At 32.3% G+C, this 72089-nt stretch overlaps 3 protein-coding genes and 3 long non-coding RNA genes across 6 annotated transcripts; 1 reads left to right on the top strand and 5 right to left on the bottom strand.

Annotated features, from left to right (window-relative positions):
* Nucleotides 1–12150: 12150 nt before the first annotated feature.
* LOC148599398 (degenerin-like protein asic-2) lies at nucleotides 12151–15186 on the bottom strand. Its single transcript, XM_088559520.1, has 2 exons — nucleotides 15115–15186; nucleotides 12151–12398 (listed from the first exon to the last, which is right to left on the bottom strand). The coding sequence occupies exons 1-2, from the start codon at nucleotides 15175–15177 to the stop codon at nucleotides 12237–12239; spliced, it is 225 nt and encodes a 74-aa protein (XP_088415646.1). The 5' UTR covers nucleotides 15178–15186; the 3' UTR covers nucleotides 12151–12236.
* A 26-nt stretch (nucleotides 15187–15212) lies between these two features.
* On the bottom strand, nucleotides 15213–19216 carry LOC148599399 (uncharacterized). Its single transcript, XR_015918227.1, has 3 exons — nucleotides 19105–19216; nucleotides 18651–18714; nucleotides 15213–15438 (listed from the first exon to the last, which is right to left on the bottom strand). It is a non-coding gene; the product is annotated as an uncharacterized LOC148599399 (long non-coding RNA).
* Nucleotides 19217–22340: 3124 nt separating this feature from the next.
* On the bottom strand, nucleotides 22341–25187 carry LOC148599400 (acid-sensing ion channel 4-B-like). Its single transcript, XM_088557287.1, has 3 exons — nucleotides 25013–25187; nucleotides 23049–23140; nucleotides 22341–22519 (listed from the first exon to the last, which is right to left on the bottom strand). The coding sequence occupies exons 1-3, from the start codon at nucleotides 25129–25131 to the stop codon at nucleotides 22341–22343; spliced, it is 390 nt and encodes a 129-aa protein (XP_088413413.1). The 5' UTR covers nucleotides 25132–25187.
* A 5110-nt stretch (nucleotides 25188–30297) lies between these two features.
* LOC148599401 (uncharacterized) lies at nucleotides 30298–36339 on the top strand. The gene is made up of 2 exons (XR_015917819.1): nucleotides 30298–31055; nucleotides 31499–36339. It is a non-coding gene; the product is annotated as an uncharacterized LOC148599401 (long non-coding RNA).
* A 650-nt stretch (nucleotides 36340–36989) lies between these two features.
* On the bottom strand, nucleotides 36990–48418 carry LOC148599402 (degenerin unc-8-like). The gene is made up of 11 exons (XM_088557797.1): nucleotides 48400–48418; nucleotides 47366–47950; nucleotides 46910–47054; nucleotides 44977–45068; nucleotides 44110–44273; nucleotides 42969–43034; nucleotides 42458–42566; nucleotides 42002–42065; nucleotides 40462–40572; nucleotides 40257–40332; nucleotides 36990–37765 (listed from the first exon to the last, which is right to left on the bottom strand). The coding sequence occupies exons 2-11, from the start codon at nucleotides 47709–47711 to the stop codon at nucleotides 37604–37606; spliced, it is 1335 nt and encodes a 444-aa protein (XP_088413923.1). The 5' UTR covers nucleotides 47712–47950; nucleotides 48400–48418; the 3' UTR covers nucleotides 36990–37603.
* Nucleotides 48419–48695: 277 nt separating this feature from the next.
* LOC148599403 (uncharacterized) lies at nucleotides 48696–59190 on the bottom strand. The gene is made up of 3 exons (XR_015917943.1): nucleotides 58725–59190; nucleotides 57300–57465; nucleotides 48696–48975 (listed from the first exon to the last, which is right to left on the bottom strand). It is a non-coding gene; the product is annotated as an uncharacterized LOC148599403 (long non-coding RNA).
* Between the last annotated feature and the right edge of the window lie 12899 nt (nucleotides 59191–72089).

The raw sequence follows: 72089 nt of genomic DNA on the forward strand, positions 1-72089 counted from the left end.
CCGTTACCGTAGCTTTTAATATGATGTAGGCATATACATTGCTTATATAAGAGAGTACCAAAAGCTTCCTGTATTTTTTAGTTTGCATCGTTGCATGATTGGAGCAATTGCCCTTTAAAATTAATAGAAATTTCATGTACCGTTACTTTTAGTATGGTGTAGGCATATACATTGGTTATAGAAGAGAGCACAAAAAGCTTCTAACATTCTGAAGCCTCACTTGAACATTACACTCAAACATTACGGCTATATCATTAAGTACAAAATCCGGAATGATAACAGTTCTCAACAAATGTTGTGAATATTTTACACAGAACCTGTGACGTAAACGTAACCGACAGTTTTACAAAAGTTCCAAATACAGTTGCCTTACCTTTCGTCGGGTAGGGTTCTTGAACAGCAAGTGGAACAGCGAAAACAGACGCGTATGTACTCTTGTCTTATCAGTGCATGCAACCTTTCCTGAACTTTCCCATGCATATTTCATTAAAAGAAAAAAAAAAGGAAAGCACTGAAAACGATTGCTTGTGTTCAATGATAGATATACATTCTTATCAATTTTTGTTTCTTGATTTAGATGATTTTATATTTCTGATTTTCTTGCTGCGGAACCTCTATTTTATTGCCGTTTCTGATGACTACAGAATTTATTCCGGTTAGACTGACAGCTATCACTCAGTTCCATCTCAATAATGATATTTATAACTCTCTAGACTTCTTTTCCCCATACTCAGTTAAAGTCCTGACTGAAAAACCTAATCCATCCTTGTTACTCAAAAAAGACGGCACAAATAGATTCAAATATGTAGTTCTTGGTAGATATTCCTCACACATTGTAAAATATGATTTCAATTTATTTTCCAAATTAACCGAAGAAGATGTTTTCAAAATGCTGGAAGTTATTATCGACAACATACTTGTCAAGTGTGGCGGGCGCATTTTTCAACATACTGTCGACATTCCAATGGGAACAAATTATGCTCCTCTATTTGCCCACGTATTATCGTTAAACAATTTCAGTTTAGGGAATTTGACACATCGCATCTACCCCAAATAAGTTTAAATAAAGGATACTACAGACACTGTGAAGTCAGCCTACACTTAGAGATCCATAATAAAGGACCACTATTGACCAAACTATACGACAAACGCGATGTCTTTTCTTTCCATATTGTCAACATTCTTTCCATGTGTAGCATAATTCCTTTAGTACATGTGTATAGAGTTTTCATATCACCTGTCTTGTCTAAACTCATACGTTTTGCCAGTGCATGCCAAAACTACACACATTTTGTATCGCGTACGACTTCCTACAATCAGGCTTCTGGAACAGGGTAAGTCATCATTACAGACATTTTGTGGTCGTCATCATGAAATCGTGGATCGTTACGATATCTCCATTTGCACTATGGAAACTGATTTGTATTTCAGTCTTTCTTTCAGTCAAGTTTTTATTTCTGAGTAACTTGATGGGCTATTCTAGATCAGCAGATGATGCATACCCTACCGGTGTAACTGTTCCATCCTCCAAATTTTTAGAGAAGTCCGAGTTGCTGATTAAATTTTGTTATTTTGTATGTATATTTGTGGTTATTTTATGTTCTTTGTTGTGTGTGTGTGTGTGTGTGTGTGTTTGTTTTCCATGTCTGGTCTTTGTCCCTGATTTTTTTTATTTCTGCTAAATGTGATGAACAAATTTGACAAAAATCCAAGACGGGAAAGGAGTCATGGCCATCGCCACTATACGTCACCTAAGTGACATGATGTCTCTATAGATGGTCTCCTTCCTTTCATACAAAAACCTCTTGGACTTCATCACATTAGAACAAAACTTTATTCTATACCTCTCACTCTACTCTACTCCCTTTACAAAACAAGTCTTGACACTCCTGTATCTGACCCCACTTCATCATTATACAGACTTGTTGCCATCATTTTGGATATTTGTTTCCACAGACCCTTTAAACAAGTTTGTGTGAAAAGTCAAGATGAAGAAAAACGATCATTTCTTCCACTACCGTTTGTCAACAAAGGTATAGATACAATTAATTTGGCTAACATCCTCCATCCCAACAAAATTCCCCCATATTTCAAAGACCAATTAATACCAATTATTTCATATTCCTATACTACACCCATCGGATCCAAAATTTTCAATTATAAAAGGCTATTGCAGAACCTCGAGATTGCAGAATTCAAGGCTAAATCACCTGAATGTTCTTGCAAAACATCTCCATTCAAATATGGTCCTTCTCGTCACGTCGTTACGGGAGATTTAACCATTATCGAAAATGGTCGTTGTTTTTCCAAAAAAGATGGTACACCTAGATACAAATATATAGTTCTTGGTAGAGATTCCTCATAATTTGTAAGAAATAATTCCAAATCATCTTCCAAATATACAGAGGAAGATGTTTACAAAATGCTGGAATTTTTAATCGACAACATATTTGTCCAGTGTGGTGGACGTGTTTTTCAACAAACAGTCGGCCTTCCAATGGGAACAAATTGTGCTCCTTTACTTGCTGACCTATTCCTTCACTCTTATGAGGCTGACTTTATAGCTGATCTGATCAGAAAGAAAGAATAGCGTTTGGTTAGATCCTTCAATCTCATTTTCCGCTATATAGATGACGTATTATCTTTAAACAATCCTAATTTCGGGGATTTGATACATCGCATCTACCCAAAAGAACTTGAGATAAAGAATACTACATACACTGTGAAGTCAGCCTCATATCTTGACCTACACTTAGAAATCGATGATAAAGGAAAACTATTGACCAAACTTTACGACAAACGTGATGACTTTTCATTCAGGAATTGTCAACTTTACTTTCATCTGTGGCAACATCCTTTCTGCTCCTGCGTATGGAGTGTTCATATCACAACTCATACGTTATGCAGGAGCTTGCCGAAACTACGCAGACTTTTTGTATCTTGCTAGAACTCTAACAAATAGGCTTCTGGAACAGGGTTATGTTGCTACAAGATTGAAGTCATCACTACAGAAGTTTTATGGTCGTCATCATGAACTCGTGGATCGTTATTGTGTATCCATCAGCACCATGAAAACTGATTTATTCAACGGGTCATAGTTTTCTTTCCTCGTTTGTCTACCCCGGACTTGACTTTTTATTAGCAACTCGGCGGGTGTTTCTAGAAAAGCAGAGGACGCTTACCTGATCCATGCTCCAAGTTTTTAGTGGAGTCCGTATTGCTCATTTATTTTTGTTACTTTGTATGTATGATGTTAGTTACTGTATATTCTTTGTTGGGTATGTCTGTTTTCCATGTCTGGTCTTTGTCCCTGGATTACATTCTTTTGATTACCGCTGTAACCTGGGTTTCCTTGATTGCTCATTTACTGTTGTTATTTTGTATGTATGATTTTAGTTATTTTATGTTTTCGGAAAGACCATCAGTATTACAATGACGAAAGAAAGAGGCGTTCGTTTGTATTGCCTGTCTAATCGGTTGTCGTCCCTGTTTATTATTTTTGTATGCGTCAAAGACACGGATTATTTAATGAAATTGTTGCTTTTAAAGAAAACCGTATTTCAAGAATAGCTTATCATATATATCATATTGTATACAATGCGAACTTACGCCACCCCTTAAATGATGCATTATTTTGGATGATTCAGAATTATATATATATTTTCAAGTTATATTATTAAAGTAGCAAAATATTTTGTCCATACGGTTAAAACCATTTTGTTCAATTACTTTTTTTTCTTGTTTTTTTAAAAATGTTTTTTGATACAATTTTATACATTTATTCTTTTTTATAGTTATTCCTGTTATTTGTTGTTTTTCTTATTTAAAAGATTCACATGGTACAAAATGATGCTAATATTTGCATCTTCGTCTTTATCTGACAACACCAAATGAGCGTATACATTATGTAATAGGTTCAATGACTGCGAATGTTAATCTCTGTTAAAAACAGGCTAGTCCCTTGCCTTATACAGACCCCCTTTGCAAGCAACAGCAAACCTTGCAGAATGCCGGAAGACCTCGGACTGTCAACAATTAAATGATAATGAAAAAAGCGTTTAGTCAAGTGTACAATGCAGCTAAAGTGAACTGAAAGGTCCCCACTCCATCAATTGTTGCACTAAAACATGATAAGGTGTGAAAACCTCCAATTCTTAAAGGTTTCTGCAATGAATACTTGATTGCTGGTCAATGGCATACAACTGTTATAAAGAGCATTTTGATTGATATTTCTAGGCACTTCATCCTTGTAATAGACACTGTACTCATATAGCTTGGTTTTGAATTAATGACTGGCCAATAGGCAACTTAAGTGCAACAAGGAAGCGATACCGTTTCGTTTTTTAGATTAACTATACAGACATTCTAATCAGACCTGGTTATTATTAGTTATCAACAATACTTCATGCTTTCTATTGCGCGAGAGATTTGCCAATGTAAAAAGATATGCGATACATATCAACCTTAATCTGGTGTAGGAAGTGCAAAACATTAGTTTATCACACAAATCATCTTTGCGTAACTAAATAGCTTAAACTATCTTTCCTTTTTTTATAAGATATGACACATCATCACCTGCCTTAAAATACATATCTTGCTTTTTTTTCTGCGGGTATATAATGCAAACCACTGTAGATATTTTCAGGGCAGTAATTTTACTTTCACTATTGATCAATAGGTAAAACTGCTCTTTAATTAGACGCGTGTCCCTTGAATATGTAAAAGTGGCTTGCACTCAACGTTTATAAATAGACTAGTATTAATGTCAGTTTTTTTTTGTTTTTGGATACTTTAATGCTGATTATGATTGACGTCTGACAAAGTAAGTTTCTGACTGTCTTACTTACAATGAATGTGGAGAAGCTCTGAAAAATGTATCAAATGAAAAGAGTCCTCGGTTGGATGGATTAACTTGTAAAGTCTATAAATTCTTTTGGGGAGATTAAGGTTCATTTGTATATAGATCTCTGAGTTTGGTAATGAGGAGGAACGTTTTTCAGATTTGCAATATAAGAGTGTGATTACATGTATTCCAAAAGAAGAGGAATATAGGATATATATGTAAAATTGGAGACCTATTAATTTATTGAATAAAGACATGGATAATGTCACATCAGTAATTTCATTTAGATTAAAGAATTTACTTCCAGATGTTGTAGCTGATACCCAAAAAGTTTTATGAAAGGTCGCTTTATTTCAGAAAATATTACTAGACTTTTATATAATCTTATGCATTATTTGGGAGAAAACGATTAGGAAGGTTGACATTTGCTTATAGGCTTTGATGAAGCTTTTGATTCTTTTGAATGGCATTTTATTATCAAGGCACTGAAAAACTTTAACTTTGGATGATTGATTTTTTTAATTACTGGTTTGAGGTATTATATAAACATTCTTAGAGTTGTGTTATATAATGAACACGTGTCATTTTTTTTTATCTACAGCGAGACTGTCGCCAGGATGATCCATTATGGCATTATGGCTAATAATTGTAAATCACTATTTACTTAATACGCTTTTGAAATATTATAAAATTTCGGTGCGTTTGGCCTGAAAATTGATAACTCTGTTTTGTGTGTTGACACACCACTTTTCTGGTCTCAATTAATTAAATAATTAATCTGTGGACATCACTCCCAAATATAAAAACTGATATGTTTTATAACTTTATTTGGGAAGGGAAGATTGAGAAGAAGGAAAATTCTATTTGGTGATTTCCTTGATAGTGGTCTGAAGATGATTCACATGGAGTTTTTTCGACATACTTAAAATTAAGCTGTATGATAAAGAGATTCCAGGAGAACAATTCAGGTACTTGGCAAACCGTTCCTGAACATCATGTATTCATATCTGGCGGTTTCAATCTTCATGATATCCTTTGTCTAGACATTATGAATTTGTGACTCTTGAGAGTATTCTGTATTACTGCTATTGGAAATTAAGAGGTAATCGAAATCTGGTTGATCGGATTGATAAGAACAGTACATCATTTTATATATTTGATAAGATTGGCCAGATTTGTGAAACCATAGATTTCCTTAAGTATCCCAGTCATCTTTCTAGTATCCCCACGGCAGTTAAGATTAGTCTTTAAGAATAAATGGGAGATATATCGTCTGATCTATCTACCAACTCTTTCAATTTTTTTTAGCACCATGTTCACTCCGATCTTTATGATTATCGGCGGATGTTTCTAGAAAAGCAGAGGACGCTTACCCTACCTTTGCACCTGGTCCATGCTCCCAGTTTTTAGTGGAGTCCGAGTTGCTCATTTACTTTTGTTACTTTGTATGTATGATTTTAGTTACTTTATGTTCTTTGTTGTGTATGTCTGTTTTCAATGTCTGGTCTTTGTCCATGGAATAAATTCGTTTGATTACCGCTAAAACTTTGGTTCCCTTGATTACTCTTTCTACACTCATAACATATAAAAATAATCACACTAGTAAGGCTAAAATGAGATAGATATATTTCTACTAAAATCAACACTTCCAACTTGTTCAAATATAAGATTTTTGTAGTGTCAAAATACAGAGCGCTCAGAGACGATCACTCGCACACTCAAACTTTGACATTTATAAAATGAGATATAAAAACTCTTTGAAAGATTTATATGGTATTAATGTCTACCCATATCTAGTTTTATCAGAACAGCTGAACTATACATAGAATAATCATAACTTAAGTGATACATGGATACTACCAAAAAATACTACAAAAAGGCACAAACTATTTAATAGTACATTGAAATTTGAATTTTTTCACTATTGATCCTACAACTGCATATGTAAATATGTATAATATAATTCATGCACATAACCAAATTCTATGTTAAGATAATGAAAATCAGTATAATTACAAATAATCTAGATCTGATTGCAAGAGATCTAACTGCAGACCTCTCTTGATGGAGCAGAAAATAAATTTCAACAGTAATTTTATTTCATCCTAAAGTACTTGGTGGTTGAAAATTTAAAATAGGATCCATCAACTTGTTGGATTCAACTTTCTGGATTAAAAAAAGAAATCTAATAGTTGAAACCTCAGTCTAACTGTACCAGTTGATTTAGTGAGTGAAAAAACTGATGGAAGTTATAATTTATATTTTGTTTCTCAAATTAGAATGTGTGATTCTAATATCAAATAAAAAATAATATATCCTCCAGCCACAAAAATCAGAAAGTGAATTTGTTAATTAACATATTATGTTTGGACTCATTTAATGGAACAATGTCACAAAAATATTACTGACATAATGTACAATGATGGGATATACATCTGTCAAATATCCTATTCAAAAGATATCAGTTGCTCCAGCAGTGTAGAAAATAACTGAAAAAGTTGGCAAAAACTATAACGCACTAACATATCACATGTTAATATTTACAGTTTGAGTATACCCAAAAAACTTTATTATCATATAATTATTATCATGATTGATCTGAACTCAACCATTAAGGTATTAAAATAAAGTTGCAGTTGTCACTGTAAATGACACCTTCTCAAAAGGTCTTAAGAAGTAAAAATACTTCAGTCAAAGTACTGAATAATTAATTCTAAAAGATTCATAACCAAATTTTGTCATTACTGGCCATGGGTCAATAACAGGGGACTAGTACAGGGGGTAAAAAAAATAAAAATAAAGTAAACAGAAATGGGACAAGAAACAACAAAATGGTGAAATAGATTGTAGAAAAGGAAAACTGTCCTATATACTGGGTTGCGAACATATAATTACTTCAAAATCGATGAATTCAAAATGGCAAATTCTTCATTATTTTAGTTTCAACAACTATCCACAAAACCACGTGACAATCACGTGTTACACACTTGTTAAATTTGTTAAGTCCTAACAAAACTCGTGTTAGGATTAATCTGAGTAAAGATCCAAAGTAAAATATATACATGTTTTATGCCAACAGCTTCTTATTAATCATTCCCAACGAACAATTTGGAAAGGTTATTCTATTCAGTTTAATAGTTCAAAAACTAGAACAAATTATGTTTTCTATTTATAGACCTCACTACAAAGTCATTGCAAAAGCTACACTACGTGTAGCAATAGATAGATGTATTAAAACTACAAATATATTTAGTTATAGAAAATTCTTAACTTCTAGACTACGTCTAGACAACTGTAAACATAAAAATCAAATTAATGTAATAAAATAATATAAAAGTCCTAGACTACGTCTAGAAAAAGTGAATGTTCGTTAAGTTAACATGCTAAATTTCAATACAAACTACAGTAAATGTTATTTTTTTTAAAAAAGAAAAACAATTATCAAACGTGAACGGCTTTCACTAACAAAAGCTTACCTTACGTCCCAATTAAAAAAAAGTGAAGATAACACGTGGAACAGGTCTTATATACGGGCCTAAGGTCACTGTCATGGTATATGATTTTGACCTCTTAAAACGAGACTGATATGGCTTGTCTTGCGACACAGCTCAATTGATATGCTACATTATACCCTTCTTTAACGATGGCCAATGTAAGATAATAATAATTATTAGTATTAGTCGAAAGAGATAATGTTAGAGTACATGATAAATTTTGATATTTTTATCTTGACTTGATAAAGAATAGTTTTGTTTTGCCTTTTCACAAAATAGGAGCATTGTAACCTCATTTTCCTGGATGTGATTTCGGAACTTATTATTTAGTGTATAGCAATCTTTCAATCGGATTCGTGTTCAGAATGTTTCAAATATTCTTTTTGGTGGTAAGAACTTTACTTGTCGGTCTTACCACCAAAAAGAATAATTGAAACATTCTTACGGACAAGTCGCCTCCAGGTTTTCTTCAATTACTAGCTTATATTGTAGCGGAGAATTGTTTAAAACATTTGCGGTAATAAAATTGCAATTTAAATTGGTCAGAACTATCACACGACATTTTAAATGTAAACAATGGCGAAACCAAACGACCTGATTTTTTTGCAGTTCTCTCTTTAATCGGCTCTCCCACTTCATCAATAGTTCTCCGTCATTTTATATTTTTTTTCAACAACGTTGTCATAGCATTTTCAAAGGCATTTTAATGGACACATTTTAAACGAATATCAAATCAGTTTTTTTGACAGTGCAATAAAAGCTCAAAACCAGTCGTGGATGGTGGTGCATATTTGAGGATATGATTCGGACCGCAAAGACATAACTGTCGATATATTGATTTACCGATATACGAATATTTTACAAACATTTTACCCTCGTTATTCTGTGGAAAAAGTAGTCAGTTAGCTTATTTTCAGAAAGAGAAAACGACATGTTCCATCAGACTTTTATAATCACCTTGTTCTTGTGGACTTTGAAAGCAGAGTGTACAAGTATTTATTCTGATGGAGTTCCTCTAAACATAACCCTGGAACTTTATAAATACTATTGATGTAGCGACACAGTAATCTTCATGCTGTCGGTATAACATAGTAATATATATATATATATATGTTATCTGTATGACACAGTTAGTTTAATGTTATCGGTACGACACATACATTGTAAGTGCATATGCTGTCGGTATGACACATGACTAAATGTATTTGTTGTTGGTATGACAAAATATGATAACCTTGTTCAATTGTTGGCACAAGTACATTAATGTACGTGCATGACCAACTTGAATTCTCATGGAATATTCTGGTACAAGCGTCTTATTATATTTTGTTTTTATTTTTGTCCACTAATCCTTGATTTTACACAATATCATATCCTTAATATTTTGTAGTGCTGTCATGGGTGAGCCATCAAAGAGGAGAAAAAAGCATCTAGTAACATCACCACAAATGATGGTAAATCTATCATTAAAGTAGTGGTGAGTGAAATGGTGTCTGTAATAGTGGACCTTGTGGTAGAAAAAAATGTCCAACCAAGTACATCAGAGGTACATGTAGAATAGCCACCAGATGTGTCGTCACCTGCGGCAATACGTACATCCATCAACATATGCATCGTTACATGGGACCTCTAATAACAACACAACTGGAACCGACATGCCGATACTTGAAAGGATCTAAAGAAGGATCATTAAGTATTTTCTCAGATGACCAGGCAGTATCTCCTTATGCTTTTTAAAGGCCAGTTGCGTGCGTCATTTGCATGTAGAAGTATGTCTAGGTACATGTAGACATGCATGTCTTGTTAGAACAAATATGAACACTTTCGTTTTCAGCGACTCTTATATGTTGTTCTACATCAATGAACATGTATTAATTGTATTTGAATTTTTACTTGTATAATTGTAACGTATGGCCCCAAGGCGTTATTTAATCAAATCTTACACTGCATTTATGTTATACAGCATATCACTCCTGAACTGATTATCCATGTGTACCTTTTTTGTCTGTACAATGTGTGTACAAGCTTCTAATACTTTTCTTTCAATAATTTAATCGCAAGTTTATTTATTTCATGATATATTAATTTTCAGTAAACAAAACATAATCGTAAATTCTGCTAAAACATCAAATGATTAGTAATAATGATGAGGTATTGATTTCAAATTTTCATTTTTTATTCAGGTTACTAGATGAGAACTGCCTAAAAAACACCATCAGATCTGTGTAATCGGGCATATCTACTGTGCTACAAAAGTTTGTAACGTATGGCACTCTGTTGTCTTAACGACAATGTCAAAAAAAAGGAAAACTGTGGTTGAAGTAAATTCCTTTATTTATGAACAAATCCTAAGATTTTTGCAATCACAAGGTATTGAGCCTATATGTGAAGTATGCAAATGTAACACAATGAGAATGCCATTCTACTGTATATACATATACATAGGTACGAATAACGATATAGGTTGTCGGATCCATGTTTAGACTCATCTTATATTTAGACAGAAAAATTTGATACGCAGTAGCAGCCTGTTTGAAATTTTCAAATAAATATCAGACAAAACATGAGGTGATTTGTGCATACCGATCAAATACACATATAACCAATTACAGACCACATTACTATTCATATTTTGTCATTTGGTTGGTTCAATTGTGGAATACAAATATCAAAATTTGCTCTTTCAAAAAGTACCATTCTTTAATTAGTTGATTTAAGAGAAAGATGAATACAGACATGATTTTATCCAAAACGATTTTTACGAAGATATGTCTTAACTAATGGTCCATGTATATTGGAAAATAATTGTTTGTGCGATGAGTTATAAACAGCTTGAATCAAATGTACTGTCGACACTGTGTCTTTATTTATATGTATTGTTACTTCAGTTTTGTGTGTATGATTTCAGTATTAAGTATTATTTATCGGTCTCCATGCAACTTCATATTAAAGACCTGCAGTATTATTAGAGTCATTGAAAGTCCACATCTGATAAATAAAATTTCCTGTTTAGTGCGTAAAATATTTTTTTTTCATAAACATAGCAGATATTCAAAGTCTCAAAACTCCGGAAATTTCATCAAGTTTTGCTGATAACATATACGGTATAAAGAGAATGACTGACTCTCAGAGAAAGATGGAAAGGGAAAAGTTTATAACTAAACTAAAACACAAACGCTAAGATTTTAAATGTCGTTTCGTCATTTATTTTCATCTGTGATGACATCACTTCCACACCTCTTTATAGAGATTTCATATCACAACTCAAACATCAGAACTTGCCGAAAACACTTTTTGTGCCGTGCTTGATCTCTTCCAAAGTGTCCTCTGGAACTGGGTTATGTTTTTCAAGATTAAAGTCTTCCTTGCAAAAATATTATGGTCGTCATCATGAACTTGTGGATCGTTATGTGTATTCATCTGCATCATAAACCAAATTGTCAACTGTGATATACATTTCTTTTCATCTTTGGTGACTTTAATTGGGGAAATCAGCTGGTGTATCAGGAAAAGGAGAGGAGACTTACCCTGCCAAAGCACCTGGTCCATGCCCTTAATTAAAAAAAAAATAGAGCATGAATATTCTGTGCAAAAAGTTGTCTACGGTGTAGTTGGAGGTATTCTTACCAAGATAACTGGATGTTTCATATATAACTGTGGTGACAGTGAATAAGGGTAACAACAAAATGACACTAATCCGATCTATAATCAAGTAAACTATTTCAACACATATGTATCTACTCAAAACAATACTTGCAGACGCACACATTTATTAAGAGAAAGTGCAATGAAACAAACAAGTAGAATTGCCGCTTTGTTGTATCACAATGAGTGCAAGCATTAATTTACAATTATTGAATCTTCATCAATGAACGGTTCATTTAGAAACGTTTCAATATTTAGTCTTTTACAACTGACCGAGGAACGTATCGTTTTGATTTGTTTTTCCTGGCCGTTCGGCAGAGAATTAATAACAACTCAACCACTTCTTCGATACTAATGACAGACATTCCAATCCAAAGTCCAAGAGTTCCACCAATGTTGGACAAAAGGTTTTCAATCTGCAACAAAATGAATACCAATTTAGATCATAGCCAAAGTAAATATTTTCATAGAATTGTGTCATATAATAGATAAAAATCTTCCTGATATGTTTCTTGTCGTTAGGTGGTATGATGAACCTTATTACTTAAATAATGTGTCTTAGCTAAACAGTTTAGAGTGAACGTATGAATTAGACCAAACAACGTTATTTCGTATAAATATGCAAATATTTTCACGTTAAATTCATGTTTATCGAGCTTCACGTGAACTTCGCATGACATGAACGTGATTTCACGTGAAGTTCACTTAACACAAATTTCATGTGAACAGTTCACGTGAATTGTTCACATAATATTCGTGTTTAATGAAATTCACGTAAAAATCACGTTTATATTATGTAAAGTTAAAGTGAATTTCATGTGATGCTCGATTTTAATTTCACATGAAGGCTCGGTTCACCCGAATTTCCCCCGCACTCTGTCAGAAAATGTATTTGCTCAATTCTAGTGAATATCATATAGATTCGTGAAATAATTATGTGACATAATTTTGCCTGTGAATCTGTTCCATAAATAAAAAAATCCCGATAATTTAATTTTAAATGAATGCCTGTACTATTCAAATAATTGTTTTTTTTTCTTAAAAATGGTTGTTTTATAGTCGATTTATGAAATTTAAGAGTGAGGAAAATGGATGTAAATAACGTCACGATACCAAAAAAGGTAGTACATATTAGAGTAGGGCTGAAAATATTATCAAAATAAATACGGAGCGGGCCTTCCATTCATTTGACTGAAAATCGAGTAAAAATTTCAGAAGTACCTTTCGTTCCATTACGAAGAAATGTGTCTCGCTCGGATTATGACCATGGAAGAAGAACAAACATTTGTTCATCTTTATTAAATTTTCTTACAATTTTAATACTTATTATATTTTTATGATATTATCAGCATGAATGAAAAATTAAACTTATGCATTATGAATTTTGTAAAATGTAAACTATTGATTCTTTGCAAAATATTTGCAAAAGCTACACATCATTTAAACATTATTAAGACAATGTGTTGACACATGTAAAATATGAATATTGATTCATATATTGAAAGATAAACTGTTCAATATCTCTCAGGCACATAATAGCTAGAAGCACTCGCATTTCTGATATCCCTCGTTTGTCATTTAGAATTCTCAGTCTTTTTAAGTCGAGGTGGTTATGGTCCTGAATGGTAGAGAAGACTCTGTTAGTGACTACTTTGATAGTGTGGTTCTTGTTTTTTTCACCTACTGTCTGTAGTTGACGTTGGTATACTCGATTAACATACAAAGGAAAAATATCGCCCGAGACGAAGTCTGAGTATGGTGATCTTGTATACCACACTCAAATGCAGAACAATATATGTTATATTATACTAAATATCTCTAAGTTTGTGTTTTGATAAATTTTCACGAATTTGTTAGGATATATTTCGGAAAGTTTTACTTTTTTTTCTGTTTCCCACCTTTGTTGGTGTCACCAAGGGGAAATGACCGATGATTTCCGGTTATGATAACAATAACATTGAAGAAGAAAAAGTACGATATATGACGGTAAGGTTTTTATTAATGTAATTTCCCTGGAAACATCTTTTGATAAAGTATTTGTAAAAGATTATTATCTCACTCAACACGCCTTACACACAACATAGTGTATAGACTAAATAATACAACAGCAGATCCAGGATTTCAGGTTAGTGGGTTTGTTAATAGGTGATCATGAGGTAGAATGTTTGAATAGTCAGGACTTCATGCCAAAAAATTCCAAGTTTATCATGGGTTCAAGCATTCAAAAACAGATAAGCGTGATAAAAATAAGCGCATTTATGATTAAGTAACGCGTTTGATGAACTTTTTTTGTACAGAAAGAGGTTTCAAAACAAGAATTGACGTGTTCATGTATTTACAGGGAAAAAGGTTATTGTAAATATATATATATATATATATATATATATATCAATTGAGAGTAAAATCTAAGAGCGTCGTCAAATCAAATGAAAACAAAAAAAAACAATCAGATTACAGTATTTATCTCAAATTATTTTTTTATAGATATAAGTCCTAGACCATATATCAATGTGAATTCAAATATATTTTAAATGTGCTCATACGACTTTCAATGCAAAAAAATATGATGTCGAGCCCTGACAATGTACTACACGTCTTTTCAAACTATGAAACATATCTTCTGTTAAATACTAAAACAAAATAGAAAACTATAAGTGTAAGTAAAGCCTGTGTGCATGCGAACGACTTTCAGGTTAACTGTTCTATCGCTCTCGACTATTACAACAAAGCTTGAATTATTATATATTCTTAAATATGTATCTTCTAAGTTTACTATCGGATTTACGGAGCCAGTGCGTTCCTGAGTTTGAAATCCCCTTCTTTCAGGAAAGTCGGTAAATTTCAAGCATAATTAGGACACAAAGAGCTAGAAATAGCCTCAGAACCCCCTTTTTTTCTCCAGTCTACTCCCCTCCTTTAATTGTGCGGATCCGCCCTGCTTATCGGAAGTACTGCGCAAAATATTATGTCTATATTGACTATTCAACACTGCTTTGAAAAGTTGTGGTATAGATATTTTGAATACTGAATGGAATTTTTCATTGTTCTCTCAGTTATTAAAATAAAATTAGAAAGAAGCAGAACTTTACGGATACATCCATCTATATCTTACAAGGAAGTTTTTATACTTACCGTAAACGCTTTCTCTTCCTCTGTCATTTCTGTGGACAAATCAGAGAAGAACACGTTGACCATTAACAAATTTTCTCTACAAAAGCAAAAAAAAAAAAAAAAAAAAAAATTAAAGTTACATTTTTGAAAAGTGTCCAACTCGATTGCGCATTAAATATGTAACAAACATGACATTTTAATATAAACAAACTTAATCCAAACATGTACCTTTGTTTTGAGTACTCTAAAACTCTAAAAATGGACATTCCATCAAGTTTTGCTGATAACATATACTTCTTGGCTGGCCAAGTTGATAGAGACATTTCTCTCTCGTATATTGTTTCTCTGTAAAGGTCAACATGGTTTATTACACATAGAGGCATAGAACGCTTTGCAGGACTAATTGAAATATTTCTCACGTAAAGGTGGCACGATAAAAGTCTTATTAAGACAAAATGACAGTATAAGATACATGTATGACATTTAACAATCCGCAATGTAATTTCACCTTGCGGGCCAAAACTTTATAATATTTGTTAGCCGAGGATATTGATGCTTGGAGTTTATAATAACCAAGGTTTAATTTGGCATTTAGTTGTTTCAATTAATATCCATGTAAATGATTTAGTGGTATAAATTTAGTTGTTTTATAACAATATGATCATGAATTGCTTTGTAAAAGACATGGACTATAAATATATGTTGTTATAAAAATGATTTAAAGTGCTAAGACCTATATATTAGTATTTCTCAGTGCATGACTATTATAAAAAGACATTTTAAATGGAAACCAATCAGATTACGAAATGTACTAAGGTTACACATGTGAATTTACCAGTAAAAGTTTAAAGGCCATTGGTCGCATAGGAAAACACTAACCTCTATCCCAACCACTGTGCGGCATCTAAGAGGCTATGATATTTAGATGCTAAAATATAATTTATACCATAATACAGGGTTTATCAGTTGGCAGTTACCGCAAAGTTTACAACTGCAAAGCAAACAAACAGCCACGTGCTTAAATTATAGCATTTTAGTTTTGACAGAACGTTTACTTTTAATTGGTTAGTAACACTTTAAAACGTAAGATTAAGTATGGGACCATTACTTAGTTTGAATCGTATAAATGTTTAATGAAACAAAATAACAATTTCAATTTGCAGCTGTAATCTTAATGATTGCTAAATCTGATTGTATTTTTAAAAAGCTTACACTAAAATTTAGTCATCTCATGGTACAATTTTTATTAAAAAGTTTTCTTTTATTTCTTAGACTGAATACTAAGTTGGGATCTCATGGTTTGTTTCTCTCGATTTTACTATCTTCCATATTTATAACTTATCTTGTCAATTTATTAAAATAAAATATGGTATTATGTACGCGTTTGTTCCCCTTAAATCATTATAAATAGCTAATACAACTTATATGTAGAAATTCTTTGTTGAAGATCAACCAAAAGAAGAGCCCCAACCCAATGCTTTGTAGTCAAAGATTCCAGACGGTTCACGGGTTTCAAATTCTCCATATATAATTTGGTAGATGATTTTAAACTACCTCTGTACATCTTTTTCGTGATTCAACTTGTTGGAAAACATTATCTTCGGATACTTATACAGCATGACCTATGGTTTGAATTCCGAAATTAAAGGAGAAGACTATGTTATTGCGAAAGTCATAAATATCGAAACTTATCTGTGAAATATTTATGAAAATAAAATTGAAAAAAAAAATGATTTCCTTTCCTCTACTAGTTAATCGCAATTAAAAATTAGGGAATTTGGATTTCCCGTACTTATGAGCGCCACCGGTTGAGCTGTGACGTCACGAAGTGAGTTTGTAATGTGAAAGTTTATAGGTAATTGATTACGATATCCGGAAAATGCGCATATTTGGGCTTTTTCCCTCATAATTTCAACCCTAAATATACAGCAGAAGAGATTGAGGCGCAAACTCTGAACAATGTCTGAAGGAAATTTCGAAGATTGTTCGTTTTGGCGAAGAAAAAGTTTTGGTGCTTAAAAAAAAAAAAAAAAAAAAAAAGAAAAAGAAAAACAGGGTCGTAGAGATATGAACGGACGGAATATTCTTTGTTTGAATTTCAATGTGCGGTACTTGTATTAGTACCAAACAGACTTAGTGACGTCACTAGCTTATCGGAAGCTATCGGCAAAAATCGATATAGTGTGCTTATGATCTTTCTTTAGATAGAAGAGTTATGCAAAAGTAATCAAGGGAACCAAGGTTATAGCGGTAATCAAAAGAATGTATTCCAGGGACAAAGACCAGACATGGAAAACAGACATACACAACAAAGAACATAAAGTAACTAAAATCATATATACAAAGTAACAAAAGTAAATGAGCAACTCGGACCCTGGTGCACCGGTAGGGTAAGCGTCCTCTGCTTGTCTAATTGCTCATAAAAAGTCAAGTCCGGGGTAGACAAACGAGGAAAGGAAAACTATGTCCCGTTGAATAAATCAGTTTGCATGGTGCTGAAAGATACACCATAACGATCCACGAGTACATGATGACGACCATAAAACTTCTGTAGTGATGACTTGTAGCAAAAACATAACCCTGTTCCAGAAGCCTAGTTGTTAGAGTTCTAGCGCAATACAAAAATGCTGCGTAGTTTCGGCAAGCTCTGGCATAACGTATGATTTGTGATATGAACACCCCATACGCAGGAGCCGAAGGGATGTTGCCACAGATGAAAGGAAAGTTGACAATTCTGAATGAAAAGTCATCACGTTTGTCGTAGTTTGGTCAATAATTTTCCTCTACTATCGATTTCTAAGTGTAGGTCAAGATATGAGGCTGACTTCACAGTGTCTGTAGTATCCTTTATCTCAAGTTCTTTTGAGTAGATGCAATGTATCAAATCCCCGAAATTAGGATTGTTTCAAGATAATACGTTATCTATATAGCGGAAACTAAGATTAAAGGACCTAGCCAAACGATATTCTTTCTTTCTGATCAGATCAGCTATAAAGACAGCCTCATAAGAGTGAAGGAATAGGTCAAGTTGGCTATCCACATATCTTTCAAAGATTTTGATTTTTGCGAAGCCTTGTGCATTTTACAAAAGCGCATTTTGCATTAAAAAATTATTTATTTTTGTTAGCATAAGAGCCTCACTTACAGAAAAGGTGAACTCCCCCTTTGATAATAAAATTTTGTTCTGTAATTCATTTTTTTTTTTAAATTTTTAAAGCCAGTCCTTTATTGGACTATTTAAACTAGTCAATACAGTTTGGTAATCAGGAATGGCCAAAATCAGATATTAGCGAATTGCAAAGACAAGAAAGTGTCTGAAAATTTCCAGTCACATACCTCCAAATGTACAGCACTCCAATGGCAAAAAATAGGATTGCACGGTTTCATTAAAGGGTTTATAAAATAAATGAAGACATCATAAAATCAATATGAATGTGATGAATTATGCTTTGAATGATCTTTAACGGAGCGATTATTTAATGCTGACGAATCAAGATATTACAATCGAACTTGATCAATAAGAGTTGAAAAAAAAAACATATCCATACTATACCAACCTGCAAGGTTTTTTGCATTGACAATCAAACCCACCTCTTCTAAGTTTCCATAGGCACTGCATTTCTATATAAAATTAACTACTTTTAACTGAAGAAACTAATACCGCTTTCAACGTTGAATTAAATCTGAGATACTGACAATCACTTTACAAAAAGTAAAATTCATATATGTGATAACAAGAATATTGATTTCATTATAACATAAGAAGGATATGGCATTAAAAGGAAATGAAGGTAATTAAAAGTACATATAGACAAATTGGTATTACTTTTACAAAGGAACCTGTTATACCCATCCATAAAGTTGATACAAAAGTGAAAACATTAATCTTTGTTGGCAAACTAGAATGAAACACGAAAATATGTTCTAATCTTTTTTCAAAGTACTCAATGTATATAGGAGAAACAAAAATCAACTCTATAACCAGATTAAACCTATGACAAAAAGACTCACCATTTGGAGAGAAACATTGATATATACTAGGTTCCATGTCATACTTTCTAAAAACGGAACAGTTACACAATTTTTCTGAAGCTTTCTCTACACAGGATTCATGACACGCCTGAAATTCAACCTTACACGACTGTGTACATTAAGCAATGTGTAACTCTAGTATTGTCTTTCTTAGTTAAGTTTCTAGTTCCCTTATATTTTTGATTTCGTTATATTTTCTTATGTTAATCTATCAATAGCATACTATCGTATCTAAACATTGAATGTAATGATCGTGATAAAAACATACATTATCTACAAAAATACTTTTGTTATAAGAAGTAAAAATAATAAATAAATTTGAGATTAATACTGTAATCTGATTGGTTGAAATAATTTTGTTATATCTCAATGGATAAAATGGATATTGACACGCCCCTATTCAGTTAAATTCAGAGCTACTTTTCTTATGTTTAAAGATAAAAATATGTTTTAAAATTAATTTATCAGAATTGGTTATTCAACAAAAATTGTCTATTGAAAAATAACATAAATTTTCCATGTGCATATTTTGTTTATTGCACTTCGAAATTCTATATCTCTATGGATAAAAAAGATGTTGACACCCCACTATTCAGTTAAATTCAGAGCTACTTTTCTCATGTTGAAAGATAAAAATATGTTTTTAAATTAATTAATTATAATTGGTTATGAAAAAAAAATGTCTATTTAAAAAAATAACATAAATTTTTCATGTGCTTATTTTGTTTGTTGCCCTTCGCGCAATATGCAAATGGTAAATTTATATTATTTTTTCAATAAACCAAATTTTTATTATAGCCAATATATATATAGATTATGATAAATCCAATTTAGTTTCTGTACTTGTTTTTTTTTTCACCAATCAAATTGAAAGAGCAATCAAAGGAACCAAGGTCATAGGGTAATCAAAAGAATGTAATTCAGGGACAAAGACCAGACATGGAAAACAGACATTTACAACAAAGAACATAAAGTAACTAAAATCATACATACAAAGTAACAAAAGTAAATTAGCAACTCGGGCTCCACTAAAAACTGGGAGCATGGACCAGGTGCATTGGTAGGGTAAGCGTCCTCTGATTTTCTAGAAAACACCCACCGAGTTGCTCATAAAAAGTCAAGTCCAGGGTAGACATACGAGGAAAGGAAAACTATGACCCGTTGAATAAATCAGTTTTCATGGTGCTGATGGATACACTATAACGATCCACGAGTTCATGATGACGACCATTAAACTTCTGTAGTGATGACTTCAATCTTGTAGCAACATAACCCTGTTCCAGAAGCCTATTTGTTAGCGTTCTAGCGTGATACAAAAAATCTGCGTAGTTTCGGCAAGCTCTGGCATAACGTATGAGTTGTGATATAAACACTCCATACGCAGGAGCCGAAGGGATGTTGCCACAGATGAAAGGAAAGTTAACAATTCTGAATGAAAAGTCATCACGTTGGTCGTACAGTTTGGTCAATAGTTTTCCTTTACCATCGATTTCTAAGTGTAGGTCAAAATATGAGTCTGACTTCACAGTGTTTGTAGTGTCTTTTATCTCAAGTTCTTTTAGGTAGATGCGATGTATCAAATCCCCGAAATTAGGATTGTTTAAAGATAATACGTTATCTATATAGCGGAAACTGAGATTAAAGGATCTAGCCGAACGATATTCTTTCTTTCTGATCAGATCAGCTATAAGGTCAGCGTCATAAGAGTGAAGGAATAGGTCAGCAAATAAAGGAGTACAATTTGTGCCCATTGGAATGTCGACCGTTTGTTGAAAAACACGTCCACCACACTGGACAAATATGTTGTCGATTAAAAATTCCAGCATTTGTACACATCTTCCTCTGTATATTTGGAAGACGATTTGGAATTATTTCTTACATTGTATGAGGAATCTCTACCAAGAACTATATATTTGTATCTAGGTGTACCATCTTTTTTGGAAAAACAACGATGTATAATGTTTTTAAGTCGGGATTTTAACTGAGTATGGGGAATAGAAGTATACGGTGTTGAAAAATCATAGGTTTTAATGCTATTATATTCAGATAATAGTCTTGAACTGATTGCCTCCAAAAGATCTTTCGAATTTTTCAGGATCCACATTGAATTAATACCACTCCGGGAGTAACAAGTGTTGTGGTAGGACTGTAGACCCTCTTTGAAAGTTGTGAGTATAGAAGTTAAAAGTTTTGAAAGAGGTTTGGTGGTATATTTTGCACATCCAGCCATGAAAATTTGCTTGTATGGATTCTTTTGAAGTTTAGGAATCGAATTCATTCTATTTATAAACTGTAATAACAGTGTACATCGTCAAATTTTCGGGAATAATTTTATCAGATCCTGATCTTATACGTTAAAAAAAGGGCAAACCGAAAAATAAAAATAACATAAATACAAAGATATAACTAAGCATCGAATACAGCAGAATGAGCGACAAACAATACAATGAAAGTCGCCAGTGACAAAATCCATGACGAAGGTATTTTAATAGTACTTCTCTGTCTAAAAATGCCTATTAGGTGTGGCATATAAATGAGAAAAGCAGAGATATTTTTAACTAACGAAGTATTTATACATCATAACCTCCAGAAGTAACCATCCGAGTATTTGCAAAGTATGCATTTCAAAGGTATCTGTAGGTCAAGTTTAGTTGAAATGAAATGTGGGAGTACGGCTAGAAAGTTGTCCCGCACTTTTTCCCTGTATAAACAGTTAAAAACATATCCCTGGCATAGATGCTTCAGGATAATTTAGATAGCTTTTCGGTTGTCTTCTAGATGGATATATGAGAGGGAAAATGGACCAAATTAAAAATGTGCCACACATTGCTTGATTCATACACAAAATTGTACTTACATCTGTAAATACTTAAAACGGACAAATGCTGCATTAAGTTTTTATTTTTTTACTTTATGATGTGACTTTATATATCGATATAAAAATCGCATAAAGTCTAGTGCTGTACAAAAGGTGTGCATAGTTTCGGCAAGATCTTGAATGTACTATTTCATATATGATATAACACTATGTTTTCAGTTTTTCTGATTTGTATTGTCTGATTTTTTGCAAAATTTTTACCATAAAATATATAGTCTTGTTTTAATTCATTTTAATACATTTATATTATATTTGACACATCAACGTAGGCTCGACAGGAAAAAAAATAGGAATTATCAAATGAATAACTTGTCTAGTTAATATCAAAACAACATCTTCACTCTGGAAATACCTGTCTTAGTGCAATATCAGTCTTAAAACCAGTGGCAACAGAAATGCCATGTGTCCACGACGATTGTTCTACACCATGAGGATTGATAATCAATCTTATTCCGGCTTCATCAATAAACAATGGCAAATAATCATCTTGATTGACATGGAATATCATCTGTAATGCTGCAAAAAAGCAGTACGAAACTTTTTTTAGATATAAGAATTAATTTCATAAAAAGGAAATACAAACCATATGATTTTTTAAATTCTAAGGCTGGTTGTGTGATCAGTGGTTGTTTCTGAACAAGGAATGTAATTAATTCCTGGATTGTTTGTGCAGCATAGTTATAGATATTAGAATTTATATAACTGCAGTTAAACCTGTCTTAATCTTTTTTACTTCTGTTCAGAGATCATTTGCAGTTTATTAAGGTTAAAATATATTTAAATTGATATACAAGAATTCAAATACTGTTTGTTTCCTTTAAGGAGCTTTTCGTAAAATTCAAAATGAAGTTTAGACAGTTGTCAATATATTTATTTTCGAATGAAATGAATGAATTAAACCATTGATTAAATAAAGCATATGTTATATCTAAAGACAAACAATGAAAGACTAAATGCATTGTCATTAACAGAAGAGCTTGATTTTCATTTGTGTGTGTGTGTGTGTGTGTGTGTGTGTGGGTGAAAATGGACGAAAATCCATTACCATTGGATGGCCCAGGTCGATTAGCCTTGATTGGGTGAATGGGAAATCTGTAGCATCTACCATAGAACTCATCTGTAACATCGATGATCAAACTGAAGAAAAGACAGAACAAAACAAAACAAATTAATGATATATATCTAGCCGTTATTAAGAAAGAAAAGAAACAAGAAAACACAAAAAAACTAAAACAAAACCACCCAACCAAAAAAGGAACCATACACACAAACAATCAATGTCATAATCAATGTGATGTAAGCACACAGAAATATGGAGAGGATGTATTGTCAAAAGAAAATAAGTTTGTACTAATGCGACTTCAAACATGCAATGTTCATGTTACAAATTAACCAAAAAAGAAAATAACACCGCAAAATGTAGGATGAAATAACGAAATATCAAATATTACGTAGATATAGTTGTTAAAAAGTTCACATTTAACAGTGTTGATTTAACATTAAAATTGCATTTTAACCATGAAACTGATCAGACTCGGCAATGTATTGATTTCATACATTTCTCAAAAAAACATTTCTCATTCAACATTTCTACATCGTTAATCTACAATGAACGTCGCCTCTAATTGACAGAAAACGGACACGGTTTACTCGCAAAAAAGGCCTCCCTAAACATAACCGGAAATAAATCTGTTAATTTGTGGAGAAAGGGATGCAATTTTGAGAGGCAATAAAATTTAAACCGACTGTTTCATATCTTGAAATTGCAAAAACAGACGACCGATTTCTTTAAATTTGTATTCAATAGCTTAGATGGATAAATCATACATCATAGGTTGTTCAATAATCATCACTTGAATAAATCAGATGTGTAAGTCATCCATAGAAAATTCCTTTCTTGGTTGCATTCGAAGATTTATTAATAGACAAAGATGACGGTAACTAATATCAAGAAAGCCGGTAATTTCACAACAGACACAGATTTAGATGTCGATCACTGGATTATTTTCTTTGTTTATCTTGTGATTACAATTTAGGTTCGAGACAAAAGGCATTCCTTTTTTACATAAATATCGAATATGTACTTATCTCGCTGTACAAGTTAAGATCTGATATATATCATGTTAAAGTAACCTCTTCACTGGTAATTTAGTTCGAATTGCTTAGCCCTATACAAATACTCCATATTTAACGACGCAGAGTGTAAGGAACCAACAATGTCTAATACGATAATATTAACTCGGTAAAACACTGTAAATAGTGCGTTAGTAAGGATCTCAAAAATTATATATTTGTAATTTTCATGACTGGAACGTTTTTAATATAATGTCTTCTAAAAGTATTTATACAAAGACAATACTTTTCAAAGGACTTTTACCCCCCTCCCTATATTGGACGCAATTTATGGCGGACAGACTAAGCACTTTTTGACACACAATCCTGCTTATCGTTGAGGTGAAGTTGCTGACAACGCCTATGACTTTGAAAGTGTTGAAAAAGGCATAAGTTTAACATTTGCCATTTCTTCAAATTTTGTCCGGACATGAGACTCCATGTGCTTATATTCCAGCCCACAAAGATTCACAACAAATTTGTAAGTGCAAATTAGAAAAAAAAAGTTTGGACCGAAATTGCATTATGTATTAACTTATTGTTTATGACAACAAATTTTCTCTATACATGTATCCCATCGATTCAGTTGTCCAATAAAATCAATTATCATAATTTGGAATGCTTTCAACAAAGACGTTAATTCGATGTCTTTTTGATTTTTTTCTATGTGTTGCGCGATTGGTTGATTTCCGAATTATTTGTAGATTCTTTTATTCATTTTTTTTCTCCGAGGCAGCCAGACGTGGAGATATGATTGAGCGCCATAACGGTTGCCAATTACATTACTTCACCAATTTGCTCCTGTATTTTGCAAACCTACCCTTTTCGAATTTATACTCTATGTCATATTTCATGTGCGCATGTACATAAGGTAGACAGCTTGGACTTTTCACAAACCTTTTGTTGCAGGGTTGTCCATCGAATGAACAGGCCAGTAGTAAGTCGTTCAAGTCAGGAGTAATTTCATTAAGGTTAAGTTCATTGGCAAGCAACAACAAAGTCTGTCTGAATTCCATTTGTATATTCAGCAATGCTTCATAATCTTAAACAAAAATTAAATGAAAACAAACGAGTATTGATAATTGATGTCGATATATTAATAATTCTCGTTCTTCATAGAATCTCAATAGTATTTTGCACTGTTTAAGTGTTACCTTATCCACCAAAAATGTATGTATTTCAATTTGTTATAGCTCAAATCTTAACTTTTTTTTTCGATATCCTAAAAAATAAATGGTTTCTATCACAGCTTACTAAACATTGATTCTCATTCCCTCAAGACATGACGATATACCCTGAACAAGGACTGCACCAAAATATAGGGATAAGATTTATTACGTCAATAATATGTACCTGGACAAATTGTTATGAAGATGTGTTTTTCTAATCCATCTAATTCTCCAAAATTATCAATGACAAATAAATGTTCTTCTGGTGGTGATGATGCTATCTGTTCAACCTCCTTTGTGAACTCCGAGTATGTTTCGCTAAATTCATTTACCCCAATAACATACATCTTAATTCCTTCAGACTTTGCTAAATATGCTTCGAGAAAGGTTCGGTTGCGATTTATGTTTGCACGACCGTCCGTAAATAAAATGGCAATATAATATATAAGTAATCCTCGTTTTTCACGGAATCTCAATAGTATTTTTCGATATCATAAAAATAAATTGTTTCTTTTGAGCAAAATATTGGTTCTAATTCCATCATATACAAAAGACATGGCATTATACCCTGAACAAGGACTACACCAAAATATAGGGATAAGAGTTATTACATTAATAACATGTACCTGGACAAATTGTTATGAAGATGTGTTTTTCTAATCCATCTAATTCATCAAAACTTTCAATTACAAATAAATGTTCCTCTAATGGTGATGAAGCTATCTGTTCCACTTCCTTTGAGAAATCCGAGAATGTGTCTTTGAATTCATTTACAGCAACAACATACATCTTAATTCCTTCAGACTTTGCTAAAGATGCTTCGGGAAAGGTTCGGTTGCGATTTATGTTTGAATGACCGTCAGTGAATAAAATTGCAATGTTATTGTTTTCTGGCCGGTCTCCATTTGCAGCCGTAAACATCTCTGTTCTCAATAGTTTTAAAGCATCGGCAGTATTAGTAAGACCATGAATATACGGTAGGTTTCCAATTGCCTTAATTACATCATTCTTAGTATTGTATCTATTCAAATGAAAATTTGCACTCTGGTGCTATACAACAGAGCACCAACTCGAACACTCCCGCTATCTAGATCTGAATTAGCGATCAAAGCTTGAAAGAAACGCAATGTTTTGTTGTAATTTTGCAAAACGTAACTTGTAGAAGAATCGATAACTATAACAAGATCAACATTTGCAAAACCACATCCTGCAAATGCTTCTTAAAATACAAAATCTTAATAGTTTCAAAAGTACATGTATGGGTCACCTACTGAATCAGTCGGCCAGGGAAGGACCCTTGTGTATAAGAGAGTTATCAAGGGAACCAAGGTTATAGCGGTAATCAAAAGAATGTATTCCAGGGACAAAGACCAGACATACACAACAAAGAACATTAAGTAACTAAAATCATACATACAAAGTAACAAAAGTAAATGAGGAACTCGGACTCCACTAAAACTGGGAGCATGGACCAGGTGCATTGGTAGGGTAAGCGTTCTCTGATTTTCTAGAAACACCCACCGAGTTGCTCATAAAAAGTCAAGTCCAGGGTAGACAAACGAGGAAAGTAAAACTATGACCCGTTGAATAAATCAGTTTTCATGGTGCTGATTGATACACCATAACGACTCACGAGTTCATGATGACGACCATAAAACTTCTGTAGTGATGAATTCAATCTTGTAGCAACATAACCCTGTTCCAGAAGCCTATTTGTTAGAGTTCTAGCGTGATACAAAACGTCTGCGTAGTTTCGGCAAGCTCTAACGTATGAGTTGTGATATGAACACTCCATACGCAGGAGCCGAAGGGATGTTGCCACAGATGAAAGGAAAGTTGACAATTCTGAATGAAAAGTCATCACGTTTGTCGTAAAGTTTGGTCAATAGTTTTCCTTTACCATCGATTTCTAAGTGTAGGTCAAGATATGAGGCTGACTTCATAGTGTTTGTAGTATCTTTGATCTCAAGTTCTTTTTGGTAGATGCGATGTATCAAATCCCCAAAATTAGGATTTTTTAAAGATAATACGTCATCTATATAGCGGAAACTGAGATTAAAGGATCTTGCCAAACGATATTCTTTCTTTCTGATCAGATCAGCTATAAAGTCAGCGTCATAAGAGTGAGGGAATAGGTCAGCAAGTAAAGGAACACAATTTGTTCCCATCGGAATGCCGACCGTTTGTTGAAAAACACGTCCACCACACTGGACAATTATGTTGTCGATTAAAAATTCCAGCATTTTGTACACATCTTCCTCTGTATATTTGGAAGATGATTTGGAATTATTTCTTACAAAGTATGAGGAATCTCTACCAAGAACTATATATTTGTATCTAGGTGTACCATTTTTGTTGGAAAAACAACGATGTATAATGTTTTTAATTCGGGATTTTAACTGCTGAGTATGGGGAATAGAAGTATACAGTGTTGAAAAATCATAGGTTTTACTGCTATTATATTCAGATAATAGTCTTGAACTGATTGTCAAAATCGTGTGAAAATGGACACGATGTTAATCACGTTGTCAGAATTTTATTTGTAATTTATGGAATTGTATGATAAAATTTTTCAGTGGGTTTATATTAATCGTTGAAGATAACGACAATTGATCAAAATCTACAAAAAAAAAAAATAAAAAAAAAAAATAAAAATCAGCACGTCACTCGACATGCTGAGTATTCATATAAAACTACTTGTTCCAAATCAACAAAACCTATCTAGAAATTTATTGGCCACATGAAATATGAGTAAAGCAAGTTACCTGCTATCACTTTTTCGTCGTTGCGCTGAAAGGAACAAGATGTGGGTAAGACATATTATATTTTCTTTTGACGTGATTTTGATTTTATTTAATGTGTTATAATTTGTGTTTTAATCATTTTTATAAAACATTCTTCCTTTAAGATGTAATGCATCAGAGTTTCAAATATAAAAGTAAACGCTACACATAACAACTTATTCTAAAATATCACTTACGCATATCCGATAACTAAAGCCGGTAAAATGGCTAAACGAAAAAAATAAACAATGAACTTACTGTTTCTCGCCAAAAAGTGCTCAGGTATCCTGTCTTTTGTATACTTCCGATGTACAGCTCCTTAAGAAATTTTTCTCCCGTTGATATGCTTTTTAACTTATTATAACTTAAAGGGTTCAGGTTGCAGAAGGTCACATCGGGGAAATATAAATCGTCATAATTTATGGAAATTTTGGTGCTTACTGAGTCACAATTAAAAGTAATAAAGTCAATAATTAAAGACATATAGGCAATTTCATATTTAGGTAGACAAACACAAAAACATAAATTAACAAATGTTATCAACAAAGAAGAAAAAAAAATTAAAAAAGAAAAGCAACCCTTTGACCAGTATGTACACCAATATTTAAAAACAAATCCATTTTAAACCTAAGTTCTAAGATAAATTAAAAATGAGATTAAATCAGAATCCCACAAATATAAAAGCATATGATGCAACCATAAATACATGAAACTCATTGAAATTAAAAAAAATCGTAATTTAAATATTATAGAAATATCAATTAAGGGAATAACGATTCGATTGGACATTAATAGAATATATTCCAAAAACAATTACTAGATTTAAATCAAGCAAAATATAGGGTTTGAAGCTTTCAAAACGGAATTTATGGAAGAGTTTCCGATCTATAGGAAAAATTTAAGTCTATGTTTTCATATTTTTGATAATTACAAATCTTAAAAAACATACGTAATTAAACAACCCAGAAAAAAAGGATGTATTACAAGTAGATTATTACTCATCATATTATCTTGACAAATTCGTCAATGTGCCATACTCATCGTGAAGAAATGTATTTTTTGTAATTGTATGCATCATCCAGTGGTTCACAATAAAGGTTTGACTACCATCTTAAATTTATGGTAGATTGTTTATGCATAAACAAATTAACAGTTGCTTTGAATTTAATTCCAGACCTCATTTCCAGAAACTTCTTTTTAATATTTGAAGGTACTGTTAAACCTTTTTCGCAAAAAAATTTCTAAACGAAATTTATCATGTATTAGATCGTGTACACACATACGTAGCCAGTATTGATCTGTAGTCTGCAATCTGGAAAGAATCAGAGGGCGGTGTTTTCTACAGACGATATCTTTTTCCCCGATGACATCTTGGTCAACTTTCTAGAAGATGGCATGTCATTTGTAGAAGTGATTTTGTTTAAAAAATCATTCGTAAATGAACATGTTACATTTTACATTTGGTAAACAGGATGACATCAATGAGAAAAAAATGAGAAAACAATATTTGGTTGCCTCGTTAATCGTTAAATCAATTACTCGATATTTACCTGCTGTATTGGCGAATCAGTTCATATATCTGTCTACATGACAGTCCAAAACAGACCGTAAAGATGATACTCCATGTTAACTTTCCAATACGTAAAGTACTAGTATAAAATCTATTAAATCCATGTATAGTTGTATATCCAGCGAAATCATTCAATTTATTATAAAGTTTTGACTCCTCTATTGGCATTTTGAATGCAGCAATGGAAGCAGACAGCTAGAATAATTCACAATGGCATCTTGACCATTCATACACAGAGCAGTCCACGATAGGTCACATTCTTCGACGTTTATATAGTTTATCAGACCCAATGTAAAACGAACATTGTCTTGAAACAGTTTCATTGGCTCTAACATGAGACATCTAAAGGACAGGTACAGGTAAAGGCAATCGGACACAGACTAGCTGGAGATAGTATACCAATTGATAAAAAAATATCGTAATGTTATTCATACAATGTAACTGTAAAATTTGTTTTATTTCTTTCTTTTTTTTTGAGAGAACCAGATTTTGTGACTTCTATGACATGGTCTCCTTCTTTAAAAAATCTGCACTCTATATAGAGAAGTTGATGAAACATCTAAAAATCAATACAAAAAAATAAAAAAAATAAAAAAATAAAATAGAATAAAAATAATCGTTGCTCAATGTCAAATATATATATATATATATAATTAATCGTCTAAATAATAGTCAACAATCACTCTTACGGGGTGGTGGATCGTTAAAAAACGATGCGAAACATAACAATAAATTAAATAAACTTCTAAATATGTTTAACATCACCAAAATATGGTAAAATTTAAATTGAATATTTCGGATAACAGATATCCTTCCTCAGCATACAACTCATAAAACTATATGAGCATAAAACTCACAAAACTTCACGAGAATAAAACTCCAAAGTTTTAAAGATGAAAACAGATTCGGAAGCTGAATCGCGTATGCTGTGGGTGATTATACCTTTATCAAAGGCTCACATAAGCAACTGATAAGGAGCGTGACTGAAAATAACAAAACAGGTCTTTTTATCAAAGTTACAATTAACTGTGGAAAACAATTTAAAAAAAAAATAAAAAGTCCAAATATAGTAGTATGGCGTATTGATGTATAGCAAGTAGTGCTGTACCAGCCTTAGACCAAGACCTAAAAATGAATTATTTTTTCTCGTTAATTCCATCTGGAGAAGTTGTTTGCAATGTCTTCATCCAAAAGCTTTCCCCAGATATTCTTTTACATTTTGACCAGTTTTTATTATGTTCTATGATCGTAACAACAATGTTGTGGAAATCCTCCTGGGTGTGTCCGGCGGATCTAAGATGGCGACTTAGATGGAGTTCTGGATTGCATTTATAGTCACTGCGATGACCATTCATACGCCTGTTGAAAAGCTGTTCTGTTTCGCCAACGTACTGCCTACCACATCGGCACTGGAGAAGGTATATGTAATTTTCGGTTTTGCAAGTCACGTCGAAAAAAATGGCAAATTCCTTTCCAGTGCAGTAGCTTTTAAACGTTTTGGTGTGCACATCTGGATACAGATCTTACACCTCTTATCTCCACATGGTCGACACTGGCCAATTGTATTTTGTTTGGGCTGAGATGAAATCTCTGCTCTTACTAGGGCATCTCCTAGGCTCCTCTAGGTCTACGGAATGCCAGGACCGGGGCCCCAGGAAAAAGCTTGGAGAGCTTGGGATGTTTTTGAATGTCTTTCCAATTTGAATGCAGTAACTGCGAGAGTTTCCCAAAGGCTGGATGGTATGTAAGCACAAAAGGGACCCTTTTGTTCTTCTTTTTCTTGGGTTTGTACTCGATGAGATCTTTGCGGCTGATTTTATTAGCACGTTCAAATCCCCGATCTATATTTGTTGATTTATAGCTTCGCGAAAACAAGTGACCACGGAGTTCATCTAGACGTTTGTTGGTGGTATCGTAAGAAGAACAAATACGCCGAATTCATAGTGCCTGACTGTATGGTATGCTTTTAGTACAATGTTTTGGATGACAACTATTGGGAGATAAGTATTGGTGACTATCAGTTGGTATGCTGTGAAGATCCATGGACATGTCCCCGTTAAATGTGATTTTAGTGTCAGAAATTTCATGGGTGAATTTGATTGATGGATGAACATTGTTGGCATGTATGATAAAACAGTCTAAATTTAGACGTATATATAAAAGGCTTTAAAATGTTCAAACACTGTATTTTTTATCATCATATACGCACGCACGTCTTGTTGGCAAAATATTCGAGAATTATAACAAGATTAGTGTAAGTTTAAATTTGCGAATTATTTTGTGATTTTTTCCTTGTGTCTAATGTTAATCTGTTTTTTTTTTTTTTTGTAACTGATATCACGTTTATCTTCAGTACCCTACATAAATGTTGAGTAAAAAATTGTTGGGTAGTCACAATTTGGTACAGTCACGTATTTATCCTTCTAACGAATCTTTACTTCTACTCATTAAAAAGCTATAAGCTACAAATCACCTTTGTTTCCCTTCCAGAAAGTAGATTTTTTCAAGAAGTCTTGACATAATTAAAAACAAGTTCATATAAAATTCGACGATTATCGAGAGTGTTCCATAGAAAGCGGAACAGACAGAGGAGACACATAAATACATCGTGTTTTCAGAACATTAACGCCCATGTAAACGGTATTTCCGCTCAAATGCAAATTAAATAGTTATATCTTATAATCAGGTTCAAAAACTATTTTCGCTTAAATATCACTTGGTTATTCCTACAGCAAAACCTCCAATGGTTTGCAGCCAGGCCACGTTTATATAACATAACAACCCAAAACGCATTGTCGCACCCCTCCAAATCGACGACCCGGGAAGCCCCTGCTTTTTTTCAAGATTTTCAAGAGGTGGATTACAACATTTAAAAAGACATACAAACGTAACACAGGATGCAACTGACTGCAATAAATGACAACTTTTTTTACACAAAAAAGACGCTAAAATTTGCATGAAAATATTCGAAAATACTACACAAAGCTGAAATGCCGACATCAATTAGCACGACAGGAGAGTTAGGACCCCATATCGGATTACACGTCTTAACAAATAAAACTACATGTAGATATTTACACATACCCGTTGACAATTTACATGTACATCCATGCATCTCAAGAACTGTACGGCAAAGTAATTTTGCACCAGCATTGATATAAATACGGGTCAGTATTGACGTAATTTAAAAAAAAAGAAGTGCACACTGTATTACATTATATACAGGAAACTCAAGTGACATGATTTTATACACACAAAAATGCGTAAAATTTCACCACACATCTCACATATAAATTTTGCAATATCGAACACTTGCTGGTACATGTTTGATATGTGTACATTGTACAAATACAGGTATTGGAGATATTTTTTTCCGGAAAGAGAAAGCGGTCTTGACAAAAGTGCTTTTAGATAACCCTATGCTTAAACATTTCATCAGATAATTAAGCACAAACAAAATTGTCTGTAGATTGTGGGTTACTGGTTTCTACACACTAATGCTTATACCAGTTTATCAAAAGCCTTTCATTCAAAGCAAGGGTAAATCCTTAAGTAGAAACTAAGAGATATTTACGGAAAAAGTAATAAAATTGTTTCAAAACGGGGGAAACAGACACTACCTCAGTCTCTCATGATTGAAATAATTTACACTCTAGATAGAAGCTCCTATGTTACAATTATTGATTTTAATTATCCTGAGTGTAGAAACTTTTGATCCCGTCGAAACTGAAGGACACTCTTTATATATACTTTTGGAATTATTGAATGTCAGAAGGTCAGCGAAATTTCGTTTTACTATGCACTAAGGATTTAAACTTAAAAAAAAAGTATATTTGCTAATAAAAACAAAATGTAATGACTTTACATCGAACACAATTCCCTTAGTGATATTTTTACTGTAGGGGATCAAGTAACGGCTTTCCATCTGTTGAACCTGACATCCCTTCGTGTACATCTTTTATACCATCCATGTGTTGATATTCCATTGGTTGATATTGTTAGTGTATCATTCCATTTTATTTCGTTAAAACTTGCCAGATTATTACAGAGACTTGTGTTTAATGTACGACCTTTTATGTTTTATTCTTATCAGGGTGTCAACTGCTGACTTTAAGATTATCAAGAAAGAAGGGTTCGCTTACATATATGTGATAAAATGTGTCTATAAAAAACCAGTTCTAGACGAATTTATATTAAATATTAAACGGACAAACAGATAATTACAGTAGATGAAACGTCTGCAAATAAAAGTCTAGACTTTAATATTGAAACTTTGATGATACTTGAGACAGAGTAAAGTAAAATAAAACTGACACTTGCTTTAACTAATAGGTAAATCTTGTAGTAGTTTAACGATATACCATTTATATATTGATGTTTGGGCTCGCTTTATAATATTATGTGTACTTGTAAAATCTACATGTTGTTGCGCGGCAACGTTCTGAAACCCCCATTTCTTGGCGATACGTTACAAAATAATTCACTCTTAATCAAGTTATCAAATTAGTCATCATTTGAAACACTACTTGGTGAAGAAATGACAATTGTCTGCCATAGAAAGAAGAAGAAGTAGACACCATGTGAAAGAAACGTATCAACAAATCAATATTATACAACGTCTCAGACAAATTTAACAGTTCTGACATCGTTGGGAATTTTTCAGACCTTTTTATACGTTTACATATCTTTCCTGTATCGATTTGATCCGATGGAGCAGTGTAGCGAATAGAGTCGTCACATTCTGAGACGTTGCATAATATGGATTTGTTGTGACATGCATCATTAATTTGATCCTCTATCCTACATTATAACATCTAAATGAACTGTCCCGTACTACCATACATCGTATACTAAGTTACAGCCCTAGATTAATCCTACGAGGGGGAATGACCCGGCCAGCGAAAGCTATATTTTTATATAGCCTAGCTGGTCGAGTGGTCTAGGGCGCTGGACTTTGTGCAGGCGGTGTTGCCATAGAGTTCGAGTCCCGCGGAGGGAACAACTAAAAATTTGCATCGCAAATTTAACAGTTCTAACATCGTTGGGAATTTTTCAGACCTTTTATATATATATGCATAAAATAGTTGAATGTCTAGTTCTACAATATCTTACAGATAAGTTCAAATATGCTTCAAAAATCAAACTAAATTAATGAGAAGTAAAGAGCAAAAATGTGTGTAGCCCCGCAACCCAAAATTGAACTTTACAGAAAGTACAATTTAATATTGAAACTTGGTTGTTGTTTATTGAACATTTCAATGGAAACTCCATGTTTCTTGATGACTAATGGTCAACTTCAGATAGTCATCAACTATACACTGATGCAAGTGGATTTGAGTTTGGTGGTGTGTTTGGAAAAAAAGGAATTTGTTTATTTGGTCAGTGGTCTGATTCATGGACAAAACATCACATTTCAGTTACGAAAGTATTGCCTATAGTTGCAACAGTTGACACCTGGTGTTGAAAATGTTTTAAGTGATAGATTGTTGCGTTTGCAGATTCAAGAATTTCAAAAAGTGGAACAAATGGAACTGCTTCTAACCCAGGTATCGATAGCCCAGTTCGCCTTTTGAAATCAGTGTCCAAGATATTTATGACAAACGCTATAACATATGATACTAGAACAGCATACCATAGAGCTATATTGGTATATGAAAAGTTCAAGACTCAACATTTTCCTCACCTACTATTTTTTCTTTTACAAAAAGAACAATTGGTGCTTTTCGTATCTCACTGTTATACAAATAATTCAGCTTCCCAAACCGTTGCTACATATCTAACTGCTCTTGCTCACTTTAATTAGCGGGATGGCTTTGGGGATACGACTCAAGCGTTTGTTGTCAGGACACTACATGGTTTTCAAAAAATGAAAAGACATCAAGATATTAGGCTCCCTATAACACCTACTATTAACAAAAATGCTTGTAATGGTGATAGTGAAATGTGTATTGTTTCTCAATTATAACATTACTGCAAATTGCAAGGATCCAAAGAAGGAACATTATTTATTTTCTAAAATGACGTGGCAGTCATGCTTTTAGCAGCCAGTTGCATTAATTATGATACTATGAGGTACAACAGGTCACTCGTTTCGAATTGGTGCAACATCATGGGGGAAATCAAAAGGGGTATCTGATGATCAGATTCAACTATTAGGTAGATGGAAATCTGACGCATTTAGGCGTTACATTAGAATTCCACTGGCTTCATTATAAAAAAAAGATGCTTTTTTGTCTTGTTACATTCATGTTATAGGGACATGAGCCTCTAACTTGATCTCATCATTGTTGCAATGCATGTACTCAAATTGCAATGATTATTTAATTGCTCGCTTGCCATATCAGAATGTAAAGTGCAAAGTACAAGTATGTCTAGGTACATGTAGACATGCATGTCTTGTTAGAACAAATATGGACACTTTCGTTTTCAGCGACTCTTATATGTTGTTCTACATCAATGAAGATGTATTGATTGTATTTGAATTTTTACTTGTATAATTGTAACATGTTGGGCCCCAAGACGTTATTTAATCAACGCATAAACTGCATTTATGTTATACAACATATCACTCCTGAACTGATTATCCATGTGTACCTTTTTTTGTCTGTACAATGTGTGATCTGAAGCTTCTTATACTGTTCTTTCAATATTATAAGTGTATGTGTTATATATTTCGTGATGTATTAATTTTCAGTATCTCCATATGTGGTTAAATTCTTTATGTACTTTCGTTGCAACATTTAAATGTACCTTTCTTGAGAGATGTCAAAGAAAAGAAAAACACCAAACACCACCAAATTAATACACTGATCATTTGCCGACCTCATCAACTATAGTGTATACAACTTACAATTTGAAGACATCCGGGAAACAAAACATAATCGTAAATTCTGCTAAAACATTTACTTATTAGTGTTGATGATGAAGGATAGATTTTCCGAATTTTATTCATGTTACGAGATGAGAACCGCATCAAAAACACCATCAGAGCTGTGTAATCGGGAATATTCACTGTTCTACAAACGTTTTCAACGCATGGTACTATATTTTCTTAACAAACATGTCAAAAAAAGGAAAACTGTGTTTAAAATAAATTCCTTTATTTATGCACAAATACTAATATCGGTCATATTACAGGGCAGGGTACAGCTGTCCCATAAACAACATAACATACTGGTTAGGCGAAGCTTTAATGTATATATCTTTTTTTACTAAATCACAACAGAAACAAAGAAAAGGTAATCGAAGTATTCAACTACTGACTGTTTTGTGAAAAAAGTAACGTAATGTGTGTTCATTTTTCAATGATACAGCAGAAGATGTTGTTAAAATGGTGGATTTTTGTTATCGACAACTATCGACATCATATTTGTTTAGTGTGATGTACGTTTTATTTTAACCGATAGTCGCCATTCAAATAAAATAAAATAAAACACATTTTATGCTCCTCGGTGACCTTTTTCATTCATTATAATGATGCTGACTTTATAATTGATCTTAAAACTTATCCAAATAAAAGAAGATCGTTAAGCCAGACCATTGGTCCACGTTTCGCTAAACAGATTACGATTTGTCTTTTAATAATCCATGATTTGGAGATTCTTTGCATCTACACCAAAACAATTGAGGTAAAGAACAGACATTGTCAAGTTTCTGTGCAAATGTTTTTTTTTTCTACGGTACAGTTGGATATATCATCATATTTCTTATATTGTTATGGAGACATTGAATAAGGGTAACAACAAAAATAACAGAATACTAATCCGATATATAATCAACTGAACTAGTTTAATACATATGCACCTATTCAACACAATACTTCCAGACCGCACACATTTATTAAGAGAAAGTGCAATGAAACATACAAGTAGAATTGCCGCTTTGTTGTATCACAATTAGTTCCAGCATTAATTTACAATTATTGAATCCTCATCAATGAACGCTTCATTTAGAAACGTTTCAATATTTAGTCTTTTACAACTGGCCGAGGAACGTATCGTTTTGATTTGTTTTTCCTGGCCGTTCGACAGAGAATTAGTAACAACTCAACCACTTCTCCAATACTAATGACAGACATTCCAATCCAAAGTCCAAGAGTTCCACCGATATTTGACAAAAGGTTTTCAATCTGCAACAAAATGAATACTAGTTTAGATCATAGCCAAAGTAAATGTTTTCATAGAATTGTGCCATATAATATAATGGAATCTTCCTGATATATTTTCTGTAGTTAGTGTGCATTAGGAACCTTGCAGTTTCTACTTAAAGAATGTTTCTTAGCTAAACAGTTTATTATGAACGTGTGAATTGGACCAAACAACGTTTCGTATATACAAGCAAATATTTGCACGTTAATTTCATGTTTATTGAGCTTCATATGAACTACGCATTACATGGATGTGATTTCACGTGAAGTTCACTTTACACAAATTTCATTGGGACAATTCACGTGAATTGTTCATGTAATATTTGTTTTTAATTAAATTCACGTAAAATTCAGTCTTACTCCATGTAAAGTTCATGTGAATTTCATGTGAAACTCGATTTTTATTTCAGATGAAGGCTCGGTTCATCCGAGTTTCACCAGAACTCTGTCACAAAATGCATTTGTTCAATTCTGGTGAATATCATGTAGATTCGTGTGATAATCATGTGAAATAAATGCCTGTAAACCTGTTCTAAAAATAGAAAAAATCCTAATAATTAAATTATAAATGAATACATGTACTATTTAAAGAATTGTTTCTTATTAAATATTGTTGTTTTATAATCGATTTTTTAAAATTCAGGAGTGCGGAAAATGGATGTAAAGAACGTCACGTTACCAAACAAAGTAGTACATATTTGAGATTTCCATTAAATCGACAAACTAACGGACGTACCGATAGATATCGTCTGTTCTGTTAAGTGATAATGACTGCAATCATTTAGAAATAATGCAAAAAAAAAAACTAAAAAACAAAAAACAAAAAACAAAAAAACAAAAAACAAAAAAAAACAAAAAACTAGGGTTTAACTGTTTCATATATCATTGAAAATAAAACAAACATAGATGTTATATCTATACAAACCGGGCCTTCCATTCATTAGAATGAAAATCGAGTAAAAATTTCATGTTAAATTGAGCGCATTTATGATTAAATAACGTGTTTAATGAACATTTTTGTTCAGAAAGAGAAGAGGTTTAAAAACAAGAATTGACGTGTACATCTATTTATTAAAAAAGCTATTGTAAATGAAACGAATATGAATTGAAAATATAATCTAAAAGCGTCGTCAAATCATATGAAAAAAAAACATGCATTTTATTGTCACAAGAGATTAAAAAAACATTAAGTAACTAAAATCATACATACAAAGTAACAAAAAGTAAATGAGCAACTCGGACTCCACTAAAAACTGGGAGCATGGACCAGGTGCACCGGTAGGGTAAGCGTCCTCTGCTTTTCTAGAAACACCCGCCAAGTTGTTCATAAAAAGTCAAGTCCAGGGTAGACAAATGAGGGAAGGAAACTATAACCCGTTGAATAAATCAGTTTTCATGGTGCTGATGGATACACCATAACGATCCACGAGTTCATGATGACGATCATAAAAATTTTGTAGTGATGATGTCAATCTTGTAGCAACATAACCCAGTTCCAGAAGCCTATTTGTTAGAGTTCTAGCGCGATATAAAAAGTCTGCGTAGTTTCGGCAAGCTCTGGCATAACGTATGAGTTGTGATATGAACACTCCATACGCAGGAGCCGAAGGGATGTTGCCACAGATGAGAGGAAAGTTGACAATTCTGAATGAAAAGTCATCAAGTTTGTCGTAAAATTTGGTCAATAGTTTTCCTTTACCATCGATTTGTCAGTGTAGGTCAAGATATGAGGCTGACTTCACAGTGTCTGTAGTATCCTTTATCTCAAGTTCTTTTGGGCAGATGCGATGTATCAAAATCCCGAAATTAGGATTGTTTAAAGATAATACGTCATCTATTTAATGGAAACTGAGATTGAAGGATCTAACCAAACGATATTCTTTCTTTCTGACCAGATCAGCTATAAAGTCAGCGTCATAAGAGTGAAGGAATAGGTCATCAAGTAAAGGAGCACAATTTGTTCCCATTGGAATGCCGACCGTTTGTTGAAAAACACGTCCACCACACTGGACAAATATGTTGTCGATTAAAAATTCCAGCAGTTTGTAAACATCTTCCTCTGTATATTTGGAAGATGATTTGGAATTCTTTGTTACAAAGTATGAGGAATCTTTACCAAGAACTATATATTTGTATCTAGGTTGAAATCACCTTTTATCAGGAAAGTCGGTAAATTCCAAGCATAAATAGGACAAAAAGAGATAACAATAGCCTCCGAGCCCTCATTTTTGTTCTCCGGTCCATTCCCCTCCTTTAATTTTGTGGATCCGGCCTGCTTATCGTTAGTACTGCGCAAAATATTATTTTCCAACACGGCTTAGAAAAGTTGTGGTATGGAGATTTTAAATACTGAATGGAATATTTCATTATTCTCTCAGTTATAGAAATAAAAGTTGAAAGTAGCAGATCTTTACGGCTACATCCATCGATGGATATATATATCTTTATTTCATAAGGAAGTTTTCATACTTACCGTAAACGCTTTCTCTTCCTCTGTCATTTCCGTGGACAAATCAGAGAAGAACACGTTGACCATTAACAAATTTTCTCTGCAAAAGCAAACAAAAAAAGAACATTAAATAAAAGTTAAATTTTTGAAAAGTGTTCAACACGATTGTGCATTAAATATGTAACAAACATGATATTATAATATAAACAAACTTAAACCAAACATGTACCTTTGTTTTGAGTACTCTAAAACTCCGGACATTCCATCAAGTTTTGCTGATAACATATACTTCTTGGCTGGCCAAGTTGATAGAGTCATTTCTCTCTCGTATATTGTTTCTCTGTAAAAGTCAACATGGTTTATTACACTTACAGGCACAGAACGCTTTGCAGGACTAATTGAAATATTGAAACATTTGATAGTTATTACGTAAAAGGTAGCACGATAAAATTCTAAGTCTCGTTCCTTTATAAAGATAAACAAGACGGTGTAAGACATATGAATGACATTAAACAATCCATAATGTAATTTCACCTAACATGCCAAAACTTTATAATATTTGTTAGCCAAAAACATTAATGCTTGGAGCTTATAATAATCAAGGTTTAATTTGGCCTTTAGTTATTTCAATTAATATCCATGTAAATGATTTAGTTGTATAAAAATAGTTTTATAACAATATGATCGTGACTTGTTTTGTAAAAAGACATGGACTATAAATATATGTTGTTATAAAAATGATTTAAAAGTGCTATGACCTCTTTATTAGTATTGGAAACCATTGGTCGCATAAGGAAACACCGACCCCTACCTATCCCATCCACTTTGCGGAATTTAAGGGGGTATTTAGCTGCAAAAATGTAACTACTACCATAATATAAGCTTTGCAAGTTGGCAATTACCGCAAAGTTTACAATTTCAAACCAAACAAAAGTCACGTGCTTAAATTATAGCATTCTAGTTTTGACTGAAGGTTTACTTTTAATTGGTTAGTAACACTTCAAAATGTATGACATTTTGATTTAGTATGGGATCATTACGTAATTTGAATTGTATAAATGTTTAACTACACAAAATAATAATTTCAATTTGCAACTGTAATCTTAATGATTGCTAAATCTACGTTATACTTTTAAAAAGCCTACACTGTATTCAGTCATTTCATTTGTTATAAAAAGTTTTCTTTGATATCTAAGAGTGAATACTAAATGGGGATCTATTGATTGTTATCTCTTGATTTAACTTTTTTCCATAATTATAACTTATCTTGTCAATCAATGACTCTTGTTCATGATTTTAAAATGAACTATGTTATAAATGTACGTGTTTGTTCTCATTATAAGGATTCAACAGCTATTTTCGGTCGTTCATGCATGTATGATTGCTAAATCTACTTTTTTTATTTTTAAAAAGCTTACACTTTATTTAGTCATTTCATGGTACATCTTTTATTAAAAAGTTTTCTTTTATTTCTAAGAGTGAATACTAAATGGGGATCTCTTGTTTTTTCCATCGATTTTACTATTTTCCATATTTATAACTTATCTTGTCAATAATGACTAAAAGTTTAAGATGAAATATGGAATCATGTACGCGTTCGTTCTCATTAAGTCATTATAAATAGTTAATACAACTTATATGTAAAATTTCCTTGTTGAAGATCAACTAAAGAAGGGACCGGAGCCATTATTTAATGCTGATGAATCAAGATATTGCAATCGAACTTGATCAATAAGATTTGAAAATAAACATATCAATACCATACCAACCTGCAAGGTTTTTTGCATTGACAATCAAACCCACCTCTTCTAAGTTTCCATAGGCATTGCATTTCTGTATAACAAAATCAATACTTTTAACTGAAGAAACTAATACCGCTTTCAACAGTGAATTAAATATGAGATACTGACAATCACTTTACAAATAAAATCATATGTGCAATAACAAGAATTTTGGTTTCATTATAAAATATAATGCACAGGGCATTAAAAGGAAATAAAGGTCTACAGTGTAGTTAAAAGTAGACAAATTAATTTTACGTTTACAAAGGAACCTGTTATACCCATCCATAAAGTTGATAAAAAAAGTGAAAACATTAATCTTTGGGGGTAAAAAGGAATGAAACACGAAAATATGTTCTAATTATTTTTCAAAGTACTCAATGTATATATTAGAAATAAAAATCAACTCTATAACCAGATTAAACATATGACAACAACACTCACCATTTGGGGAGAAACATTGGGATATACTCTGTTCCATGTCATACTTTCTAAGAACGGAACAGTTACACAATTTTTCTGAGGCTTTCTCTACACAAGATTCACGACATGCCTGAAATTCAAACTTACACGACTGTGTGTACATTATAAACATGTGTCAATGTCTGACCCTAGTATTGTCTTTCTTAGTTACGTTTTTAGTTCCCTTCCTCATTTGATATAGTTTTTATTCGTTTGTTTGTTTGTTTGTTTGTTTGTTATTTTTTATTTCTTATTTTAATCTATCAATATCGTATCTAAATCTTGAATGTAATGATCGTGATAAAAATATACATTATCTACAAAAACACTTTTGTAAAAAGATATATTACATAATAGATTATCACAAATCAAATTTAATTTCTGTACTTGCATTTTTTTTTTTTCACCAGTGAAACTGAAAACTGATTTTGATAAAAATAGATATATTTATGCGAATATTATTGATTGTCTCTTATAAAACTATGCAACTCACATGACTGCTCCGAAATTTACCACTGTTATCACAGTCTGAAGATTCGGGCATCAATTGTTTTGATTTCTGTTTAAAAGAAAAGAACATATCAAGTTCAAAAAGGAGAGTTTCAGAAAGTGACGATATGGAGCTCATTATCTTATCATGACTGAGGGTGTTTTGAATTCATTATATTTATAAGCCATGAACAGTGTACATCGTCACATTTTCGGGAAACCGAAAATAAAAATAACATAGAAAAATAGATGTTGCTATACGTCGAATTCGGCAGAATGAGCGACAAAAAATACAATACAAGTCGCCAGTGACGAAATCCATTACGAAGGTATTTTAATGGTACTTCTCTGTCTAAAAATCCGGTAAAATGCATATCAGTTGTGGCATATAAATGAGAAAAAAGCAGAGATTTTCTTGAACTTTCCAAGTATTTATACATCATGACCTTCAGTAGTAACCATCAGAGTGTTTGTAAAGTATGCATTTTAAAGATATTGGTAGGTCAATTTGAGTTGGATGCAAGTATGGCGAGAAATTTGTCTTTCACTTTTTTCCTGTATAAACAGTTAAAAAATATCCCTGGCATAGATGCTTCAGGATAATTTAGATAGCTTTTCGGTTGTTTTCTAGATGGATGTATGAGAGGAAAAATGGACCAAATTGAAAATATGTCGCCAATTGCCTGGTTCATACACAACATTATGCTTACATTTGTGAACACTTAAAACGGACAAATCTTGCATTAAGTTTTTAATTTTTGACTTTGTTGTAAAAACTTGTTTAAACTACAAAGACGCTAGAATAGCATTTTTAAAAGATGAAGTATTTCTTAATGATGAATGCCGTTAACGTGTATAAAAGGTTTATTCATTGTTTTCCAGTATTGATCGATATAAAAATCGCAAAATGTCTCGTGCTGTATAAAAAGTGTGCATAGTTTCGGCAAGATCTTGAATGTATTATTTAACATATAATAAAACACAATGATTTCAGTTTTCTTGAATCGTAATGTCTTGTTTTAATTCATTTTAATACATTTACATTATATTTGACACATCAACGGAGGCTCGAGAGGATAAATAGTATTAACAAATGAATAACTTGTCTAGTTAATATCAAAACAACATCTTCCCTCTGGAAATACCTGTCTTAGTGCAATATCAGTCTTAAAACCAGTGGCAACAGAAATGCCATGTGTCCATGACGATTGTTCTACACCATGAGGATTGATAATCATTCTTATTCCGGCTTCATCAATAATCAATGGCAAATAATCATCTTGATTGACATGGAATATCATCTGTAATGCTGCAAAAAAGCAATACGATTTTTTTAGATATAAAATATTAATTTCATAAAAAAGGAAAAACAAACCATATAATTTTTAGATCAAACGCACAACAATAAAATTCTAAGACTGGTTATTTGATGAGTGGCTATTTCTGAACAAGAAATTAAATTAATTCTTGGGTGTTTGTCCTGAATACGTCTCATTTTCTGTGATTTTTGGAAAGACTACTACTTAAATCAATGATTTGATATTGTTTATTGTTGTTGGTATTGTGTCGGTTGTTATTTTTTTTTGTGACTTATTTTTTTTTCATTGAACGAGTGTAACATTTTTCTTATCTACTGGTTCCCTTCTGTACAAATACTTTTCTGCAGCATAGTTATAGATATTAGATTTTATATAACTGCAGTTAAACCTATCTTGATCTTTTTTACTTCTCTTCAGAGATCCTTTTCAGTTTATTAAGGTTTGAATACATTTAAATTGATATACAAGAATTCAAACACTGTTTCCTTTAAAGTGCTATTCGTAAAATTTGGTTTAGACAGTTGTCAATATATTTCTTTTCGAATGAAATGAATGAATTAAACAATTGATTTTATAAAGCGTATGCTATATCATAGGAAAACCATGACAGACTAAATACAGTAATCTGAAAAGAAGAGCCCAGTATTCATTTGTGTGGGTGTGTGTGGGTACGAATGTACGAAAATCCATTACCATTTGAGGGGCCAGCTCGATTAACCTTGGTTGGTTCTATGGGAAATCTGTAGCATTTACCATAGAACTCATCTGTCGCATCGGTGATTGAACTGAAGAAAAAACAAAACAAAACGAACCAAAATTAATAATATATATCCAGCCATTATCAAGATATGAAACAATATAAAACTAAAATTAAAACAATACCAAATAACCCAAAAATAATGCAGCCAAAAAACAATTTTCATAACCTACATGATGTAAGCACACATGAATATGGAGGGGATGAATGGTTAAAACAAAGAAGTTTGTAATAATGCGATTTCAAACATACGACAATAACACCGCAGATGTAAGATGAAATTACGACAAATTCAGATATTATGGAGATATAGTTGTTAAAAAGTTCATATTTAACAGTGTTGATTTAACATTAAAATTGCCTTTTTACCATGAAACTGTCCGGAATTAAGTTTTGGTAGACGATCCGACACGGCAATGTATTGTTTTCATACATTTCTAAAAATACATTTCTGAATCAACATTTCTATATCGTAAAATCTACGATGAACGTCGCTTTTAATTGACAGAAAAAGGACGTGGTTTACTCACGAACAAAATCCTCCCTAATCATAACCGGAAATAAATCTGTTAATTTGGGGAGAATGGGATGCAATTTTTGGAGGGAATAAAAACCAAGCCGACTGCTTCATCTCTTGGGATTGCGAAAACATACATCATATGTTGTTCAATATTTATCACGTGAACAAATCTGATGCGTACGTCATCTATAAAAATCCCTTTCTTGGCTGCACTCGAAGATTTATGAATAAACAAAGATGAAATAAGCTTGTAAGTTGATAACGGACACAAATTTAAATGTCGGTCAATGGATTATTTTCTTTGTTTTTCCTTGTGTTTTAGGTTACAGACATAAGGCTTTCCTGTTCAAGTAAATATTAATACTACATTTATTTCAATCGAATAGGTACTTATCTCGCTGTACAAGTTAAGATCTGATATAAAAGTAACCTCTTCACTGGTATCTTAGTTCGAATTGCTTATTCCTTAACAACACAGAATGTAAGGAACCAACAATGCCTGTGGACTTATAATTTGTATTGGACGGAATTTATGGGGGACAGGCTTAGCACTTTTTTGACACACACCCTTGCTTATCCTTTAGGAGAAGTTGCGGACAACGCCTGTGACCATGAAAGTGCTGCACAAGGCGTCGGTTCAACAGCCGCCATTTCTTCAATTTTTGTCCGGACATGAGTTTCCCTGTGCTTATATTCAAGCCCACAAAGATTTACAACAAGTCTGCGAATTAGAAAAAAAGTTTCGACCGAAGGACAGACAGTATTGTTTCATATACTGAATTGACAATTAAGTCCAGACATTATTGTCCTGCAAACGCAATTTTGAATGTAAAATCAACACTGTTAGATGTGAATATTTAGTTATCAACAAACATATTAACACCATATATGAGTTTAATCCTACCGTTTACGGTGTTGTGTTGTATTTGTTTGTTAAAATTACTTTATATCATGAACATTGTTTGATCGAAATTGCATTATGTATTAAGCTACTCTAGACATGTATGCTATCAATTCAGTTGTCCAATAATATTAATTATCAAAATTTGGAATGCTCTCAGCAAGGACGTTCATTCGATGTCCTTTCGATTTTTTTCCCGAGGTTTCAATCATATTTATTTTCTATGTGTTGCGCGATTGGTTGATTTCCGAATTATTTGTAGACTCTTTTATTCAAAATTTGTACTCTGAAGCAGCCAGACGTGGAAACATTTTATAATGGTGGCCAATTACTTTGCTTCACCAATTTGCTCCTGTATTTTGTAAACCTGCCCCTAATGAACGTATACTCTGTGGCATGTTTTACGTGCGCATATACTTAAGGCAAAAAGCTTGGTCTTTTCACAAACCTTTTATTGCAGGGTTGTCCATCGAATGAACAGGCCAGTAGTAAGTCGTTCAAGTCAGGAGTAATTTCATTAAGGTTAAGTTCATTGGCAAGCAACAACAAAGTCTGTCTGAACTCCATTTGTATATTAAGCAATGCTTCATAATCTTAAACAAAAATTAAATGAAAACAAACGAGTATTGATAATTGATGTCGATATATTAATAATTCTCGTTCTTCATAGAATCTCAATAGTATTTTGCACTGTTTAAGTGTTACCTTATCCACCAAAAATGTATGTATTTCAATTTGTTATAGCTCAAATCTTAACTTTTTTTTTCGATATCCTAAAAAATAAATGGTTTCTATCACAGCTTACTAAACATTGATTCTCATTCCCTCAAGACATGACGATATACCCTGAACAAGGACTGCACCAAAATATAGGGATAAGATTTATTACGTCGATAACATGTACCTGGACAAATTGTGATGAAGATGTGTTTTTCTAATCCATCTAATTCTCCAAAATTATCAATGACAAATAAATGTTCTTCTGGTGGTGATGATGCTATCTGTTCAACCTCCTTTGTGAACTCCGAGTATGTTTCGCTAAATTCATTTACCCCAATAACATACATCTTAATTCCTTCAGACTTTGCTAAATATGCTTCGAGAAAGGTTCGGTTGCGATTTATGTTTGCACGACCGTCCGTAAATAAAATGGCAATATTATTGTTTTCTGGTCGGTCTCCATTATCAGCAGTAAACATTTCCGTTCTCAATAGTTTTAAAGCATCGGCAGTATTAGTAGAGCCATACATATACGGTAGGTTTCCAATTGCCTGAACTACATCATTCTTAGTACTGTATTTGTTCAAATGGAAACCAACTTGCACACTGGTGCTATACAACAGAGCACCGACTCGAACACTCCCGCTATCTAGATCTGAATTAGCTATTAAGGTTTGAAAGAAACGCTTTGTTGTGTAATAATTTTGCACACCGTAACTTGTAGAAGAATCGATAACTATAACAAGATCAACGTTTGCAAAACCACATCCTGAAAATAGTTGAATGTTGATTAAGAACGCAATATTCACAAATTCTATTTAAAATACAAAATCCCATTAGTTTCATTCCACTAGAGAAGGACACATGTGTCTAATTTATACACACTTAAGTGTTTCCCGCCATTAAAACTACTCAAAATTGTTTGTGTCGAAAAAGCTTGTTTAAATGTAGGTCCTTGTTTTTTTCGTAGTTGTTAAAATCGAGTGAAAATGGACACAATGTCAATAACGATTTCTGGTTTTTATTTAATTTATGTCTGAAAAAAAGGTTTCAGTGGATTTCTAAAGATAGCTGCGCATACGGACACTTGACCAAAAACTATAAAAAAAATCAACACGCTACTCGACATGCTGTGTATTCATATAAAACTTTATTAAAATTTATCAAAAACTCTATAAACATTAATATGCCACATGACAGATGAGAATAGTAACTTACCTGCTAACACTTTTTCGTCGGTGCTCTGAAAAAAAAAAAAAAACAAAACAAAACAAAACAAAAAAAAAAAAAACAAAAAAAAAAAAAGACAAACATATTATATTGGATAGAAATATCATATTTTCGTTCGATGTAATTTGGTTTCTGTTTAATGTGTTATAACTTGTGTTTTAATCATTTTTTTCCAAAAGGTTCTTCCTTTAAGATGAGATGCACCAGAGTTTCAAATACTGATGCATGTAACATATGAAAATAAAATTTTCACGTTACAATTTAATTTTTAATAATGTGCCACTTACATATGTCTAATCATTTAACACTAAAGACTTATTCAAAATATTGGCATATTTCGTGGTTAAACTGGAATAAATAATTTTCAAACTTACTGTTTCCCGCCAAAAAGTGCTAAGGTATCCTGTCTTTTGTAAATTTCCCGTGTACAGCTCTTTAAGAAACTTTTGTCCTGTTGATATATTTTTCAGCTTACTATAACTTAAAGGGTTCAGGTTGCAGAATGTCACATCCGGAAAATATAAATCGTCATAATTCATGGAAATTTTGGTGCTTACTGAGTCACTATTAAAAGTAAAAAAAGAATAGCAGACATTTAGGAAATTTGATGTTTGATATTTTGCTAGACAAATACAAACACAGAACCGTGAAATAAAAACTGCATCAGCAAATAAAAACAAAAGCAAATTACCCCCCCCCCAATTTTAACATGAAGTTCTAAAATGAACGTATTATCAATTCAAATCAGAACTCAATACGTAAAAAGCAACTGATGCTGACATAACTACATGACACTCATTTGAATTAAAACAATGTGTTTTCAATAGCATAAAAATAGCAATTAATGGAACAAAAATTCAATTGGACATTAATAGACTATATTCCAAAGACAAGGACAATTGACACGAAGAACATACAATAACTCAAAGAACACGTTCAAAGAAAGTAAAATAAAATGAACCAACCAGGACTAAAAAAAAAACAACAACAAAACTAAAACAAAAAAGAATGATAAAAAACAAAAACAAAACAAAAACAAAAACAAAAACACAACATTATGTACTAATGGCAGTATTTCTGTAGCAACACAACCCCATTTCAACAGCCCAATTGTAACAATTGTAGGAATGTATTCCCAATGGAATGTCTCAGTGTGTTAAAAAAGAAAACTTTCACGGTACTGGTCAAATACTGCTGTAGATAAAAATTCCAGCTTTTTAAAAACATCTTCCTTCATATAATAAGAATATTATTTAGAATTGTATTTTCACAAAGTATGGCGACTCAGTACAAAATTCTATTTAATCATATCTAGATGTTCCGTCGTCCGTGGAGTTATAGAGATGTTGAATGCTTTGAGTAGGGACTTGAAAAGAGAATAGCGAATAGTAGTATAAAGGGTTAAAACGACAGACGTCTTGATGCAAGTATATTCTGATAATAATTTAGCATTTAGGGTTTCTAGAAGATAGTTTGAATTATTTCAAGATCCATAATAAAGTCACACCATTACAGCTTAATGTATGAAAATTAATATTTCGGAAAAAGGCTTGAACAAGTTTAAAAAAAGAAAGTCTACGTATATTTAACTGAATGACTTTTGTCCTAAATTTTTTTATCATGTATCACTATCAAGAGGTAAATACGTAATTTTTTTTAATTAATTAATTAATTTATTTATTTATTTGGGGGGGTCTCTTTTTATAAATTCAATAAATTCATGGTTATTCCTTTAACATTGTTTTGATATTCTTTAGATTTAGGGTCACAACAAAATTACCTAACATCCGATTCATAATCAAGTCAAGTCCAAATTAAATCTGGCAAAACACATATTACACCAGTGGTGATTAAATAACATATGCATCCTATTGTCATAATCGGTAAAAGAACAACATTTATTTAAGGTTTTAAACTATCTCCTTGGAGAGTATGATAAAGGTCAAGTACATGTATCTACGACGAGGAACATTGGATTGAAAGTAGCAGATAAAAACAAAAGTTGTCCTGAGGTTTTTCTGCTGGTTCGACATGAGAAGTAGATAATGATTTGGCTATACTGAGATCTTTGACAACTGATAAAGCATTGACTTTTATTGACCTACATAAAATTTCCATACGTTTCAAAACCAATTATAAAAACTTTGCAGTGTTAATCCACTTTGACAGCGAATTAATGCGCAAGACGGTTAAGGCCATTTTAAGTGAAATTGTAGTTCGCATTCCACAGTAAAACTGTTTAAAAATGACTAAAATTGTTATTGTACGTTTTCTACGAGTTTTGGTTGATAAAACGGTTTTGAATTTATGCTATTCTCCTACTTTCGATTTTTTTTTATTTTCCCTTGTGAAAAACGTGATCATTTCCTCACATCTTTCAACTATAAAATGTCTTTACCCGACCTGTTAATCACAACAAATTTGTTAAAAGTTGGCAATATAATTGGCAATTTATGGTATTTGTCCTGAAATTTGCGGTGAAAAGAAATGGATCATATTTGCAAAGAAATTCATATCAGAAATATGTTTTGTGGTGAAATTGGTTAATCTGTCAAAGTCGGCGACAGATTACTTTGTTCAACTGTCCCTCACGATTTTTGCTATATAGATAGATTCCTTATTTCATTATGATTCTATTGATGTATGACATTGAATATTCCTGTGGAATATGTGGTCTTTTTAGCATGGATTAAATCACATTTAACAAACCGAACTCAGAAAATCTCAATTGGCCCAGTTTATTCAGATGGAATGCATCTCGAATACGTTGTGCCTCGGGGATCGGTGTTGGGACCGAGGCTTTATTACCTATTTTCTAAACCGATTGGGCAAATATGTCAACAACACGACATGGAATATCACTGGTATGCAGATGATACCCAGGTTTATATTGTCATTGTACCATTAGACAGCTGGGGTGACATTTCAAGTCGCATTGAGGCATGCCTAGCAGACATTAGCAACTGGATGCGATCAAATCTCCTTAAATTGAATCAAGATAAGACCGAATTGATCGTTTTCACACCAAAACACCAGATTAAAAACTTTTCTGGTTGTAATCTTTCGTTCGACGGAACAGTTGTTTGTGTTGTCACCTTTGTTCGAAATCTTGGTGATATTTTCGATAAGCTGTTTTTTTAATATTGAGAATTCATTAACTGACTTTTACTGGCTATTTATATTGCTATGCATTTTTACAGCATGTTTTATTGCTTTTTATGCATTATTCAATATTTCATTATTTTTAATTCACATTTATTTTCTCGCTACATAATTTATTTATTTATCAATGTTTTTTGCTATTCATGAATTTTTAATTTCTGTTTGTTTCATTGTTTTTAAGTTTGATAACAGATATTTTTTAACCTTACATAAAGCACCATTATAAGTTTGCGAAAATACTTTTAATGTTTTTTTGGATGACATGTATGATAATTTTGTTTTGAATTTTAAACTTAATATTTTTGCTATTTATTTTTTTTTTGTTTCCTTTATTGTTTACAATTTTATTTTACTGTAAATGAAGTTTATTAGTTTCTGGGTTTATTTGTATTTTTAATGTATGTTGTAAAGCGCTTAGAGTAATTTATTGTAAATATAGAATGCTCTATAAAAGAACCTTGTGATAATAATAATAACATAAGAAATTCGGTTGAGTGGAACGGGTCGAGCGAGATGATAAACCGACTTGGTACGTGTTTAACTGTCGTTTTCTCTTGTTTACAAACGCTCACATGATCAATTTGTGATTTTTATTCACGATTAAATGACATGGTGGGCTATACGATTAAGATAACTTATGTTCCTTTCACTAATTTGCTTCACTATAACCGTGCATATTCGTACCTTATCCACTTTTTTTGCAGTGATACTTGTAATACAAGTGTGCATGATACAGTACATTTCGTAGATCGTTAGACCGCACTGATATACGTCATTTTGAGTTCAAGTGTCCTTTTAAAATGTATCATAAATGTTTTAAGTTTCTCGATTTATTCAGCGTAAACAGACCAAAAATCTTTGATAACTGTATATCGATTGCCCAAATAGTAGTTTATGTGCATGCTTTAAGTGTATTTGGATACGTACGTCATTGAAGTAATTCAGTGGTAAAGTATTGTGGGTAAAATGCCAAGGTAGGTTATATGAAATGGACAATTTTATTCGATAACGCTGAACCTATGTATCTGTCAGATTGAATGGTGTCGGATGTCACCTGTGCACCCTTGTCCAAATGACGCCAGTATGTTATATGGTATAGAAAATGCAAAAGTTTAGTGTTGTATGCGCTACACCTAATATTTCATTTTACATTACAAAAAGCTGCGGGAAGATATTCATTCACTGCCATGTAGTTTTTTTTTTTCGGACTTCCCTCAGCACTTTAAAAAAACATATTCAATGCCCATACATCAAAATTTGAATTTATTATTTTGTCGCCTCTTCATTATAATTTATCCATTCATGTGCATCGTCCATGTTGTGATTAAACATATCACGTGACTTTTTCTTGTTGCACACTTTGCCGTCGACAGTTTGCGACTGTTTCAATGTTTGAGAAGTTTCACATAGTCAACTTTTAGACTTTGGATATAAATATTTACGAAATTTCCTGAGTTAAGGTTAGTTTAAGTAGATTGTTTTCAATGATAAAAAAAATTACAGTTTTCCTTCACACACCCGCGAAAACATACACATATGTATATATATTCTTTTCAGAATCAACTTGATAACAATAAGCATATCTTTAGTTTTGTATAACATGTGTTAATCTCATGTACATTTGGATACATGGCAGGTGTTCAAAGACACTATACTCGGCGTCACATAAATAAGATACTGTTAAAATTTGAATAAAAGTATTTTCTACGACGTTATTGATACCTACCGTCGTTTAAATTGTTTTAAATGACTTGTTCATTAGTTTAGCCAATGGCTTCTCGCTAAACATTGAATCGTTAAATTCCGGTGAGATTTTAATTCTCGGTCCCAATATTTACATTGTCAAAAGTCTGCCATGTTTACAGTGATCGGGTTGCTAGAAGATGTTGTTTACGTTTAAATGGTTTGTCCAAAAACCGACGAACCCAGAATGCATTTCGGTGTACGTTCGGATATCTCGGATTTATTTAACGCGAACAACCTTCAACACCAAGAAGTTGATCAAGCAGACGATTGTCACCGGAGTTCGACGGGAACTTACGAACTTCGTTTGTAAACAAATCGTCCCGTAGAAACCAACATGGCGGATGTTAGTATACGATTTTCCCGTAAGGATTTGTTTCGCACTATTTAAGCCAATAAGCGACTCGTTGGTACTAACACGTCATGCATACATGCGAACTGTTTTCAGATTAAATAAAAGAGAGACAACTCTAGCGGTAAGTCCTGACGGTTTAAAAAGTAGAGTTTCAATTCGAAAATGCGCTGTTTGTGACGTCGAGTATACACAATACAACACCGAAGAATTGTCCTTCATTTATTTGTATATTGTCCACCAATACATCAATATTTTCATAGTTCTCGTGAGCATTCGTTCCGAGTTGTTCATTTACGTTAGTTACTTGATATGTATTATTTTGGGGTATATTATGTTCTTTGTTGTGTTTGTCTGTTTTCCAATTCTGATATTTGTCCCTGGATTACTTTGCTTTTATTTCCACTAGAATTTCGGTTCCCTTTTTACTCTTTAAATACAGCAATGGTTGAAGTAAATACATAGGTACACGCGCATATAGAATATATTTACATGCTATATTGTTGAACTACGGCCCTTGACTGGACAAGATGTATTATTTTATATGTTTAACCTACACCTCAAGAACCCTCCATAAAAAAAGAAACAAAAACAAACATACAAACCAAAAATAAATAAATAAATAAACAAATATCCATTCAAACATTGAAAAAAAAGTAGTTTCAGCTAACAGTTGATTCCTATATTATTACTTAAAACTCGAAACATTAACATTTTCGGACATACCCTGATGATTCATAAGTCAAATGTTGATTATATAGAAGTAAAACAGAGGAGATATCCAATCTCAGCTCCAATGGTCAAATTTTTCGAATGAGTATAAATAAAAGACACAACACAATAAAACATCAATACATATTTTTTGAATGAGTATAATTTATGTCATTCGAAAGTATAATGGAAATATGGAATAATTGGGGATGCGGTAAATCTACATCACCTTGTGCTTGTGATTTGTTTTGAAACAAACCGTTTATAATCTTTGAGTTTTATGTTAATAAAAATGATATCAGAATATCAAATAGGCAATACGTCTATAATCAACCACAATATAAAGTGTGAAGCTTTCAAATCAAAATGTATTTACGAGTTGAGAGAAACCAATCTATGGGAAAAATCTTTAGCATTTATTTCTATTAAAATCCAAGAAAAGATACTTATCTTCAAATTTCCCTTGATCAATCAGTGAATTCGTCATACTCGGTGTTGCAGTGTAAACTTTTTTTTTGTAATATTATGTATTATTCGTGGTAAAAAACGGTTTGAACACAATTATGAATATATGGTAGGTTATATATGCATAAACAAAGTAACATTTGTTTGTATCTTAGTTAAGACTTCATTGGCAGACATACCGAGGTTCGTTAATAAACTTTAAGAAGCACCGATTTTGTTTTTGTTTTTTTTTTAAACAACTCTGTAAAAAATCATTTTCAAGCCAAATAGAAAACGGACAAGTTTTCATGCAAATAAAAGTATTCCAATGAGGTTACATTTCTTGATTGTATAGCACTAGCATTTTACATGATGACATTTTGGTCAATTCACTAAAACATTGCGTGTCATTTGGAGAAGTAATTTCGTTAAAAATATACGAAAATGGGCATGTTACATTTCACATTCAGAAAACAGGATCAGATAAATAAGAACAAATCTTTTGGTTTCCTCCTGAATCGTTAAATCAATTACTCGATATTTACCTACTGTATTGACGAATCAGTTCATATATCTGTCTACATGACAGTCCAAAACAGACCGTAAAGATGATACTCCATGTTAACTTTCCAATAAGTAAAGTACTAGTATAAAATCTATTGAATCCGTGTATAGTTGTATATCCAGCGAAATCATTCAATTTATTATAAATTTTTGACTCCTCTATTGGCATTTTGGATGCAGCAATGGGAGCTTAGAATGACAGTTAGAATAATTTACAATGACATCTTGATCATACCCACATGGAGCAGTCAAAGATATGTCATATTCTTCGACGAAAAAGTCCTTATATAGTATTAACAATCCCAACGAAACTCGAAAATTGTCTTAAAACTTTTTCATTGGCTAACATAAGAAATCTGAAAGACAGGTAAAGGTTAAAGACAATCGGACACAAACTTGCTGGAAACATTATGCTAGCTGATAAAAAATATCCTAATGCTATTCATAACTGAAAAATAAGGTTTTTTCTTTGTCCTTTCAGAAAATCAAGTTTTGTTACATATTACTATGACATGGACTCCTTCTATAGAACATCGATATAGATATAGATATATATAGAGTATTTGACGAAACATCTTAAACTAAATAAAAAAAAAAAACTTCAATATAATGATTCGCAAAATACCCCAACGAACGGAATACAGTACAATGCAAAAACAAATAACCCTAATAAATAAAATATTCAAAATAAAAAAATAAATAAAATAAAATAAAATAAAATAAATAAATATGTAACTAAATGTCAAAAATATATAAAGGGCGGTAAAACCAATTCCTTGTTTATTATTAAATACGCACGTCATTTTTGCAAAATATTCGAGAAATGTAGCAAGAATTGTGTAGTCCTAAATTATTTGTAAAAGTTAAATATCTAAGCCTAGCATACGCAAATTGCTCTCTTAAAAGGATGATTGTACTCGTGGGTCTGTAGTGCCTACTAAAATAAATGAAATTATCTCCCTTTTGTAAACTCATTTTTTTTCATTTTTTATAAAATTAAAACAATTTTGATTTTATCTTCGTATTTGGCAAATCAAAAATAAATCTTAATTTCGCTAACACACGAAATAACGAAAGCTCTATACGTATTCAATCAGTATATGTTCAATAAAGTGAAAACAAATTACCCCCTTGCTGTTTTAGTTTACATTGTTTGTTTGAGTTAATAATAATCGTAATAGTCGGAGACGTATACAAAGTATTACATTGTTTTTCCATCTGTCTAACATGGATATATTAGCGAGTGTGTTAAGGAGAAATGTCATAAATTGTCATATTTTCATCAACGAAAACAAGCTACTTTTAAACTCATCTTAATACGTGAAATTTCGTTGATGTTCATATTTTAAGTATACAGGGCATGAAATGAAACTAACACAAAAAGGTCAACAAAATGTCAAAATGTGCAATAAAAATGAGTTATGAGATCGGTTAATCAAGCCTTGGTCGGACCACATAAATTTCAAAAGTGCAGCGGGAAGATGACAAATTTGTATACCCAAATTTTAATGGTAGGTCAATGAATATGTATATATTTCAAAAAGTGCTGCTGGAATTCTGACAAATCTAAATGGAAGATAATATATGGCTCGTAACTCACATGAGATGAGATATTTTGGCGATTCCTTGTATTTTAATGAATAATTGAACAAAATGCTACCGATAGATAACTTCCCGCAGCAAATGAAGTATGAATCAAGTAAATCTGCATAGCGCATACACTGCACGTTTTCATTTTCTAAACCATATAACTTTTCACATAGCGGCGACATCGAAGCAAACGCACTGGCGACTTTAAATACGTTGACATGTGGCGGATACGTGTGAACAACCGATTTAGTTGCGATAGCAGACTACGCTTTTAGTTTCTTATTTTTCATTGAATATTGTAGTTATTTATAATGTAACTTACAGAAAAGTTAATAATTGTGTTAAAGATGTCTCATTTTTCTGCTGAACAAAACATGGTTAGCCCCTCTTTTTCTATGGTATCGTAGAAAATATTCCATATGCAAACAATGTCGTGGCAATATTTCCTTACATTTATAACTTTGGTATGACTTGTCAATCTCCGAAATCTACAAAAATGAATACAGAAAGTTTTTTTTTATCAAAATAACTTAGTATGTAGCGGCTTAGTAATTGGTGTAAATGTGATGTGTTTAAAACACTGCATGAGTGTACATGTAAAATTTGAAATCTCAAAAATATTGGTTGTATAAAGAACATCATCATCATAGATACATAAAGTTGATGAATAATTTGCCAAATAAGAAGAGACAACATTGTGGTGTTTTTACTCCATACATTAATGGTCAGTGATAGCGATTTTGTCAACCCCCCCCCCTCCCACCCACATACACAAGTACACTTCACCATAGTAACGAATGAAGTATCATCATTCAAGGAATAAATGTATATAACAGTTACTTTAATGGTATAGGTCTCAATAACTACTTCCGGTCGAATGGCCACCCTTATGTAGTACCAAAAATACACTGAACCTAGATATATGCATTGTAACTGCATTATTTGTGTGTATTCTGATTAAAAGTAGTCAAAATAAAGCTAAGAATGTGTACTTTAAAATCATATATGTAATTAACTACAAAAGTGTATGAATATTGTTTACATGTGTGGTTTACATGTGTGAGTAATTTGCCTCCATGCTGTAAGTTAGCAGAACAGGTTAAAATGTGGATTTTCAGTATTATTTGTTCAAGTAAATTTTGTGAAGAATTTCTACTATCATCGTACCATTAGCACAATGATTTTGGAAGCCTTATTTTCCAAGCTTTGCAACGGTATACAACTTTAAGATGTCTTTTGTACTGGGAATTCAGAGTGAGACTTTGAAAATTACTTTTTTAACATGTAAAGTAATGGAAACGTTAGAAGTGGTTAGTGAGACCATACACAAATAGCTTTATTCACCTATATATATGTCTGTTCATCACTACATATATATTTGTTCAAATATGCTAGGGCTAAGTGTTGACACATGTATGTGTATATTCATGCAGTAATTCAATGATTTTCTCTTATATAATATGGTTATGAACATACTTAAAGGTCTGTTTTATAGTTCATAGTTAACACATACATGTATATAATTAACAGGAACGGTCATGCTTTTTCAAATTTTCTGAGTTTTCAATTTTTATGCAGATGAAGATTGCAAAAGAAACGGTTTGATCTGTTTTAATGGCCAAATTTTTTATATGAATTATATTCTTGTTTACATTTTATTTTCAAATTAATTATGTATACATACACAACAATTTTAAGTGTTAGCCCAATTACAAAAAAGTTGTGTTAATCACATTAATCACTGTACCTGTCCCATAGGATATGATTCCAATAACACATCCATCCAAAACATTTTTTCAAATGCACTTTCCATTGAACACATAACTACTTGTATTTCACTAATACATCCAATTTCAATGTACATGTATAATGTACACATTAACTATGGCAAGTAAATGCTTCCTTCTGTTAACTCTGCAAACATGTCTTGAAATCAAAATTGAATCCTGCATCTAAGTTCCAGGGAATATTTATTCACAAATTTCTTGTCAGTCTCAGTTGAAAACTGTTGAAGTTCGGTAATATTCTATACTCGATATTCCATCACCAAAGTTACAGATCTATCAACCATGAGTAAAGTTAATCCTGCTGTCCATGGTTTTAAAACAGCTTGGAGTTGGGAAATATCTTTTTAAAACACAGACATTAAAATTCAAATTAGCATTTCTTTCATGCAATTAAATGACTGGTCAGTCATTTTAAAAGCCACGCATACGGCCACACCGATAGAAATGAATTAATCTTCTTCATACATAATACAACAATTTGACATGTCATTGAATATATTATTGAAAGAAAACAATAATTTGCATTCCTGTTTAGATAGTGCTTGTTTGAAAGACGTACTTTACAATTTGATTAAAACTATTAAAAGAAGATGATATAAATAGTTACTAATATCAATTTACTAATGTGCGATAGGGTTAATATATTTATCATTTCAATACACATTTCGACAGATGAAGATTTTTCGTGTCGCTCGATGTATGTGAGTAGGTCAGTGATGAATAAACCCCGGCCTGGCGGTCCCGCATATAGTTACAACCGTCTTATACCCAAACAAAGGGATTTAAAGATACAACTTACCCAAAGTTGGAGAATTGTTGTACTTGTAACATGTATGACTTCAGAATTCGTCGATGATTGAAGTATAACGTCTCGGTAAATGCAAACATGACGTCTTATTTGTTTACTACAGGTGATGTGACGTTTCAAGCTTCTCTGTGACGTCAAAATCGATACAAAAAATGCTGTCAGTTCTGTTATGTTGTGTTTCTTCTTAAAGATGAGGGTTTACTCAATCGTTAATTTTATAGATTAAAAGAATTAAAGACTACTTTTAATACTTAAAAAAATTCTTATGTGTTATTTACACGTTTAACTTTAGTGCTCGACACAAAAATGTAGATATTTTCTTAATGAGTACATTAGGTAAAACATAATAAGCACGTCTATGTATAATTCAGTGTTGATAAACTAATCACTACTTTTAGCAGAAAACAATGCATAGTATAAAATATTTACGAATTTTTTCATTAAAACGTATGATCACAAATTGTACTAAAGTGATGAAATAAATGCATCTATATGTAGATTTAACTCATCCACCTTCAACGGGAGGCTCTTGGAATTTCAAAATACATTCCATAATCTTCTATCGTCTTGTTTGCCTTCAGGTGGGAGCTTAAAACCTGCCGCTTTCGACATTTTTGGTATTGATCATCACATAATGCACCATGAAAACTGATTTATTCAACGGGTTTCATCGTTTGTCTACCCGGACTTGACTTTTTATGTGCCACTCAGTGGGTGTTTCTAGAAAAGCAGAGAACGTTTACCTTACCGGTGCACCTGGTCCATGGGCCCAGTTTTTAGTGGAGTCAGAGTTGCTCATTTGCTTCTGTTACTAGGTACTTAGGTTACTTAATATGATTTTTGTTACTTTATGGTCTTTATTGTGTATGCCTGTTTTCCATGTCCGGTGTTTCTCCCTGGATTACATTTTTTTTTATTACCGCCAAAACCTTGCTTCCCTTGATTACTCTTTAATACAAACGTAACACAGGGTGCAGCTGACTGGAATAAAAACAACTTTGTTTAATATATAGACGTTACAATTCGCATGAACATTTTCGAAAATTCGACAAACAGCTAAAATGCTGACAATAGATAGCACGACAGAAATGCTTCGACTCAATATCAGGTAAGACCTGTCTTGATAAATTCTAAAATTACATGTAGATATTTACACATAACAGTTGAGAATTTTCATTCATGCATCCCATGAATTGTGTAGCAATGTTTAAGCATTTGACAGTTAAGCTAGGTCACATGATACATGCGCAGGTAAATGTGCATCAACTATTTCATCTTCACGTGACCAAAAATTGCGTTGAAAAAAAATACGAAAAGGGTTGTTAATGCGGTCCTGCACAAGGAAAATTAATGAAAGAAGATGATAAAAAACGGGAGAAACTGACTCTCCTTCAGTTTCTGAAAAAAAAGTAAAAAAGTTAACGCTCTCGATAGAAGCTTCCAGGTAAAAATTATTGGTTTAAACCTTTTTGAGTGTTAAAATCTTTTAATCCCCTCGAAACTGAAGGAGAATCTTTTTTTTTATACTTTCGGAACTATTGAAGGTCAGATGTCAATTATCAGTTAGTAAAACAGAGAAATTTTGTTTTACTATGCACTAAGTATTAAAACCTTAAAAAAAAAGGATATTTGTAAATAAAACAAAATGTCATGACCACATACAAAAAAAAAACAAAAAAAAAAACAAAAAAAAACAAAAAAAAAACAAAAAAAAAAACAAACAAACAAACAAACAAACAAAAAACAACAAACAAACAAAATCGTGATAAAATAACCCTTCGTGATATTTTACTGTAGGAGATCAGGAAATCCCGTCGTATATATTTATTATATCATCCATGAATTGATATTCCATGGATTGATATTGTCAGTGTATGTTTTGATTTTATTTCCTTAGAACTTGCCTAATTATTAGATAGAGTTGTGTATAATACGTGATCTTTTATGTCTTATCCTTATCATGGTGTCAATTTCGGACTTTAAGATTATACAGGGGAAAAAAGGGTTCGTTTACATATATGTGATAAAATGCGTCGATAAATAGTTCTAGACGAATTTATATTAAATATTTAACAAAATAACAGACAATTACAGTTGATGAAGCCTCAGCCAAAAAAAAACTAGATCTTAATCTTGAACTTTTAATGATACATGAGACAGAGTAAGGTCAAATAAAACTGACACTTGCTTTAACTAATAGGTTAATTATTTATTGGTTTCAAGATTTACCATTTATATACTAATATTCAGGCTCGCTTTTTTTGTTTTTTGTACTTGTAAAATTTCCTATATAGTTGTTCAGAAACGTTTCACAACCCCAATTTTTGGCGATGCGTAACACATTTATTGACCTTTAATCAAATTAAACAAAAATTGATCATGTGAAACTACTTTGTGTAAAAATTGACAATTATCTGAAATGGAAAGAAGAAGTAGACACCATTTGTAAAAAGAAATTTTTCAAGAATTCATTAGCTATTAAAATAAAAAAAAATTTCTAATTATAAACGTCAGGACAACTTTCTTAAATAGTTATATACTACCTCTTAAAGACTATTTGTGTGTTGTATTAGTTCGATGTAGTGATGAGATTCGAAAAAAATGTATCAAAATTACAGAAGAGAGTAGCTCATTGATACTAAGTGCCGATTATATGTCACCCTCTGCCCTATTATTCAGCCAACTAGGTGTTATTTATGTTGGCCATAAGATTAAATATCATTAGTATTTGCGTATGCATAAAATAGTTGAAGGTCTTACTCCAAAATATCTTACCTTGACTTAATGACAAATAAAGAAGAAGCAAACAGACCAAAATTAAACTTGACAAAAAGTACGTGTATGTTGAACATTCTAACTCAATGTTATGTAATGAATTATTCAGTACATTATGTAATATTTGAAAACAAAACATATTTGAAAAATCCAAATGGACAATATTTGAGTGGCAAGTGAGATGTGTCTTATTATCATTCTCATATTCAATATATCAACCATATAAGGGGGGATAAAATGACAAATAACGATTCGAACTATGCGTATATATAATTATTTGTGCACCGTTAACTCTATCTAAATAGAAGTATCAATAGCCATTTTTCGATCTGTTTTACTTTGTAGAAACTAATAACAAATACATAAAATCTAGTGAACAATACATATCCCAAAATTGTTCATTCAAAACAACAGATTATCAGTGATCATGGGTGGTTTAATGTTCATGTCACTAAATGACAACTACTGTGATATACCGTAATAACTAGGTAATTGGGGTATAAAAGCATAATAAGCGGTAGGCATTGCCTAAATCAGCGAGCACCGTCAGGTCTACCATACATGTACCGTCTGTGCGAGACACGTAAAAATAATAATGGATATATTACAAAGAGGGGGATAGGGGTCGACCCGGATGAAAATGTTTGCTTCGCAAGTGCAATATTTTTATTTATATTTAACCAGCAAGCAAGATCAATATTTCTATTTGAAAATCTGTCTTGTTAACTAATGGGGGAGTTTTTGTCAATAAATGAATAACTTGAACACTTTTTTCCCCAAAATTCTAACCCCGTACCCCACATTCTCCTCGCTCTCAAAATGGTCAATAACTTTATAGCACTTCGCAACACTTTACATTTTTTATCCATAAGGGCATCTCTATCAACATCCATTTCAGTTTTGGCCTGTCAATTCAATCTGTACAATACTGGAAATATTACAGTTCTCCACGAATGGTTGGAATATTTTACACATATCATGTGACGTAAACACAATTCAGACGACAGCTGCAAATTCCAAACAAGAAAATGATTGCCTTTCCTATCTTAGAAAAGCTATGCTTCGATTTTGATATGATATTTGGAGTTTTTTTCCGAGGCAAGTTAGGTTCTTACACATCCACCTGTTTTCTGAAGTTTTTATAGACATAACATTCACTTCTTTAAATAAGTGAAACAAATTAGAAAAAGACTTGAAATTCTCAGAAAAGATGAATCTATTTTCACTGAAACGTAATCTTAACCTATATTTTTTATTTGTTTGATTAAAGGAAAGGATGAATTTTCTCCGTAAGGACAGTCACTTTTTGTTACTTCCGGGTCATGACTTTTTTTTGTTAGTATATTGGGGAACCTTAAGAGAAATTTAGAAAGTACACGTAATAGCCGTAGAGCTCACACCGCCTCGCGGCACTCGTTATAAACTGTCCTTAAACCAATCGAAAACTACTGTGATACACCGGTACATTAAGCAATGAAGAGAAAACTGCGGTCAAAACAAATTTATTTTTAGTTTGAATATATATTTATTCTACTACAATATTTATACAATCAATACAATTATTATATGGCAGGGATTCGGAGACAAGCAGGATTATACAAGGTATCCTTAAAACAAGGACCTACTGATTTAGCGTATTACTTAGGCATGCTCACAAGTTTTTTTTTTGAAAAACATGCTTTTATTTAGAATATGATATATGAAAATAAAAAGAAAAGGAAAAGTGAAATGCATTATAGGTACAGAGGTTGTATTTAGGTTTCACACATTTTTTTTTAAATGTATGTTATATACTTTGCACATTTGTAAAATGCTGTATGTTTTGGTCTAAAGTTGAAGCATCTGACCCATGAAGCAAGATTTTGGATGTTAAAGGAATAGGAAGGTCAAGGGAGAATAAATTAAATTCTCGAATGGCTGCATAATTATTACAATGGAATATATAATGTGCTGTAGTTTCCGATTGACCGAATGTACAATATGGGTTTTCTATAAGGTCTCGCGTAAATAAATCTGCTTTCAAACCATATGTAATCTTGCATGGACGACTTGGCTGATTCTAAAATTATGCCGATGTAAAAATATGCCGGACATTTTACATTCTAAATTTTGATAAAAGATTGATTAATTACAGGGGTTTAACGCCCGAGTAACAATATTTCAGCTATATACAGGCGATTAATGAAGTGCGTGAAAGTTTCTAATGATGAGGTTTTACGGATGTCGAGAGGCAAATTATTCCATATGTTAGTCCTTGACGGTAAGAAGTACACCGGATAAAGATTAGTTCTCGTACGAATTTTGGCCATTTTATTGGATCGTCAAGTAATTTGGTGATTTAAGTTCGAAACCGTATCTGGCAAAAAATTGCAAAAATAGTCGGGGGCGGGCTTGTGCACCATTTTGTGAATCATAATCAGTTTATGATTCCTTTAGCGATCCACAAGTTTTTCCCACCAAGTCTCGGCGTATATTTTTTGGTGGAAGTCAACACTGTCCCATCCGTAATTACTCTAAAGACTCTATTTGTACACTCTCGACTTTTTTCAGAAAGATATTTTAAGTTAATATCCAAAATGATGTCACAATCTACCAAGTACTAACCGTAGTCGACGAATTGTATTTACGCGGGTAAACGCTTTTTTAACAATACTATCTATGTGTGTGTGCCATTGTACCGAGATGCGTGTCACTTGTCATCTCTTGTATACTATGATTGGTCATCTTCAGACCGGATGCACCACCGGGGTTGCCTTTCTAGAAAGAAAGAATTATCTCCGTTTTCGTTGGATTTAATTTAACTACCCATGTAGTTACCCATCGATGAATTTTCTCGAGATAACTATTTAAGATCTCCGCGGCGATAGCCGGTGAATCAACGATTACAAAGTGCCTAGTGTCATCAGCAAAAAAACTAAATTGTTGCATTTATGTCTGCAACAATGTCGTTTACAAATATGACAAATAATAGAGGTCTAAGATTGAACCTTGCGGTACTCTCGCGTTAATAGATGTCCACACAGAGAGGCCTCCATTGAAACAAACGCCTTGCTTTCTCTCACTCAAATAATCACCAAACCAATTCTAAAGAATTCGAGAAATGTCATATTTCTTTTTTTAAGCAAAAGACCCTTATGTCATACGCGATCGAACGCTTTGACTATATCACAAAATACTACTCTAATCTTCCCATTATTCAGAGCTTTACCGGTAGTATTCGATTAATCATTAAGCTGGTTTATAGCGGAATCGCCTCGCGTAAATCCTGATTGATAAGCTATTATAACCTGATGACGTAAAAGGTAGTTGTACACATATTTATAGACGCATCGTTCCATGCACTTTGAAACGATATTTAACAATGAGATCGATGTGTAGTTATTTTTACCTCATTGACATTTCCGTTCCTGTTCGTTTTTTGTTGTCAGTAGGAAATACTGCCTTTGAAAACGACAAGTTAAAAAGTCCACATAGCTGGGTTTTTGATACAGGAGCACCTGCGAGAATTTATATGGTCTGGTCCTGAAGCCTTAATAATGTTCAGATTAAGCAAGACATCCTTAACATATATCTCAGAAACGAGATATCGCTCTGGGTAGAGTCAGGGAAAGCAGGATATACATTCTTTTTTTATCGCCTTATCGTCTTATTGGCTTTGCATCTCTCTTCCTTAAGGTAAATGCGTTATTTATTCATTTCTTTTACTTATGCAAATTTTGATTAATCAAATCAAATATGCCATATATGTTAAAAACGTCATATGAGTATTCATAACTAACGAACAAGTTATGTCGGATCTATGTTAATTCTCATTTTATAATTTTAGCTTGTGCAAAAGAGTGTAGCAGTCTGTATTTTTTTTAAATACTTGTCAGAAAGAAAACGATTCCTGTTTGACAAAAACTTTAATTGACCAAACTTTACGACAAACGTGATGACTTTTCATTCAAAATTGTCAACTTTCCTTTAATCTGTGGCAACATCCCTTCGGCTCTTGCGTATGGAGTGTTCATATCACAACTCATACGTTATGCCAGAGCTTGCCGTAACTACGCAGACTTTTTGTATCGCGATCTAACAAATAGGCTTCTGGAACAGAGTTATGTTGCTACAAGATTGAAATCATTACTATAGAAGTTTTATGGTCGTCATCATGAACTCGTAGATCGTTATGATGTATCCATCAACATCATGAAAACTGATTTATTCAACGGGTCATAGCTTGCCTTTCCTCGTTTGTCTACCCCGGACTTGACTTTTTATGAGGAACTCGGCGGGTGTTTCTAGAAAAGCAGAGGACGCTTACCCTACCGGTGCACCTGGTCCATGCTCCCAGTTTTTAGTGCAGTCCGAGTTGCTCATTCACTTTTGTTACTTTGTATGTATGATTTTAGTTACTTTATGTTCTTTGTTGTATGTGTCTGTTTTCCATGTCTGGTCTTTGTCCCTGGATTATATTCTTTAGATTACCGCTATAACCTTGGTTCCCATGATTACTCTTTCTAATTTAAACCATAATGTGTATGCACAAATGAGCTATATGCATACAAGTGTTCCAAGTAGATCGAAAAGCATTTTTTGTTTAGTGAGTTTTCTACACCATGAATCAACTCTGCTATTGGCACAGTGCCTGAATTTTACATTGAATTTGGTACTTATCAGTATCGTGTATGTATTTAAAACAAATATCGGATTTAAAAAAACATTATATTTCAATTATTAAAACGTCGTTAATTTATACATGTAATATCAATAAATAATGTGAAAAAGATTGTATTAACAAAAATTACAATTTAAACTCTAGTTATGGTTGGCTTCCAAAAAAAAAACAAACAAACAAACAAACAAAAAACAAAAAACAAAAACGACAAATATATTTGGTTTCACGACAATTGTAAAAGAAAAACTTTGAACCGAAATATTTCCAGCTATGCCTATCAGATGGAACTAGAAAGAATAAGAAATTAAAATTACGTTATGTTACTCCATCCACAATTTTCTGCACAGTAAGTATATTTTTAAGACCATGTCTAATAAGTTATTTGTTTTTATTTTACAGGCTTTTCATTCAATGTTGATTTTAAAAAAAAAGATGTAAACAGCTTACAAATATACTAGGACTAACTGAGTTGTCAATAAAAGTTTCTTTAGTGGATGGAAAACTTTTGAATAAATATTAATAAACAGATACGTCAATTGTTATAAATTAACTAAAATAGTACATGACAAAGTAACAAAAGTAAATGAGCAACTTGGACTCCACTAAAAACTGGGAGCATGAACGGATGCACCGGTTCTTACAGATTATTGTTATCAAATGTGTACACATAATGACAGGCATTTTGTCGTTTTTAAGTTCTTGTTGAAATAACCTACGTTTAGTCATAGGTGATGACAATATTTATACTTCTTAAATACAATTTGAATTGACATTGATTACTTGATCTATTTTATTCTCGATATATTAAAAGTTCCCTTTATGCCTTATATGAATATGATTCCAGTGCAAACAAAGACAATGTTGTTATAAGATATTTATTTCATTTTGCATCATTCGAACATTGCATATTGATAAACAACGATCGCGATAGTTTCAGTATTCCCTGAGCCAGATACTTCATTAATTTCAAATATCTGTTATGCAACAACAACTGCATTTTTGTGAATGTTTCCATATTTATATGAATACACCAATTCGATAATTGCAATATCGTCTCATTGGGTTATTCATAGATAGATGGAACCATTTGATAAAGCTACATTCAAGAACATTGAACTATAAAATTATTATATAATCAATTACATCTTTCCCTATCTCATATAAATGTTATCAAACATAATGGTGAAATAGATGTATCCCATCATCGTATAACATTATCAATGTATCATAAATACCGTAATTTTATTTTGCAATGTCAAATCTTATAACGCACAAATGAAATTGCAATATTTATGAGGTCAGCTTACAAATGTACTAGGACTAACTGAGTTGTCAATAAAAGTTTCTTTAGTGGATGCAAAATCTTATGAATAAATACTGATAAACTGATACGTCAATTATTATAAATTAACTAAAATAGTACATGACAAAGTAACAAAAGTAAATGAGCAACTTGGACTCCACTAAAAACTGGGAGCATGGACCGGATGCACCAGTTCTTACAGATTATTGTTATCAAATGTGTACATATTATGACAGGCACCATTTATGGATACAATTTTGTAATGAAGTACAAATGTCGGGTACAATCTTAGACATATTTTTACACTTGCTTTTAAGAAAAATGCAGATTTGAGTAAAGAACAGGGTCACTTACATTGATATGTCAATCAATAATATCAACTCAAATGTTTGTTCATTTTGTCTGAACTATTTCTCAAGCGATTACTTATTCTGTGCATATTTTGAGTAGATTTTTAGTAGAAAATGTATTTGTTTCTTTTGCTATGTTATACTTTTTTATTTCTCTGTAACTGTAATTTTATTATCACTGTACATAATTAGCCTTATATAGTCAAGTGATGTTCGGTGAGATGTGTGAGTTTCTATTTGAATTTATAAAAAAACACATGGTGCTGCAAAAATACACTGTTTTTTGTTTTTAGATGCTGATCAATTCTAAAGTATAATATTTCATATAATCTTGATTGAATTCAACGTTACTTCATATTTTTCTCTTTCCCCAATTTTGTAGGAACCATCAATAATCGTCTATCAAAGAGCGTGATAACGCATCAAAAATAGGGAATGTTGTGTCCAATGAAGTAATTATATCAAAAGGATCTTTCCATTTGATATATGATAAAGTATAAGTCCATAAAGTCGTGTTAAAAAGCAAACATCAATTGGGCCGCAATTACTTTCAATCGCAAATGCGAAGTCACGGTAATTTTTGGATGGTCTGATGATCGCGTCCAAAATTATCATAACAAGCAATCAACAATTTTACAATTTTCACCTCTGATTTCTCAAAACACGAAGTTTAAATCAATTTAATGTAAAGTTCCTGGTCAAACGCGTGGATACAATATTGTCGAAAAGTTCCGTGTCTATATTTTAATAAGCAACATTTGTGTTGCACAACATTTCTTAGTTATTTTAAACCATTAGCTATATCAACGATCCTTTCCTATGCATGTACTGTAAAGTAAAATTATATCTCTCTTCCAAGACTTTAGACAAACGAATATCGCTATAATACGAGCACTTTAATAGATAAAATTTAAATAATACTCATCAAAATAATAATTAAAATGACACTCATTTTGGATATTTTAGGACCTAAATAATGGGCTGACTACTTATTGAATATAAAGGAAAAGGAGGTCGTAGCTAATAATTTGATTCTAAAAATCATTTAGAATGTACTGAGAGTGAAAAAGTTATCAAGGCAACCACGATTCTAGGGAAATCAAAAATATGTAATCCAGGAACAAAAGCAAGACATGGAAAACAGACACACACAACAAAGAACATAAAAAAAACAAAATAATTCATACAAAGTAACAACAGTAAATGAGCACTCGACTCCAACAGAAACTGGAACACGAACCAGGTGCACTATGAAACATTGTTTAAATCAGTTTCCATTGTGCAGATGGAAACACCGTAATGCTCCACGAGTTGATGACGACCATAAAACTTCTGTAGTGAAGACTTCAATCTTGTAGCAAGATAACTCTGTTGTAGAAGCTTAATTGTCAGTAGTATAGCGCGACGCCTAGTCTAGTCTAGTTACGGCAAGCTTTGGCATAATAAATGAGTTGTGATATGCAGGTGCTGAAGGGATGTTGCAACAGATGAAAGGAAAGTTGACATTACGGAATAAAAAGTCATCACGTTTGTCGTATAGGTTTGTTAATAGTTTCCCTTTATCATCGACGTCAAAGTGTAGGTCTAGATAATATGCTGACCTGTCTGTAGTATCCTTTATCTCAAGTTATTCTGGGTAGATACGATGTATAAAATCACCAAAATTATGATTAAAGGATCTAGTTAAACGATTGTCCTTAAAGACGGATTAAAGCAAAGTTAAATTTTACCTACACAAGTAATACAATTCGCATCAAGTTCGTGTGGACAAGTGTATTAATTGAATTTACGGACACTGTCCTGGGATATAATTATCCGAGAGACAAATATTTTTTTTAACAATTAACACACATCGTTATTTGACAAGAAACAATTGAATATCAAAAACTCAAATACATTAGCAATCAGTAATAAGAATACGTTTAATATATAGAACAAAAAATATGGACAACATATACAACTAAAATGCTTCTCTCTATAATCGTTAAATTGATTTTATATTCCAATACATTTAAAGCTTTTTTTTGGTTGCCTATTTTACCAGCATCTATTGTATTAGTGGCCGAAATGTAACACTCGTCTTTCCACTGTAGATAATGGCTCCCCCTTTGTTTGAATTTCAATGTTTCGAGTTTACATTTCCGGGAATATAAAAACTATTTTATGTTAATTCATTATAGCACCTTAAATTGTTTAATATAAATTACAAGAAAAAACATAGGAAAGGGTAGATAATTATTTTACAAGAAATTATCAAATATCACAAATATGTCTAGGTTTCAAGTGCTATTGTTTTTATTTTGGTTATCTATTTAACAGTAAAATGAAAATACCTTACTTCAATTTCAATTCAAAACCATCGACTGTTTCATGACAAAATATACAAATTTACGGTAATTGTTCATACATCTCTGTAAATAGCCCAATGACTCAATATTGGTTCCTCTTAAATGTTAAAATGCTTCAATTTAGTTTTAGTTAGTTGATTAGTCAGACGAATGAGGTGATTTCAATAATACTTTTTGGGCATTTTAAGGCAAAAAAAAAAAACGAAAAAAACAAAAAACAAAAACAAAAACAAAAACAAAAACAAAAAAAACAACAACAACAACAAAAACCAAAACAAAACTAACAAAAAAACAAAAAAAAACAAAAAAACAAAAACAAATGGAGCTTAAAAGCGGTTGATAAAACAAGTAATAGATCAGACAAATGTAATGGAGATTCCATTGGGAGCGGGAAACTTTTTTATGGGGATTGGGGAATTGTCAAAGGGGAATGGGGGTTGGTATATAGTGTAAATTGGAAGTTATATCATTCAAGAGCTGTACTCCAGCCAGTTTGAAATATAATTAATTTGTAATAGGAAAGTGTCATCACGGTGGAGAAAAATATAGTCTAAAAGTTAACATATTAATTTGTTCCTGACCATAAATTATAAATATGACAAGGCATTCTATGCAGCTATAAAATAAAATGTCGACTGTATTATGGGAATCATTTCATTTTGTAATAGCATGACTTCTATTAACGATATATGAAAATAAACCATGTTCAGAAGTTCATATTTCAATTTAATTCTAAGGACAATTACACCATTGAATATACCTTAAAAAGGTGAATAGTATATAGTAACTTTCATCTACAGTTTACATAACTGTTGAGATCAATGAAAATAAAAGTCTTACATTTCAGCAAAATGCGTTTAAGAGTTGGGATATTTTTTCCGGAAGTAAACAAAATCTTTGTAAATAACACATAAGAATTTTTTAAGTATCAAATGCATTCCTCAGTTGTTCTTTCAAACTATAAAATTAACGACTGAATAAACCCTCATCTTTATGAAGAAATACAATATAACAAAACTGACAGCTGTTTTTGTATCGATTGTCTCGTCTCCGAGAAGCTTGAAACGTCAGAGCACCTGCA

Source organism: Perna viridis, chromosome 13 (assembly GCF_037379345.1).
Source record: "Perna viridis isolate PV_CMFRI_1.1 ecotype Kerala chromosome 13, ASM3737934v1, whole genome shotgun sequence".
NCBI lineage: Eukaryota > Metazoa > Mollusca > Bivalvia > Mytilida > Mytilidae > Perna > Perna viridis.

What these genes read in the sequence shown, in the direction of transcription:
- LOC148599402 (XM_088557797.1), bottom strand. Translation starts at nt 47,711, where the DNA reads ATGTATGGCTCTACTAATACTGCCGATGCTTTAAAACTATTGAGAACG. An exon ending in CTTCATCACAATTTGTCCAG is followed by an intron (nt 47,055 to 47,365) that starts GTACATGTTATC and finishes TTTTTGTTTAAG; the next exon opens with ATTATGAAGCATTGCTTAAT. An exon ending in TCGAGCTGGCCCCTCAAATG is followed by an intron (nt 44,274 to 44,976) that starts GTAATGGATTTT and finishes GCTTTTTTGCAG; the next exon opens with CATTACAGATGATATTCCAT.
- LOC148599400 (XM_088557287.1), bottom strand. Translation starts at nt 25,131, where the DNA reads ATGGAATTCAGACAGACTTTGTTGTTGCTTGCCAATGAACTTAACCTT. An exon ending in GGACAACCCTGCAACAAAAG is followed by an intron (nt 23,141 to 25,012) that starts GTTTGTGAAAAG and finishes TCTTTTCTTCAG; the next exon opens with TTTGATCATCGATGTTACAG. An exon ending in TCGACCTGGGCCATCCAATG is followed by an intron (nt 22,520 to 23,048) that starts GTAATGGATTTT and finishes GCTTTTTTGCAG; the next exon opens with CATTACAGATGATATTCCAT.
- LOC148599398 (XM_088559520.1), bottom strand. Translation starts at nt 15,177, where the DNA reads ATGGTCAACGTGTTCTTCTCTGATTTGTCCACAGAAATGACAGAGGAA. An exon ending in AGGAAGAGAAAGCGTTTACG is followed by an intron (nt 12,399 to 15,114) that starts GTAAGTATAAAA and finishes ATTTTGTTGCAG; the next exon opens with ATTGAAAACCTTTTGTCCAA.